At 42.2% G+C, this 53,389-nt stretch overlaps 1 protein-coding gene across 1 annotated transcript; it reads left to right on the forward strand.

Annotated features, from left to right (window-relative positions):
* The first annotated feature begins 897 nt into the window (after positions 1-897).
* On the forward strand, positions 898-47,011 carry DDX4 (DEAD-box helicase 4). Its single transcript, XM_074166321.1, has 19 exons — positions 898-1,008; positions 2,095-3,136; positions 7,435-7,520; positions 9,735-9,798; positions 23,557-23,625; positions 24,081-24,155; positions 26,061-26,141; positions 26,472-26,555; positions 32,199-32,240; positions 33,470-33,612; positions 34,636-34,788; positions 35,973-36,127; positions 38,723-38,852; positions 39,909-40,075; positions 41,471-41,616; positions 42,382-42,481; positions 44,350-44,620; positions 44,776-44,862; positions 46,916-47,011. The coding sequence occupies exons 1-19, from the start codon at positions 898-900 to the stop codon at positions 46,994-46,996; spliced, it is 3,087 nt and encodes a 1,028-aa protein (XP_074022422.1). The 3' UTR covers positions 46,997-47,011.
* The last annotated feature ends 6,378 nt before the right edge of the window (positions 47,012-53,389 follow it).

Genomic DNA, 53,389 nt, shown 5'->3' on the forward strand with positions numbered 1-53,389 from the left:
GCTATCAACACAGTCCTAACCATCATTAATATCTAATCACCTACATGTTCAAACACCATTAATGTTGAGGTATCCTTCAAAAGTCTGCATAGACTTTGAATCCTATTGTCCCTTTTCTTTTCAGGATATAATTTCACTGGTTGCCTGTGGTGAAGCTCTCTTTGTATGTCCTCTTGCCCTACTTGTAATTCTCCTACAAACATCTGAAGCACTACATCAGAAGAGCAGCAAAAGGGAACAAGTGGATGAGAATTTAATAATCCAGGTTTTCTGCTGCTGGTCATACACTGTGAAGCAATACCTAGAGGTACTCAAGATACTTTTCCCAGTCCCACTCTGGGCTACACTGCACATGACTTTCAGATGGTAATCTAAATAAGGCTTGACCTTCATTAGTCCTCACTGGCTTGCCCCACGAATTTCTGCTTTCGTTGCCTTCAGGTTCTCTCTTTCTCCCCTGGCTACAAAGTTTGAAAAGTTTCAAGGAGTGAAGACAAGGACCCAGCAGATTTAGAAACCTCATTCTAGCCTGGTGCCTGTGCTGTGATCTGGTCTTCTCTGTTACTGAATGACAAAACGGTATTAGATTCTGCTTGCACTGTGAATCTAACAATGGTAGTTTAGAGCTGAGCTACAGATGTGTGTGTCAATGCTTTAAGAAGAGACACCCATTTTAACAGAGCATTCAGAGTTACAGCCCAGGCTGCCTTAGAGGGTTACCAAACAGGTTTACCACATTGCAGGAACAAAACAGTGCTCATGTAGTCAGTCATCCTAGTCATCCCATGGGCACAGACTGTGCTTAGCTGGTTTGTAGGACTGCTATTTATCACAGAACCTTCCATAGAGGGCAGGGGGAGGAAGGTAGAGAGGGGCACTACCACCACAGCCTCTACCATGACATCATGGCTACCAGGGCAGTTGGACTCGGTGCTGGAAAAACAGCAGCTGGAGCTGTTTCTGCGCCACGTTACTAACGCTGGAGTTGCTGCACAGATGTCAGCAGTGGTTCTGTAATAATTTCCCAGTGTAGGAGACCCAGCGGACCAGCCGTCACTGACAAAGCCAGAACTCCTAATTTGGAAGTCATGCACCTTAAAATATACAATCACAGAACTTAGTCACCTATAACTTGTTATCTTTCAACCTGATTAATTAAAACTGCAGTCTTACATTATTTTGGTAGGAATTTTACCACCAAAAGCTGTTTTTGTGCTTATGTGCAGTAGTATTTTTCTTTGTTTAGATTTCTAGTGGTTCTTAAGCTCCCAGTCAACTACATCACACAAATAAAACCCTGACAATTTAAAGCATGGACACATTTTGTTTCATTTCTTATTTAAAGTCACTACTCCTAAAACCCCACCTCACACTCATTGCTTAAATGCAAGAATCCACTAATGAAAGTATTCAGATCAAATAAGGAAAATTATTTTCAAAAGCGCTACTTCGTGTGACCTGGCCTTCTCTTAAATCCTGAGCAGGTGAATGGATGAGTAAAGCTCAAGGCATAAATCTCAAGTAAACTGCAGGCTGTCCACATATAAGTTATGAGAAATAAGCAGGCTATACACTGAAAAACAAGGACTTCAAAGCAGGACATAAGGGTTCCTTGATTCCTCCTTCCGGGCAGTGAGCCCTCCATCAGAAGGGACTGAAGAATGCTATATTGGTCCTAAGAGTAGTAGCGTATATTCAGGGCTCCTTAAAAACTGGGACAGCTTATCACCAGTTAGCTTGTCCATACTATCCTACAATTGTATTGGTTGAAGATGATGAAAACTGTATAAGCAATGTAAGTTACTAGCTTTTTGTGGGGGGAAAAAAAAAAAAAGACTCTTGAATATACAAGCTGAACCACTGTTGAGCTTCTGTGTACCTCAGACTGAAGCAATGGGTATGTGGCCGCTGCTAGATAGTAAATTGTAAATAATACTAAGAAAAAATGGAACAATAATTCGTTTTCAACAGATAAAGCATCTATCATTTGTATATAGATTTTTTTTGGGTGGAAACTGTAAAGAAATACTTAAGAACGTAAAATTACCACCTTAGGGATTAACTTAGATTTTTAACGCCTTTGGGTTTTTTTAGGTTAATGAATGCGCAGACCCGTTAAAACTGATGTCAGCTTTTCCCCTGATTTCTGCTGGATCGCCCGAAAAGCTGTCACGCCGTTTCCGTACATCACACAACGCTCTGATGTTCGCTTCCCCGCGTAACGCGTTACACTCGAACCAAACAGGCCGCCGCCGCTCCTCCCCCGGCCCCCCCGGTCCCTGGCGGCAGGCCGGCCGCCCCGAGGCCCGCCCCGGCGGGAGGCAGCGCCTGAGCTCGGCGGGAGCTGAGCACGCCGGGCTGCGGGCGGCCACAGCGGGTGCGGCACGGTGCTGGCGGAGTACCTCCCGGCCCCAGCCCCGAGGGCCCCGCGGCCCGTCCCGCCGAGCCGCCCCTCCCGCCCCTCCCGGCCGGGCCCGAGGGCGCCGCACCAACAGAGGCGACCCCTCTACCTGCGGCGGCGGCAGCGGCGTCACCGCCTCGCTCCGCTCCCGCGGCGGCAACAGGAAACACCCGGGGCCGGGCGGCGGAAGGAGGCTGCCGGCGACGGCGGGCGTGTCGGGCCGCGTAGTTCCCGGGTGCGGCCCCGTTGAGGAAGGCGGCCGGGCGCTGCCGAGCGCAGGACTACGCTTCCCAGGGAGCCGTGCGGGCGGGAAGGGGCGACTCTCTCCCGCGCCCCGGGCGGGCGGTGGCGGAGGGGCGGTCCCCGGCGCTGGGCTTGGGGGCGGCGCCGTGACTGTTGGCGGTGTGGCGGTCACCTCCTTCCCCCGTCTCTGCGATCAAAGTCTCACTTTGGGCCGGTCAGTGCACCGTGGTGGAGGCGCCGGGCTTCACCGCCGTGAAGTACAGCCCTCGGGGGTTACGGTATGGACTAGCCAGGAAGAAGAGTTTTGCTGGCAATGGTTGATGCCAATCGAAAAAAAAAAAACCACCAAAAAGCAGCTCGCCCATTTGCCTCCAGGCTTTTGCAGTCAGTGTGGCTGTGACAAAGTGCAGGCACAAATCCTGGCCGAAACGAGCCGGGCTGCGCTTGGCACGACTGGCAAAGCGCCATCTGTGGAGAGTTATCCAAGGACAGGTACACAGAGAGGACAACAGCAACTATCAACCAGCTAGGACATTTTAGAAATTCACTGTTCTTAATCCTAGGGTTTTATTCTTGGTCCTAGTTAAATCAATTTAGGAACATGTCCTTCTTGTAGCTGACACCCTGGTTAAAGTCAAATCCTAGGGATATAGCTCATGTTTGGGAAAAGTGCTGAATTGCATGCGAGGAAGACAGCAGAGCTTCCCCATGTGACAACAACATTACAAAACAAGCTAGACACAACACCCAATCTGTACTTTCTGTACAAGCACAGTCCAAACCACATCATGTGGTTAGTGCCGGGACTGTTCCTGCAAGAAAACTGCTGCGTAATTGAATTTCAGACTGTGGGAGGAAACGAGACAGCAGAGACGAACACCACCCGTCATCCTGAAATTAAGCGGCACACAAGCTCAGTCAGACCAAAACTCTTACTTCGGTGTCACCCAGCAAATTCAGTACCATCTTTTGCCTCTGAGCCACACTTGGGATCCAAGTGTACACTCTGGCTCTTGGACATTTGACGAATTTGGTCGATGAGCCAGGAAGACTGTCCACCTGCTACCACATGGATTTGAAATGCACTGCTAAAACCACATTCTGGTGGTATGCAAGTGAATTAAACTAAAACCCACAAAAGCAAAGATGTGCGAAGAATCAATTCTTATCAGCATGGAAGCAGCTAGTCTTATTCTTGCACGCCTGTCCTCTGTGTCCTATACTATGAAAGACTGACATAGTTACTGCTGTAGCAGATAGATGACATGTATTTCATTGCATTCTTGGTCACCGCCTACAGTCCTCAAAAGAGTTATGCTTAGCAAGAATATTCTATTGTGAGACGTGCGAGTGAGCCAAACAGAAGGGCAGAGATTCCTCCTACTCTCTCATGAAAAATGCTGCCAATAGCTGACTGCACAAAAGGGTATTCCGTCACTGTTCTGCAGGATCTCTGTTGTGGCTTTCTGTTCCGGTGACACATTAACTTCTGGGCAAAGAGTGTCTCTTGCTACATGCCTGGGCAGTGTCTAGGAAACGGCAGCCTAAATTTATTTAGGACTTCTTGGTACATCTGTAAGACAAAGCAGGTATTAAATCCAGCTCTTTAAAAAATTGCCACCTCACACTATTTTGAATCTTATTTTGATTTAGCCTCAAGGCATACTTTGCTCTATACTTGCAGATACAAGGTAACGGTAATACGGACAAATTCATAAAATTGAGGTATTATAGAACAATGCAAGAACAAATAACTTTCCCCATCATTGCAAACAGAGGCATGGTCATATGGCTAACAAACTTAGTGGGTTCTGAATTTTGCTAGAGATTACTCCAGATTTCTTTCTGAAAAATACTGATATTACATGAGGATAGCATTTAAGTAGAAACTGCATTACATGAAAAGTCCTGCTTGTTGGCAAAGAGAAAGCACACCTTATGTGTAAGTAAAGCCAATAATTTGTTGTTAGCTTAACTGAAATCCTAAGACTCTAATCATTATTAGTCCAGCTCTAATTGTAACACAAAAAGAAAGACGACAATTCTTTATGCGTGCGCTTGCTTTCTATCCCTTTCCCTGGTGGTAGGCTCACCCTTCTATTACTGCTCTGGGTCCTTAGGTTGGTGGTTTCATTCGTGGGTGGTGGTGAGAGGAAGGGACATTACAGCTAGTTTTCAGCATCTGGAAGTCCTTCTCTGGGAGGAATATGATGTTTATGCTGCTGGTTTCTTCTTCCTCACTCTAGAGGGGTACACTCTCGCTTGGGGTTATTTTTGTAAGTTTTTGTAATATATTTCTACGTGTCTCTCTGGTGATCTGCATCTCCATGTTCCACTTGAATATACTATGTAAGGTACCATTTGTGTTACGTTGGATACTGCTCTGTTCTCTTTTGTCTCTAGGTTACTCTTGCTTGGACAAATGACCTCCAGAGTAGTCTGCAAACACCTTGTGCAACTTATGCGCTGCCACCACAGTTTATATCTAATTGCTAGCAGCCGTAGGAAAAAGAAGAAAAAAAAAGTTGTAGTTGGAAGTAATTTGGAAGAAGCAGAAAGTGTCTTAAAATGAGCAGAATCAAAGGAATAGTGGAAAAAAATAAGAACTTTAGAAGTCCATCTACTAGTTACAAGCTGTGACATCTGATTCTATCTAAAATGAACTAAGAGATCACCCACCAGCGATTACCAATCTGCACCATCTAAACTGTATCTCCTCGATTGAGTGCCTAATGTGAAGCTGAGTTGGCAAAGCTGAGGGAACAGTAACCTGTTGGTCAAAAGGAGGATGAGCAATTTGAAAGCTCTCAATGTACCAGGCTTTGATGTACCAGAGCAGCACATCTATCGTTAACCATAAATTTCCCAGGAAAGCAGACACACTGCTCTTTTTCTTTATGGATGTCCAAATTAGAGCTCCAATGCAATGAAAACAGAAGATGTTTGGGCTGATGAAGCAGCCTATTCTGTTTTCTTGTTTAGGCAAAAAGTAAAATGGTGTGTTATGGAGTTGGCACAGTGGGTAAGATTAGCTTGCGAGCCTCCCAGCTAGTTCCAGATGCTGCTTGTGAATAGCTTTATACACTTCCCATACAGATGCTCCCACTGCGAGTTCTTCATCCTTTGACATTGTTTATCTTACTGATCACTTATTGAAAGCTAATGACTCCAAGGAGTTATCTTTGTTACCTGCACTAAGCACAGCCTCATATATATCATCTAGTGGTGCAGTTTTAAGCTCACTATGAGACACAGAAGCTGGTTCTTACGTTTTTTAGCTGCTTTGCATTCTCAGTTGAGCACAACCTGTGTTCTGTCCTGATGTTCCTGAAAAATTAACAGCTATAAAGGGTAGAGCCTAACTGACAAGGAGTAAGGTGAAAATAACCAGAGCATTACTTCAGAGACCACTCTCCAATAACCTGCATCTGCTGCAGGAATTTGCGTTATTGTTGCCCAAACCCCCTACTAGACATTCAGATGTTCACCACAAAATTACAGATGTGGTATCATTTCTCTGCAACAAAAGGCATTAAAGTTTGTAATAGGCACAGAGTTTTTCAAATAACTTTTCTGATGAGGAAAATCTGTTCAACATGATGGAGCAGGTTAATGAGTATTTATCGTATGAAATTATATGTACTTCCTTTACGTTTTTCAGAATAAGCATGGCTGTATTATTTCACAGCATGAAAAGATGTATGCTGCACCAGCACCTCAGAAACACAAGTGTAAAAGTACTTGCGGCAATCTTTAATAGATACGCCAAACTTATACAAGTCCTATCTATGTTCTCCTGCACTTCACCATCAATAAAACTCCTGACTCAGAAATTTAGCCCTCTTCCTTTTCTCTGCCACATCTGGTATAACAAATAACACTAGGAAGGGGATGTTGTTCTGCAGGTTTGGTGTTTTGTTTTTTTTTTTTAAGTAAATAAATAGCCTGATTAACCTAATTAACTTTTTTTTTTAATTCTGGGAAAGGGGTATGTTCTGTTAGCTGTTATGCTAATGCTTAAAAATTTTGTTTGCAGTAAAATGATTATTATTGTTGATATTTGTAAAATAAACCACACTTTTAACAGTCATACACGAAGAAATTAAGGTACACTCAGACGCTCAGAGAGCTGAGCAGCATCATCACCAAAGCACAGATACGCCCGGATATTTCAAACCTGCATTTTCCTGAGCTCCCTTTTCCTTCCACATGCACCTTGACCACGCCGAGGCCCCCAGCGCTCCTGGCAGCGGTACGTACCACCGGGAGCCATGCCACGCACCACCTCCCGCCCTTTTGCGCCCACAGAGGAAGCCCCCACTGCCAGGCAAAGGCCCCGGCCGCCCGGCGCCCCGCCGGCCCTTCTCAGGCGCCAGCAGCATTCCTCACCGCCCTCCCCCAACCGCCCTAACGGCTCAACGCCCGAGGCGCACACCACAGCCCTCCCCTTACTGGCCAACCGCTCTCCTATTGGCGGGTGGGCGAGGCACGTGACGGGCCAGCAACTGCACGTGGCGGCGGCCGTATTAGGGCCTCGGTGAGGGGCGCCATTTGCTTTCACAGCAGAGCGGCAGGAGGGAGGTAGGACTGGGGCTAGGCACCTGTCTCGTAGAAGCGGGACGGTCTTTCCCGTAAAGGAACCCCTACCTCCGATGGAGCTGGGGTTGTGAATGAGGGCAGTGAGTATGTTGGGATAGGTAGGCTCAATGGTGTCCTATACACAGGTGCTGTGGGACCTGCTGGGAACAGGTAGGGGATTACCGCTAATATGTTTTATCTCCTACAAGCAGATCTGGCAGGGTCCAGCATGAGCGAAGAGGACTGGAATGCAGAGGTGGGCGATGAGCCATCACGAATCCCTCCACGCTTTGAACAGGTATGGGGTAGCAGCTGTTGGGCTGTAGCGTGTTCACTTCTCTTCCCCTTCCTTTCCCCCACCCTGTGGTCTAGGTGGCTGGTGGACTGTGGTCCCCTGTTGTTGTGGTTCCTGAAGCACCTGGAGGAACTTGCCCTTAACTTGTGTGTTGGGAATGCAGTGTATTCTTAACAAATAGTAGCAACTCTAGTCTCTCAAAATGTTGAGGTGCCTTATTTCTGTGGAGGCTTCTGGGCCATGGTCTGTGTAGCCAATTAGTGTTCCTCTTCTGGTTGCTTAATGCTGCTTCCTTCCATTGGATTGTGAGAGGATGCATACTTTTTTGGAAAAGCATGTGGCATAAAAGCGGCACATACTAGCAACTCATTAATCATGATACATGGGCTAGGAATCGAGTACTTATGTGGATAGGCTTGTGGACCAGCAGAGGCTGGAAGGGAAGTAGCAAAAATTTACATAGGGTAGAAACTTAAAATTGCAGATCAGGTGTGGTAAGGGGTATTAGAGTAAAGTTTTGTACATACTGAAATGGGTGATTTCCTGTTGCTGCCCTTTTTCCTTTCTAATGCATTCCTGTTGATTTATGTATATCAGACTTAGTGTTTCTGAAGTTGTAAGATAAACTGAGAACAGATTGCTTGTTTTGGGGTTTTAGTAGGCTTCAATTTCTTGTGGAAGTCAGATTGGTTCGATGATCCTTTTTACTGTCTTGAATAGTGAAAGGGCAGTGGTGGAACTGCATTATTAGGGATTAGCTAGAACCATGCCTTTTGGTGGAAGTTCTTGGCTGTGGGTTAGGCATGAGCTGTAACTTCCCTGTTGCTCTTCTAGCTATTCTGTTTGCTGTCTCTTTCTGCTGGCAGTCACTGAATTGCTGTTACTTTTACCTCAGCAACAAAAAGAGCACGGGTGATTTCTCAGTTATCTCCATTGTTCCGTTAATATTGGATTTCATGTTGCTCCCAAACGGTATGATCTGAAATGCATAGCTACCATAGGAAGGGTGAGGAGTGCAGCTGTTCGAGGTTTGTGGATAGGACTTTGAATATTATTTACAGTGTGTTTTTGCAAATATGGTAGGCTGCTGTAGGAGGAGTTTGCTGCTACTGAAGAGGTTTCCTCCCCACCAGCAGTTTGCTGCTGCTGTTTTGTTCAGGTACCAGTGTTTGTGGTATACTTTTGTGAGCTCTTTAATTTGTAGCAGCTGTATTTCCAGATCTGGATAGTTCCCAGTCTTCCTTCCCAAGTTCTCAGGAAGCTATCATGTATCCAGAAATAGATGGAGCTGTTGCTTCCTCTCACATCTTCTGTTTAAGATGCTTCTGTAAGTTGCCTCTACTCTGTTGCGCTCCCACCCCAAGTGAGCTGTGCTAATGCAGTGTAAGGCTAGAAGTAAGGTTACAAAAAGAAGAAATTACAGTGTACACTTCCAGAATAGTAATTTTACCAGTTTGGGTTTAATTTCCTGTAGTGGTTGCTAGCCACACTGGGAAGTGTGAAAGCTCTAATAAGAGCTAAAAAGCAAGTCTTGAAGTAAAAGATTAGGTAGTTATTTGACGTTCCTCAGTCAGTTGGTGTTCTGGTTTACTAGTACGTGTCTGGCTTGTGTTAAATAGGAGAAAATTAAACGTCCTTTGGAAGTAAACCTGACCATTAAGGGTAAAATGTGAAAATTAGTTGCTGTTCTGAATTGTTTCAAATGGAGTATCTGAATCATTGACTAAATGAACAGGGACTGACATATTTCAGATAATTCTTTATAAGGTAATCTGTTGTGTCCACTAGTAAAACCCTAGAAATGCTGTTATGAAACTGATAAAAGCAGGCTTTATATTCACAATGCAGTCTGAAAGACTGGAAAAGAAAAATTTTTAAAAGATTGTTTTGAACAATAAGTGTTTCTTATATTCAAGGCTTAAAATGTTTGGCAAGGTAACATGATGCCTCCATAATCACTGACAGAAGGCAGAATAAACTTACTTCTCAAGTCAACTGTTTATAGTGTGGTTTTGGTGACACTCAGATGCAAACAGTATACCGTTTAGTATACTAAAGTGTAATAAACTAAAGTTATTAGAAGAATCTGAGAGATAGCATTTCAGAAGGTGCGTAAGGCAACTTTTTTCAAGTTCAAGGCTTAGTAGCTGCATTTTAATTTATGTACTCTGCTTGGCCTGGGGTTAACGTGATGTTGTGCCTTTTTTCTCTTTGTAGGCTAGCTTCTCTGGAAGACCAAATGACTCCTCGTCTGACTTCAGTCCAAGTGTGGGCTTCTTTGGTATGTGAAAGGCAGTTTTGATTTTACTACATTTGAGGGACTTGATGCCTTGAACAGTTGAGGAGGTTAAAGAAAACCACAATATTATCATTGTGGTATATTCATGTGTACCCCAATGGAGTAAGCATCATCAAATTATATGGGTAACATAACAAGTAGACTTCCCTTTTGATCCTCAACCCTTCTTTATTTACTGCAAGTTACATGCTCAATACAGCGTATAACCTCTAATGAGAGTCAATAGGTGTTACTTCACAAGCATTTCTAAAAGGCTGTACTAAACATGAACAGTATTGAAAACATATACAGTTACGTGCAATGTTGAGCAGTTCTTGTGAGGTCCTGTCTGACAGTTGTGTTGAAAATAAGAAAAGGTCAGATGAAGTTGTTGAACAGAAACTTAGATCTATCTAAAAAAAAAAAACCCAACAAAAACCACAAACCAAAACATTAATGTTTGTTATCAAGTTTCTGTAAAGCACTCTTGGATTACCTCACCAGCACTTGGATTACCTCACCAGGCATACTGGCAGCAGGTGGGGGAAGCCTAACGCAAAGGGGAAAAAGGATACTGGGACAAGAATTAGCAGGGCTCATTGAGAGAGCTTTAAACTAGATTTGAAGGGGGATGGGGTTGGAACCACGGTTACTAAAGTGGTGCCCAGGAGTAGTGTGCTAGTGGGTAAAGGTGCCAGTAAGGCCTTGCAGCCTGTTGCAGCAGTCGATGTGGGAGAGAAAGATACATGCAGCTGTGAAGACATAAGGAGTAGTGATAAGATGGTAACTGCAGAAATGTCTGCACATGGACAGGTGGGAATTAGTGCCTGCCCTCCCAGAAAAATAGTGGGACGATTAGCCCAGCTGAAGTGCATCTACATGAATGCATGCAGCATGGGTAACAAACAGGAGGAGCTGGAGGCCATCATACAGCAAGAAAACTATGATCTAGTTGCCGTCACAGAAATGTGGTGGGAGGACTCACATAACTGGAATGCTGTGATTAATGGCTATCAACTCTTCAGAAGGGACAGGAAAGGAAAGGGAGGTGGTGGGGTGGCCCTTTATGTTAAGAGTAGTATTGTATGCCTAGAATTTGGCGATACGCATGAAGACAGTGTTGAGTGCCTATGGATAAGAATCAAGGGGAAGACCAATAAGGCAGACCTTGTGGTGGGAGTTTGTTATAGACCCCCAAACCAGGATATAAAGACTGATGAAATATTCTATAAGCAGCTGGCAGAGACCTCACGATCACTCTCCCTTGTACTCATGGGGGACTTCAACTTCCCAGATATCTGCTGGAAATACAACACAGCAGAGAGGCAACAGTCCTGGAGATTCTTGGAGTGCATGGAAGACAACTTCCTAACACAGCTGGTGAGGGAACCCACTAGGGAAAGTGCCATACTGGACCTGCTGATAGTTAATTCAGAAGGTCTTGTGGGGGATGTAAACGTTGGAGGTAGTCTTGGACAGAGTGATCATGAAATGATAAAATTTTCAATTCTTGCTGAAGCAAGGCAAGGGGCCAGCAAAACTGCCACGTTGGACTTCCGAAGGGCGGACTTTGGCTTCTTCAGGAGCATGGTTGGTGGCGTCCCTTGGGAGGCGGTCCTGAAGGGCAAAGGTGCCCAGGAAGGCTGGTCGTACTTCAAGAAGGCACTCTTAAAAGGGCAGGAAAGAGCCATACCCAAGTCCCAAAAATCAAGCAGGAAGGGAAGACGACCAGCCTGGCTAAATAGAGAGCTTTGGCTGGAGCTCAGGAACAAAAAGAAGGTTTATGATCTTTGGAAAAAGGGCCTGGTAGGCAAGGAGAAATACCAGGAAGCGGTGAAGATATGCAGGGGGAAAATTAGAAGGGCCAAGGCTCAAGCTGAGCTCATCTTGGCCACTACAGTTAAGAACAACAAAAAGGGTTTTTTTTTGGTATGTAAAGAGTAAAAGGAAGATTAGGGATAATGTGGGCCCACTGATGAATGACATGGGCACCCTAGTGGTGGAAGACACGGAGAAAGCAGAGTTGCTGAATGCCTTCTTTTCTTCAGTCTTCACTGCCAAGGCTGCCCCTCATGAGTCTCTGGCCTTGGAGGCAAGGGGGAAGCATATGGAGAGAGGAAGTTTTTCCTCCAGTAGAGGAGGACCAGGTTCGGGACCACTTGGCCAAACTGGACATTCGTAAGTCCATGGGCCCTGATGGGATACACCCACGAGTGCTGAGAGAGCTAGCAGAAGTTATCGCTGGGCCACTCTCTATCATATTTGAAAAGTCATGGAGAACAGGAGAGGTGCCTGAAGACTGGAGGAAGGCCAACATCACTTCAGTCTTCAAAAAGGGCAAGAAGGAGGACCCTGGGAACTACAGACCAGTTAGTCTCACCTCCGTCCCCGGGAAGGTAATGGAGAGACTCATTCTAGATGTCATCTCCAAACAAGTTGAAGAGCGGGGGGTTATTGGAAGTGGGCAACATGGGTTTACCAAGGGTAAATCATGTTTGACCAATCTGATTGCTTTCTATGATGCCGTAACTGGTTGGCTGGATGAGGGGAGGGCAGCAGATGTCATCTACCTTGACTTCAGCAAGGCTTTTGACACTGTCTCCCATAACATCCTCATTGGGAAACTAAGGAAGTGTGGGCTGGATGAGGGAACAGTGAGGTGGACTGATAACTGGCTGTGTGACAGGACGCAAAGGGTAATGGTTAATGGAGCAGGTTCAAGCTGGAGGCCTGTAACCAGTGGTGTGCCCCAGGGGTCAATACTTGGTCCAGTCCTGTTCAACATATTCATCAGTGACCTGGATGAGGGGACCAAGTGTATCCTCAGCAAGTTTGCTTGATGATACCAAGTTGGGTGGGGTGGCTGACACCCCGGAGGGCCGTGCTGCCATCCAGCGAGACCTGGACAGGCTGGAGAGCTGGGCAAGGAAGAACCTCATGAGGTTCAACGAGGAAAAGTGTAGGATCCTGCACCTGGGGAAGAAGAATGTCAGGCACCAATACAGGTTAGGCGTGGACCTGCTGGAGCCAAGTTCCGAAGAGAAAGATCTGGGGGTCCTGGTAGACAGCAAAATGACAATGAGCAAGCAGTGTGCTCCTGTGGCCAGGAAGGCCAATGGAATCCTGGGCTGCATAGGGAAGAGTGTGGCCAGTAGGTCGAGGGAAGTCATTCTCCCCCTCCACTCTGCACTGGTGAGGCCACAACTGGAATATTGCATCCAGTTCTGGGCTCCCCAATTCAAGAGGGACAGGGAACTACTGGAAAGAGTCCAGCGAAGGGCAACAAAGATGATTCAAGGATTGGAGCATCTCCCTTATGAAGAAAGGCTGAGAGAGCTGGGACTCTTTAGTCTGGAGAAGAGAAGGCTGAGGGGAGACCTTATCAATGCTTATAAGTATCTGAAGGGTGGGTTGAAGGAGGAGGGAGCCAGACTCTTTTCAGTGGTTCCCAGTGACAGGACAAGGGGCAACGGGTACAAGTTGGAACATAGGAGGTTCCACTCAAATATGAGAAAGAATTTCTTCACGGTGAGGGTGACAGAGCCCTGGAACAGGCTGCCCAGGGAGGTTGTAGAGTCTCCTTCTTTGGAGATTTTCAAGACTCGCCTGGATGCAGTCCTGAGTAGCATTCTCTAGGCAATCCCGCTTCAGCAGGGGAGTTGGACTAGATGATTCATAGATTCATAGATTGGTCCAGGCCGGAAGGGACCTCCAAAGGTCATCTAGTCCGACCTCCCCGCAGTCAGCAGGGACACCTCCTACTAGACCAGGTTGCCCAGGGCCTCGTCGAGCTTCACCTTGAATATCTCAAGGGAAGGGGCCTCAACCACCTCCCTGGGCAACCTGTTCCAGTGTTCCACCACCCTCATGGTAAAGAATTTTTTCCTAATGTCCAATCTAAATCTCCCCTTCTCCAGCTTAAAACCATTGCCCCTCGTCCTGTCGCTGCAGGCCTTTGTAAACAGACCCTCCCCAGCCTTCCTGTAGGCCCCCCTCAGGTACTGGAAGGCCGCTATGAGGTCTCCCCGGAGCCTCCTTTTCTCCAAGCTAAACAACCCCAGCTCCCTCAGCCTGTCCTCATAGGAGAGGTGCTCCAGCCCCCTGATCATTTTGGTGGCCCTCCTCTGGACCCGCTCCATCAGGTCCATGTCCTTTCTATATTGAGGGCTCCAGACCTGCACACAGTACTCCAGGTGAGGTCTCGCCAGAGCAGAGTAAAGTGGCAGAATCACCTCTCTGGATCTGCTGGCAACACTTCTTTTGATGCAGCCCAGGATGTGATTGGCCTTTTGGGCTGCGAGAGCACATTGCCTGCTCATGTCCAGCTTCTCGTCCATCAGCACCCCCAAGTCCCTTTCCTCAGGGCTGCTTTCTAATACCTCATCCCCCAGTCTGTATTTATACTGAGGATTGTTTCGGCCCAGGTGCAGAATCCTGCACTTGCTTTTGTTGAACCTCATGAGGTTCATCTGGGCCCACCTCTCCAGCCTGTCCAGGTCCCTCTGAATGACATCCCGTCCCTCCGATGTATCGACAACACCACACAGCTTGGTGTCATCTGCAAACTTGCTGATGGTGCTCTCAATCCCTCTGTCTATGTCTTTGATAAAAATGATCTATACGGTCCCTTCCAACTCTAAAAAAAAAAAATTCAGTGAAAAAATTCAGTGAAATTAATGACTGCGACGGAGACCGGCTCCAGGGCAGGTAAGGCTGCGCTCGGAGAGGGGATCTGTAGCTAAAAAGGCTGACGGAAAGCTCTTTTTGGGGCTTTTTTTGACGCCGGGCAAAGCCTCCTCCTCGTGCTGGGGGCTGACAGCCGGTGGGCAGGCTGCTGACTGAGACTGGGCAGAGCCAGCACCTCCTGCAGTTCATCACACCGCCAGCTTATAAGGAGCCCCAGGGAGGGCAGAGGCTAGCCTCTGCCATTGTACAAGGTAAGTTCAATTCCTTTTAGTAGTCAGACGACTAGCACGTTCATTCCAACTGACCCTTCCACTGTCTCTTGCTTGCAGGCATCCAGCTATGGTTAGAACTAGGTCAAAGGCTATTGTTAAGAAAGCTGTGGGCACCCAGACAGAGGCCCCACGCAAACACGTGGGTGTCCAGGCCTCTGGCTGCAGGGAGTGCCGGGGCCTGGCCCTTGCCATGGAGGGGAGTGGGGACAACACCTGTGTCAGATGTGAGCAGGTGAATGATCTGCTCAGCCTGGTGGTTGAGCTGAAGGAGGAAGTGGAAAGGTTGAGGACTCTCAGGGAGTGCGAGAGGGAGATCGACTCCCTAAGGAGTCGAGGCCCACTCCCTAAGAGTAAGGGAACATGTTGAGGTCTCACACACACCAGAGGACCCCCTCCCCACTTCTCACCCGGCAGTAGAAGGGGATCTCGGAGAAGAGGGGGAATGGAAACAGGTCCCTGCTAGGCGAAGCAGGCAAATCCCCTCCATCCCCCTCCCACCTCCCCAGTTACCCCTGCAGAACCAATATGGAATCTTGCAGGAGGAACTGGCTGTTGGAGAGGAGGGTGGTACATTTAGGCAGGAAGTGCCAGAAAGACCAAGTCGCCGTAGACCTGGCATCACAACTAGCTCCAAAAGGAAAAACAGAAGGGTCATCGTTGTGGGTGACTCTCTATTGAAGGGGGCAGAGGGACCAATATGTCATCCTGACCCGCTCCACAGGGAAGTCTGCTGCCTCCCTGGGGCACGGGTCAGGGATGTGTTGGACAAAGTTCCTACTCTAGTCAACCTTTCTGATTATTACCCCCTGTTAGTATTTCAGGTGGGCAGTGATGATGTGGGAGGAAGGAGCCCAAAATAAATTAAAAGAGATTTTAAAGCCTTGGGAAGGGTGCTTAAGGGATCAGGAACACAAGTTGTGTTCTCCTCTATCCCATCAGTGGCTATTATGAGTGAGGAAATTAATAGGAAGAGACAGCAGGTCAATTTGTGGCTTCGGGACTGGTGTTATCGACAGGGCTTTGGGTTTTTTAATCATAGGTTGCCATATGAGACACCTGGCATGCTGGTGGCAGGTGGGATGTGCCTGTCCCAGAGGGGGAAAAGAATTCTGGGACAGGAATTAGCAGGACTCGTTAACAGGGCTTTAAACTAGATATGAGGGGGGAGGGGGAGATAACTGGGCCTGTTAGGACTAAACTCAAGGGAAACACGCCAGGGCTTGAGGGATGGTGGACTAGCAAGGACTCTTACTCTACCAGTTCATTTCAGAGAAGTGATAGACACCTAGAAATTATGGAAACACCTGAGAGGGGCCTGGTAGGAAATGGGGCCCACACTCACAAAAAGATGTTGAAACCATTAGATCGTCTGAAGTGCATCTATACCAATGCACGCAGTATGAACAACAAACGGGGAGCTTGAAGCCATGATGCACCAGGAAAACTATGACATAGTGGCTGTCATAGAAACGTGGTGGGATGCCTCACATGACTGGAGTGCCACAATCGAAGGCTACAAGCTCTTCAGGAGGGATAGACAGGAAAGGAGAGGTGGCAGAGTGGCTGTGTATGTTAGTGAATGCTATGAGAGCTCAGAAATTAAGTATAGTGATAACAGGGTCGAGAGTGTTTGGATTAGGATAAGGGCAAATAAAGGTGATATCGCTGTGGGAGTCTGCTATAGACCTCCCAACCAAAGCAGTGAGGTGGATGAAGCCTTCTATAAGCAACTGGGAGAAATATCACAGTTGTTTGCCGTTGTTCTTGTGGGGGACTTTAACCTCCCCGATATCTGCTGGGAATACAACACGGCAGACAGGGAACAATCCAGGAGGTTCCTGGAATGTGTGGAGGATAACTTCGTCATGCAGTTGGTAAGTGAGCCGACCAGGGAAAGTGCCCTCCTAGACCTCCTCCTTGTGAACAGGGAAGAACTTGTGGGGGAAGTAAAGGTTGGAGGCTGTCTAGGGCACAGTGATCATGAGATGATTGAGTTCTCTATCCTTGGAGAAACAAGGAGAAGGGTTACCAAAACTGCCACCTTAGACTTCTGGAGGGCAAACTTTGACCTGTTCAGAAGACTGCTAGACAAAATCCCTTGGGAGGATGCCCTTAAGGATACGGGAGTGCAGGAAGGATGGACATACTTCAAGAAAGAAGTCTTAAAAGCACAGGATCAGGCTGTCCCCATGTGTCGAAAAACAAGTAGGCGGGGTAGGAGGCCAGCCTGGCTAAATAGGGATCTCTTGCTGGATCTCAAAAACAAAAGGAGAGTCTACAACCTTTGGAAGAGGGGGCAGGCCTCTCACGAAAACTATAAAGAGGTAGTGAAGCTATGCAGGGAGAAAATTAGGAGAGCCAAAGCGCAGCTAGAGCTCAACCTAGCTACAGCTGTTAAGGATAATAAAAAATGTTTCTATAAATTCATTAACAACAAAAGGAGGATTAGGGAAAATCTCCCTCCTTTATTGGATGCAGAGGGAAACATAATCACCAAGGGCGAGGAAAAGGCTGAGGTGCTCAATGCCTACTTCGCATCAGTCTTTAGCAGTGGAACTAGCTGTTCCCTGGACACCCAGCCTCATGAGCTAGGAGACAGGGAGGGGAAGCAGAATGAGGGCATCACGATTAAAGAGGAAGAGATCAGTGACCTGCTACGCCGTTTGGATGCACACAAGTCTATGGGACCGGATGGGTTACACCCAAGAGCACTGAAAGAGTTGGCAGACGTGCTCGCCAAACCGCTTTCCATCATTTACAGGAAGTCATGGCTAACTGGGGAGGTCCCAATGGACTGGAGGGTGGCAAATGTAACACCCGTCTACAAGAAAGGCAAAAAGGAGGATCCAGGAAACTATAGACCTGTCAGTCTAACCTCAATACCAGGGAAGGTCATGGAGCAGGTCATCTTGAGTGCCATCAAAACCCACATAACGGGCAACCAGGGGATCAGGCCTAGTCAGCATGGGTTTATAGAAGGCAGGTCCTGCCAGACAAACCTGATCTCCTTCTATGACAAGATAACCAGATTATTGGATGAGGGAAAGGCTGTTGATATTGTATACCTGGACTTTCGAAAAGCGTTCAATACTGTCCCCCATACAATTCTTGTGGAAAAACTGGCTTCACACGGCCTGGATGAGCATATGATCCACTGGGTCAAGCAATGGCTGACTGGAAGGTCCCAAAGAGTGGTGCTCAATGGATTTAAATCCAGCTGGTGGCCGGTCACAAGTGGTGTGCCTCAGGGCTCAGTGTTAGGACCATTTCTGTTTAATGTCTTTATTGATGATCTCGACAAGGACATAGGGTGTATCATCAGCAAGTTCGCAGATGACACCAAGTTAAGCAGGAGTGTTGATTCCCAGGAGGATAGGGAAGCTCTACAGAGAGACCTAGATAGATTGGATCATTGGGCCAAAATCAATGGCATGAGTTTCAACAAGGGTAAGTGCCAGGTTCTGCACTTGGGCCACAACAACCCCGTGCATTGCTACAGGCTTGGGGAAGTGTGGCTGGAAAGCTGCCTGGAAGAAAGAGACCTGGGGGTTCTAATTGACAAGCGGCTGAATATGAGCCGTCAGTGTGCCCAGGTGGCCAAGAAAGCCGACGGCATCCTGGCTTGTATTAGAAATAGTGTGACCAGCAGAAGTAGGGAGGTGATTGTGCCCCTGTACTCAGCACTGGTGAGACCACACCTCGAGTATTGTGTCCAGTTTTGGGCACCTCAATACAAGAGAGATGTCGAGGTGCTGGAGCGAGTGCAGAGGAGGGCAACGAAGCTGGTGAAGGGCCTGGAGAATAAATCTTATGAAGAGTGGTTGAAGGAGCTGGGACTGTTTAGTATGAGGAAGAGGAGGCTGAGGGGAGACCTCATCACTCTCTACAGCTACTTGAAAGGACACTGTAGAGGGGTTGGTGCTGGTCTCTTCACACAGGTAATTAATGACAGAACAAGAGGGAATGGCTTCAAGCTCCAGCAGGGTAGGTTTAGACTGAACATTAGGAAAGAATTTTTCACAAAAAGAGTGGTCGGGCATTGGAATCGGCTGCCCAGGGAGGTGGTTGAGTCACCATCCCTGGATGTGTTTAAGAGACGTTTAGATGTGGTGTTGGGGGATACGATATAGGGGAGAACTTTGTCGAGTAGGGTAGATGGTTGGACTCGATGATCCCAAGGGTCTCTTCCAACCTGGATGATTCTATGATTCTAATGGAGATGATGCCTTTATAAGATTGATCAAAAGTTTTAGATAGAAGAAGTTTAGATATAGAAGTTTTAAATATGTCAAGCCAGGGTTGCTGCTGAAAGTAGTTTGCCCCAGCGTTTACTTTGTGTGACTCTACAATAGTCAGATAAGGAAACAGTTTCTGCTTAGAACTAATAGTATGTGCGATTAAGGCAGTTGGGGTGTTCTTGCTATAGTCTCTGAATTTAGGAATGGTCTTTAAGACTGTTTGAGGATGTTTTACGTTTAGAGAAATTCAGTCTGAGGTAAAAATTTTGAATATATCATTTAGTTGGTACAACTGTGGTAGAACAACCTAAACATTATTTTAACAAATTGTGATTAGCACAAATTAAATTGATAACTATAGAATCATAGAACAGCCCAGGCTGGAAGGGACCTTGAAAGATCATCTGGTACAACCTGTTGTGGTAGAGGAAGCCTAGATGATATTATCTAGCACCCTGTTCAATCCCATCTGGAAAATCTCCAGTGATGGGGACTCCACCATATTCCTTGAGAAGGTTGTTCCAGTTGCCTTTGTCTTCTACATGTGGCTTTTTGTGAAGAGAATGCTCCTGTCCTCTTTGTAGATGCTCTTAAAGTGCTGTGTGGAGTGCTGTGATCAGGTCCACCCTGAGCCTTCTCCAGGGAGAAAAGATCTAACTTCCTCAGCCTTTCCTTACAGGACAGGTTCTCCATATGTATAACTGCTCATGTGTTTATGAGCAGTTAGAACATGGCAGTATGTTTATTGCTGAGGTAAATCTCCCCTGCCTTTTAGAGTGTAACTGAAAGGCAGACTTAGTTTCTCCAATTCTGTGTCCCCAAGATGTTGGGAAATTTGGAAAGTAGGAAGAAGCTATCATTGGCACTTCCTGAATTCTTCTGAATTTGCACAGTTACAGGAAGTTGAAAATTCTGAGCCCAGGCTTTGCATTTATCCCAGTACAGCAGAAATGTTTTATGAAGTCTCCAGGTTGCAAGCTTCAGTAATGGCTTGACAGAACAAATAGGAAAGGCAGTGCCTGTGTTGAGAACTTGAATTGCAACTTAGGTGGAAGTGAGTCTTGGAGCTCTGTGTTTCATTTGTTCCAACTGTGACTGTCAGCTCTGAGTGCTAACTTTTCCACTACATATTCCAAAAATAAGTATTCTCTGATTTGTGCCTTTTGTACTGAGCTCATGGCAGGGAGGGCTTTCCTGCTGAAGGTCATGCTTTCACTGTCATCACTAACCATTTATTCCTTTCCTGAGCTAGGTATATTATGCCATTTTAGATCAGTGTGAGCGATTTCAAAGTGTCTGTTTTGACTTAACACAATATTTCTCATTCTTCTTAGTTGATAGGGAACTCTGCCAATGATTTCAAGCATAAGTCATAATACTGAGGTTGCTTAGTTATGCTAGATAAGAGCAAACCTTATTGCTGTTTAAATGAAGACTTAACCGAAGTTGTTTGGGAAGGCCAGAGGTGGTGCATTTTGTGTCTTGTTTTGAGCTTGTTCAACAGGGTTTACCAGTATTAGGGATTCTTTCCCAACAACATGATAGAAAAAGGTGTCTTTTTTTTTCTTTTTTTTTTTCTTTCTTTCAGAAAAGGTTGTATGGGCTTTTTTTCTTTTTTCCCTTGCAAAACTTCTGATTTATGAACAGATTGTGCTTTAGCTGACTTACACATTCAACTCTCATGAGCTGCTCTCTTGTATGCAATGCACTTCTAGGCTCCGTATACTTTAGAAGTGTATTGTTAGTGTTATAGCCCACTTGTATGACACTAAATAGCATGAGTTAAAGTATGCAGACTAAACTTGACTTTTGATTTTTTTTTTTTTTTTCCCCTCCTTGAAACAATATCTACTGGTCGTACTTTTGTGTAAATGCGCAATGAGGATAAGCTAAAAGTAATATCGCATACTTGCAAATTATTTTTTTATAAAGCTTCACTTTGACTTAAATGAATTTGTTCTTTGTATTGCTTCTTGATGAAAACAAAACTTTATTTACAAGCTGACTGTTCTGAATTTTCAATTCTCAAGGAAGTTTTTTATTTCCTGTTTCATATTCCTTTGGTGCTTACAAATAAAAGCAAACCACCCACAAAAAAACCCAAACCCATAAACCTAAAACAAAGGGAAAACAATTAAAAGTCTTGCTAAAATGACATTTGTTGAGTATGTACAGGATTTGGGGGTGGGTATCTCTGGAATGGATTAAAATTGGGATTTTAAATCCCCATGTACAGTGGAAAAATGTACGTGAATGCACGTGATGAGGAAATCAGTGGATCTAGGAGCTGTTTTTTAGGGATAAGCTTATGCAACGCTTGATTTTAATTCCAGTGAATTGGAGCTGAGGATTTATTATAATCCTCTTAATCTATCAAATACTACTTGAAAATTAGTAAATTTAGAGTGTTAAATAATACAGCGATGAATTAAACACTAGCATTTGGTATTTCTAGATTCCTTGTAAGACTAGTTACAGGGAAAACCTATATAGACATGAGTCACATGAGTAATTTGCATAGTAGGTGAATAATTGCAAAAGTTGATATACTTTTACCAGACATAATGGGTTGGTCGGCAAGTAACAGTGCATTCTAAAGTTCATTTGGTGAAGGTACTAAGCATAGCAGACTTGACTAAAGAATGCTTATTAGTTCTGTCCTGTTTGCTGTCTGTAAGTCCAGCATCTTTTATTAGTAGAGCCAGCGAACACAGAGGGGCAGAGTGGTGAAAGAACTTATTAAAGCAGATGCTTTCCTCGTGAAGTATTTTGTTGGCACATGATCAAACTTTGAATATTGTATTAACTTGGTGTGCTTAAAGTGTGGAAATCTCAGTGGAAGAGGAGTGATGGAGTAAGAATCGCCTTGATGGCGAGTAAAGGAAAGAGAGTTCCCTCACCTCTTTAGAGGCAAATAGACTGCCAATGGAAGCCAGTCTGTTGTGGTAAACCATAAAAATACCAATTTAAGTAATTGGTAAAGTGTTTTTCTTTGTTTCTTGTTATGTATAAACATGAATCTCGGAATCTTTTATATTGGCTTTGCCACAAACTACTCACTTAAATCTTCCAAGTGAGCAGGAACTCTGAACACTGTTCAGACTACAAAAGCAGTAGTTTAACACTTTGTTTAGTGTTGTATGAACAAAGTTTCCTAATTGAGTGACTTGGTATATGTACCAAACATCATCTGTCATCTTGTTTTCTTTATGACAAGCTCTTGTATGCAGGTCTCTTCTTTAACTAATGTGTTTGTCTTGTTGTGGAATGTACCAGTGCCTAGTTTTTTTCAGGGGTAGCCATGCTGTTATGTTAAGCAGTTTTAATGTGGAAGGAAACCACTAACAGTCATTTTCCATGATGTGCCATATACTTGCACATCATGGAATTTTGTAGACTTTTACATTTTGATTTCAGAATTCATATTTTTGTGGTGGTTGCTGATGTACCCTGATCTTGACTTTGATACTGCAGAATTACTTTTATAGAATCACTTAGGTTGGAAAGCAACTCTGAAGATTTGCTGGTCCAAATCCTTGCATAGAGTAAACTGTAGCAGGTTGCTCAGGACCTCATCCAGCTGAGTTTTGAATTTCTCCAGGGATGGAGACTGTCCAAGCTGTTTGGGCAATTTGTCTAGTGTTTAACTGCTCTGAGTAAAAAGATTTTCCTTACGTTAAAATGGATTTTCCTGTATTTCAATTTGTGCCCGTTGCCTCTTGTCCTCTTTTTGGGTAGCAGTGAAAAGAATATGTTGTCTTTGCTCACTTTTGTTACGATGTAAGATCCTTCGAGCCTTCTTGCTTCCAGGCGCAGCAGTTCTAGCTCTCAGCCACTCTGTGTATGACAGACGCAACAGTCTGTCCATTATCTCTGTGGTCCCTTGATGGACTCACTCCAGTATGTCAGTGTCGGTTTTGTACTGGGCAGCCTACAACTGAATGCAGCAGTGTAGGTAGGGCATCATCAGTAGGGAAGGACCACTTGACCCCACCTGCTGGCAACAGTCTTCCTAGTGTAGCCCAGAAGGTTGATGGCCTTCACTGCAAGGGCACATCGCTGACTTATGTTCAATTTACTATCCAATGGAGACCTCAGATTTTTCTCTGCAAAGATGCTTTCCAGCTGGCTGGCAGCAGTGTGTACAGGTGCATGGAGTTATTCCTCCCCAGGTGCAAGATTTTTGTGTTTCTCTTTCTTGAACTTCAAGGTTCCTGCCTGTCCATGTCTCTAGCATGTTTTGAGTTTCCTCTGGATGAAGCACAGCCCTGTATTATGTCCCGGACTTGTGTGTCTGCAAACTTGCTGAGGACACATTCTGTCCCATCATCTGGGCCATAAATGAGGATGGTAAACTGTTGGCCTTGGTATCAAACAGTGGAGTACTCTGCTAGTGAATGGCCTCCAGGTGGAGCTTGTGCTGCTGATCACAACCCGTAGAGCTCAGTGGTTCAGCCTGCTTTCAGTCCTCCTCACTGTCCAATTACATAGGCAGTATTTCATTGGTTTGTGTATGAGGATGTTATAGGAGATGGTGTCAAAAGCCTTACTTTCTTGTTTTCCAGGTGCTGTTGAAAAACCTAACAGAAGTCAGCATATGCAGGATCATTTTGGAGAGCATTCTGGGAGTAGAGGTAGGATTGCATGGTTAAAGTTTGTAGTTTTGGGCATGATTAAGCCTTCCTTTTGAACAAGGCATTTAGAATAGAGGACCTTGCAACTGGTATCTGAGCAGATTCTGGAAACTCAGATTTTACTGTGTTGGTAGCAGTACTGTTGCTGAGTGGTGCAATTCCTTATAGAAAATGGTAGTTAACAACTGTCCTAAGCTTTGTAATTTTAATTCATTTTCTTTGTCTTATAAAAGGACACCTTCGTCATGTGGTGCTTTTTGTTGAGTGGGAGGTAGGCTACAGACTTAAGGTCCCTTTCAGCCAGAATGATTCTGTGATTTTACTGTTGAGTTTGAAAAAAAAACCCAACAAACTGAAACAATAACAAAAAAACCCAAACGCACCCAAAACCAAAAGCCTATGCTGAAGTCAAAGATAGGATTGAATGTTAAGTTGATTCTTTTTTCTAATTATAGATGCTGATGAATGTCTGAACAGACAGTATCAACCAGTGCGTAGATTTGGTAGCGGAAGGAATTTTGGAAACAGAGGTAACTTTCTGGAAATGTCTGTAATTCTAGTGGCTAGTGATATTTGATACATGAAATTTTCCCTATTCAGATACTCAGTTTTGTTGTATTGGAGCCAAATGAGTTTTTATGACTTGGAGGGTAACATCAATCCGTATTTCTACATAACATGGGCACTCAGTATCACCCCTTACTTTTGACTGCACAACATAAAATACCTCGCCATATTTGCCTGAAGGCAGGACTCTACATTTAAAATCAATTTTCTGTTTACTTCTTGCTTTGATTTCATTCTCCCTGGAGAGGGGTATTTTTCTTACAATTTCATTGAGTCATAATGTAGTATACAAGGCAGTATACAAGCAGTATTTGTATTCATATATATACACCATGTGAGGGAGTATACCAGTGCTCTTCTGTGGAAGACCTGAAAGCTTTCTTTAGTTATGCATAAAGCAGTATTTAATCTCTCTACTCTTCCTCCTTACGATGGTGAGCACCACACTTCTATGCAATGCACATCGAAAGGGTTAGTAATTGGCAGTTTGGCATTGGTGCCACATGTGATTCTGCCAGGTACTATCAAAAACACGTAGGACAGTGGAAGCTACTATCATGGAGCATCTGTCTAGATAGTTCTATAGCTGTAAGTGGGACTGGTTATGAAACAAGGAAGGTGCAAAAGTTCTGACCTTCAGAACAGCTGTGGAGCCACATGAAGTTATGTTTATTCTTTCAAGAAATTGTACACAAAAGCTACAGATGCTGTGGTAGGAGAAATCATCATAGAATCATAAAATGGTTTGGGTTGGAAGGACCTTAAAGATCATCTAGTTCCAACCCCCCTGCCGTGGGCAGGGACGCCTCCCACGAGACCAGGTTGCTCAAAGCCCCATCCAGCTTGGCCTTAAACACTTCCAGGGATGGAGCATCACAGCTTCTCTGGGCAACCTGTTCCAGTGCTTCACCACCCTCACAGTAAAGAAGTTCTTCCTAATATCTAACCTAAATCTACCCTCTTTCAGTTTGAAATGATCACCCTCGTCCTAGGGCTACACTCACTGATCAAGGTCACTCCACTCACTTCTGTAGGCCCCCTTTAAGTACTGGAAGGCTGCTGTAAGTTCTCCCCGGAGGCTTCGCCTCTCCAGGCTGAACAACCCTTCTTGGTCTTATTTAGCAGAAGATGCTCTTTGTCATTACAAGATGATAAAACAGGTGTTGAGTTAAAGAATAAAGACTAAGAAGCAAATGATGATACAAGACGACTGCTTGGATCTTAGACAACACCTAAAACTGTCCAATCTAAAATGAGAAATACCTTGTTTACGCTTGTAGCTGTTTACTTCCTCTCCCTTCCCGTCAAGAGGGGGTTAGAAGTAAAAATAGACTAAATACTTGGCACTGCCTGTCTTAAGCAACTGAATAAGAATTCTGAGTAATAAAAAAATTAGAAATTGGTAGATCTGAAAGGCAGGTTTTCAAATCCTTGCTCCATAGGAGGCAGCAATTGCAATCCTACCTGATTTCACAGTACTGGTTATGAAAACTGAGAAGGTACAAATGCTGTTAGTTGTCCTGTGACTGAAGCAGAGGACTGAACTGATCTGCATCGTAACTGGAGAGTTGAAGTTAGTAGTTTATAAAGCACATATGCCTGTAAAGCCAAATATTTTAAGACTTAGTGTTTTGGTTTACTTCTTGTAGGAAGCAATACTACAGAACAGTAGACCTCTTGTCATGCTTTTTGGCAAAAAAATATTTCTCTTCATTTTTTCATATGTTTAGGTGAATCACTTTGTTTTATTGTACTTTTAATCTGAATTTGTAAAATAAGGACTGTGAAGAATAATTGCCAAATAAGACACTTGACCCACACATGCCAAATTGGGCAAACTAAGTTATTGTGTGCTATACTATACTCAGGTTTTCAAGAAAGGAACATAGAAGATTCTAGTACACAAAGAGGTTTTAGAGGATTTCCTGGTGGCTTTGGACGAAGTGAGAGTAAGTTTTTGGTTTTTTATGTTGCGAGGTTTGTGTGACAACAACATACATTTGATCATTCTTTCTGGGTTTGGTTGCTCCCTGAGAACTACAAGTATAAAGGTGAAAGCTATGAAATAGCTTCTGGTCTTCAGCTGGGTTATGGAACATGGATGGTGTCTTTGAGAAATAGTATCATTGGGAATAATACAGCATAGGTTAGAGTTATAAAGAATCTGTTAGAGCTGTTGCACTGTAGAGTTTTGGGAGTAAACAGTATTAGCTTTAGGCATAGTATTTCATTATACTAATTTTAAACACACTATCCACTGCACTTTGTGTTACTTACAGGTATCAAAGATGAGCAAAGAGGCAGGCCTCAGTCTCGTTCTTTTCTTGGCTTTAGAGGAAGAGGAGCATTTGGAGGTCGTGCAGGTGAGACTTTTTAGTATGGTGGTGAACCTTTCAGATTTCCTCATTGCTGACTTGTGGCAATGCAATACCTTCTTAGCTTTGCTAAACGCTATCACTGTGATTGCTCTCCCTGTCTGAATTAAGAACCTACTGCAAATGTTAGATGTCTTGTGCAGGCATGCAAGCAAGGTATGTTTGTAACTTGGATAAATTTTAGAAATTGGATTTTCAAAGCTGTTGTCTTCCGTAATTTTTTTTTCTTGGTCCTGCTGCTACTGGGTCAGTTAATGCACAGTAAAGCAGATGTGCTAGCCCCAAAATTCAAAGCAAATCTTTAGGAACTTGCTCAGCTTTGAAACAGTCACTGTAGACTTTTCCACTCCCCCTATAAAGGGAAACAGTGTTCTAGGTTTGTCCAGGCTGACAAGTAAGGTTTGTAGCTCTGAGGGCCAGGTCTTTCTGATGACTTTATTCTAATGTTGGATTTTTTGCTGTCTACAGAGGATCTTTCCCTCATGGTCCTATCTTCCTGTGCCACTGATGCTACTGTAACTTGTAACCTATGTGTTGTGATACCTACAGCATAGTAATTTATCACTTGCAAAAGTTCCATAATTCAAATTAGGAATACCATTGAACTAGTGTAATGCATAGTGGACAGCTGGTAATCTCAATGTAACAACATTTTGTGTGATACTGGTAAAAGAATTTTTCACTGTAGAAAAGATACAATGATTAGTATATGCGTTGTCAGAACTGCTCTTTAGTAGCTGAAGAACAATTGATTTGCCTCTATTTGACTTGGTTCAAATTAAGTTTTTCAGAATTTTAGTTCAAATAATGATTTTCAGGAACTTAAGTGTTTATAGAGGCAGCATGCTAATACTCACCTAATACAGTGGACATAACTGCATCCTTAACACGGGATTCCTTACTTTTTCACTGAATTTCACTGAATTTTTTTAGAGTTGGAAGGGACCATAGAGATCATCTAGTCCAACTCCCCTGCTGAAGCGGGATTGCCTAGAGAATGCTACTCAGGACTGCATCCAGGCGGGTCTTGAAAATCTCCAAAGAAGGAGACTCTACAACCTCCCTGGGCAGCCTGTTCCAGGGCTCTGTCACCCTCACCGTGAAGAAATTCTTTCTCATATTTGAGTGGAACCTCCTATGTTCCAACTTGTACCCGTTGCCCCTCGTCCTGTCACTGGGAACCACTGAAAAGAGTCTGGCTCCCTCCTCCTTCAACCCACCCTTCAGATACTTATAAGCATTGATAAGGTCTCCCCTCAGCCTTCTCTTCTCCAGACTAAAGAGTCCCAGCTCTCTCAGCCTTTCTTCATAAGGGAGATGCTCCAATCCTTGAATCATCTTTGTTGCCCTTCGCTGGACTCTTTCCAGTAGTTCCCTGTCCCTCTTGAATTGGGGAGCCCAGAACTGGATGCAATATTCCAGTTGTGGCCTCACCAGTGCAGAGTGGAGGGGGAGAATGACTTCCCTCGACCTACTGGCCACACTCTTCCCTATGCAGCCCAGGATTCCATTGGCCTTCCTGGCCACAGGAGCACACTGCTTGCTCATTGTCATTTTGCTGTCTACCAGGACCCCCAGATCTTTCTCTTCGGAACTTGGCTCCAGCAGGTCCACGCCTAACCTGTATTGGTGCCTGACATTCTTCTTCCCCAGGTGCAGGATCCTACACTTTTCCTCGTTGAACCTCATGAGGTTCTTCCTTGCCCAGCTCTCCAGCCTGTCCAGGTCTCGCTGGATGGCAGCACGGCCCTCCGGGGTGTCAGCCACCCCACCCAACTTGGTATCATCAAGCAAACTTGCTGAGGATACATTTGGTCCCCTCATCCAGGTCACTGATGAATATGTTGAACAGGACTGGACCAAGTATTGACCCCTGGGGCACACCACTGGTTACAGGCCTCCAGCTTGAACCTGCTCCATTAATCATTACCCTTTGCGTCCTGTCACACAGCCAGTTATCAGTCCACCTCACTGTTCCCTCATCCAGCCCACACTTCCTTAGTTTTCCAATGAGGATGTTATGGGAGACAGTGTCAAAAGCCTTGCTGAAGTCAAGGTAGATGACATTCTGCCGCCCTCCCCTCATCCAACCAACCAGCTATAGCATCATAGAAAGCAATCAGATTGGTCAAACATGATTTACCCGTGGTAAACCCACGTTGCCCACTTCCAATAACCCCCTGCTCTTCAACTTGTTTGGAGATGACATCCAGAATGAGTCTCTCCATTACCTTCCCGGGGACGGAGGTGAGACTAACTGGTCTGTAGTTCCCAGGGTCCTCCTTCTTGCCCTTTTTGAAGACTGAAGTGATGTTGGCCTTCCTCCAGTCTTCAGGCACCTCTCTTGTTCTCCGTGACCTTTCAAAGATGATAGAGAGTGGCCCAGCGATAACATCTGCCAGCTCTCTCAGCACTCGTGGGTGTATCCCATCAGGGCCCATGGACTTACGAATGTCCAGTTTGGCCAAGTGGTCCCGAACCTGATCCTCCTCTACTGGAGGAAAAACTTCCTCTCTCCATATGCTTCCCCCTTGCCTCCAAGGCCAGAGACTCATGAGGGGCAGCCTTAGCAGTGAAGACTGAAGAAAAGAAGGCATTCAGCAACTCTGCTTTCTCCGTGTCTTCCACCACTAGGGTGCCCATGTCATTCATCAGCGGGCCCACATTATCCCTAATCTTCCTTTTACTCTTTACATACCGAAAAAACCCCCTTTTTGTTGTTCTTAACTGTAGTGGCCAAGATGAGCTCAGCTTGAGCCTTGGCCCTTCTAATTTTCCCCCTGCATATCTTCACCGCTTCCTGGTATTTCTCCTCGCTTGTCAGGCCCCTTTTCCAAAGATCATAAACCTTCTTTTTGTTCCTGAGCTCCAGCCAAAGCTCTCTATTTAGCCAGGCTGGTCGTCTTCCCTTCCTGCTTGATTTTTGGGACTTGGGTATGGCTCTTTCCTGCCCTTTTAAGAGTGCCTTCTTGAAGTACGACCAGCCTTCCTGGGCACCTTTGCCCTTCAGGACTGTCTCCCAAGGGACACTTTCAGCCATGCTCCTGAAGAGGCCAAAGTCCGCCCTTCGGAAGTCCAAGGTGACCATTTCATGACCATTGTATAAAATATTAGTACATAAAGACTTTTATGGGTATTGGTAGGTGACAGTTGCACTAGGCTGTGTAGAGGTTCATGTGGAAAGGTAATTCTTCATAAAGAGTAGTTTGTGCACCGGAAGAGAATTTGTCTGGATCTAGCAAAGGAACAGAGCAAGCACTGCTGGGCTGTTGTGCTGCCCCACCTCTGAATAATGCTCGTGTAACCCTTAACGGTTTGTAGTTAAGGAAGGTAGGGCTGTGCTGGCTTTTCTTAAACAGTTAAGATTTTTGCATAAAAGTGATTACAGACTCTGTATGTTGTGTCTTTGCTTGTTTTCTCTGTCACCATCTCAATGAAGCTGTGGTTCTGCAGAGTTGCTTAAGAGTATTGCTGCTGAATAAAGCATTCCTGATCCAAGTCACATTATTGGCTGCCTCTTTACAACTGGTATAAATACCAGTTAATAATTTGAGATAATTTGATCTTGTTGAGAATGAGCAATAGGATTAATGTGCTGCTCTGATGCCATTCTTTTGTGCTTGCACTGCTGCAGTGAGGATGAAGGAGGCATTGCAGGGTGATTATTCTTCTGTGGTACTGGTCTTAAAGTTGTCGTTCTCATGTTATGATTTTCATGAATGGCTTGCTCTGCACATTTGAACAGAGAACCTATTAATGGCTTGTTTTGTTGTCTTTATTTTTCACTCAGTCTTGTCCCTTACTTACATTTCTAACCTTTCTTTTCCAGAGGGGCCTTATGTTAAAGGTTTTCTTTACTCTTTGAAATCAGCAAGAGAGTTTCCTGCATAGGGTAGCTAGAGGCTACCAGTTAGGTTTAAGGCTTTTCCTATTTTGCGTATGGTAAGAGTAAGGACTTAAAACAGGTTCTGGGAATGCTGCTGTTAATAGTTCAATCTTAAGATGGTTTTTACATATGTAAAACATGTGGTACTTCCTCACTCTTAAGAATAAATGTCTTTGTTTTTCAAGCAATAATGAAAGCAGCACCCACGTGATATGTGGGCGTAAAGGTCAGAGCTTTATGGAGTGGTTATGATAACATCTGGCTGTTGAAAGAGTAGGATAGTTTCCTGCTCTGATGTAAATTCTCTCCTAACTCTGTGATGACACTGAGGTTCATGACTAGGTTCATGAGAAAGACCTAGGAGTCCTGGTGGACAATAGGATGACCATGAGCCAACAATGTGCCCTTGTGGACAAGAAGGCCAATGGCATCCTGGGGTGCATCAGGAAGAGTGTGACCAGCAGGTCGAGAGAGGTTATCCTGTCCCTCTACTCTGCCCTGGTGAGGCCCCATCTGGAGTACTGCGTCCAGTTCTGGGCTCCCCAGTTCAAGAAGGACAGGCAACTGCTGGAGAGGGTACAGCAGAGGGCTACAAAGATGATGAGGGGCCTGGAGCATCTCCTTATGAGGAGAGGCTGAGGGACTTGGGTCTTTTTAGTCTAGAGAAGAGAAGACCGAAGGGGAATCTGATCAATGCTTATAAATACTTAAAGGGTGTGTGTCAAGAGGAGGGGGCCGGTCTTTTTTCAGTGGTGCCCAGGGATAGGACAAGAGGAGATGGGCACAAACTTGAATATAAGAAGTTCCACCTAAACATGAGGAGGAACTTCTTTACATTGAGGGTGGCAGAGCATGGGAATAGACTGCCCAGAGAGGTGGTGGAGTCTTCTTCTCTGGAGACATTCAAAACCCGCCTGGATATGTTCCTGTGCAACCTGCTCCAGGTGGACCCGCTTTGGCAGGGGGTTGGACTAGATGATCTCCAGAGGTCCCTTCCAACCCTATGTGATTCTGTGACTATGGCTCTTTAGTTATTGTAGTTGGTTATATAGCATAAAACAAGCATCTCCTGTTTTTGTGGAGAAGTTGCATGATTCTTAAAACCAAATTACTGTAACAGTAAACGTGTGAAATTCTCATTACAATTGAGAGGAAAAACCTTACTTAAGAGGTAACAAAACTAGGTTATAAAACAGACATTTTGTGGCACTTCAGTTTCTTGTTACAGACGCATTTTTTTAGTTCATGATTCATCTTAAGTGAATATAGACAACTTTATCTGCCCTTGCAAAGGAAGTGCTGGATTTAGGAGGGATCGTTCCTCTTGGTTGTCTTTAAATACAACTTGCTTTATCTAGACGTCTTGTGATGGCATCTGGGATGATTGCATTTGATTTGATAAGAGACCTAATACAAGGCAAGTAAGGACCAGATCTGGTTTGTGAAGTCCGCAGCAAGGTGCTGGGTTCAATTCCTTGATACTGTTACTGCAAGGTCCTGCTAAGCTCTGACATCCTCTCTTTCTGCCTTTTAAAACACAAATATGGGGCCTTTGTCTTTAGGCTTTTTGTAACTAAGCTTTCATTGCTTACCTAAATATTTCCACTCATCCTACCAACCATATCAGGACCCACTTTTGAGTTTTCTAAGTGCCTCTGTTTTTCATTAAGGTTCTTATTTAGGTTTTCTCTCAAATGAGCTATTTATTCCTAAAAGTAATTAATCTGGAATGCTTTCTTTAACAGCAGCTCACAATGAATGCAATGAAGAAACAGGTTCTGAAAAAGGTAAGTAGATTCTTCACAAGTAACATGCCAATGCCAGTTTTAATTTTCTTTTAACTCAAGGAACATTCTCTTACTTAAAGCAGGTGGAAGTAATCGGGTAAAAAAGAAGATAGTGATATGGGTAAATAACCATATCAAAACTGTTTGTGTAACATGAGTTGTCAAGCAAATACTGTTAAACTCATTATGTTTGAACTTCATTTATCTCTAAATTACTGGGCAGCACAGTAGTCTTTATTTAGGTGAGAATGAACCAACTTTCTGGAATGAAGCGCTGTAGAATTCCTCTATTGCTGGCTGTTTCTTCTTTCTAACGGTAAAGCTTATGTACTTGAGACACAAATGTTAAGGGAACTTAAATAGCAATAGTGTAGGCATCTAAATGATGATAGCCATTAAAGCAAACCATGAAGGAACAGCAGATTCTCAGTTTCAGATGCTATAGCATCTGGTATTCTGTTTCTGAAAAACAGGCTTGATGTGTTTTACCAAGTGCAAGTTACTAAATAGAATGTAATGATCTATATGTGCAGAGGTCAAGTTGAAATGTATGATGAATAATGACTTTCTGACATGTATTGAAAATGTCAGTTGGGGCAATGTATTAGAACATTTACTTGCCTGCAGTGTTTTTTGCAAATGACTTTAGCCTTATTTTGCCTTTGTCTTGCTATTGAAATGCGAAAAGACAAATAGTGAACTCCTGACTTACTTAGAATAACTTTGGTTCTTGATTCTTCCTCATTTGAGGTTCCTGTGAAATGGCTTCTACTGCTAACCTTCTAGTGAGCATCAAATAATTAATTTTATAGCTCTGAGGTTATTCCTTAAGGAATGCAGAACAGTAAATAATACTGCCATGAACAGATTAATTTTATCCTTGCGGATTAATAAACACATTGTTACTGACTAGAGTAATTTATTGTGTAATCAGTTTTTGTGGTAGAACTGGTTTTTTGCATGGTGGTGAAGTACCTCTCTTAAAAGTATGGTCCTTAAGCAAATGTGAGACAGGAATGCATTGCAAAAGTCTGACTTTAAGTGAATTTTAGGTCTAGTAATATAAAACTAAGTACTAATAGAATTCATTTATGAAATTTTATGCCTTCCTGCAAGGTGGAGATATGTCCAAATGACATCCCACTGAACTTAACTTCAACAACTCCCTATTTAAGCTCTTTTAAGTTTTCTTTATGTTGTTTACGAACTTGAATGGTTGTATTCTTCAGGTCCAAAGGTGACTTATGTGCCCCCTCCTCCACCTGATGATGAACAAGCCATCTTTGCACATTATCAGACAGGAATTAATTTTGACAAATACGATGAAAACATTGTTGAAGTGTCAGGAGTTGACCCTCCAGCACCATTACTGGTTAGTGAACTCATTAATCTCAGGGTTTATGGGATGTATAATTATTTACTTCTAATGAAAATACTAATAAATACTTTGAATTTTGTGGAGATGCTGCCCTTTTGGAATATATAAATTTGAATTCAAAATGACATTGACAAAGTACAGAAATTGCCCAGAGAAAGTAATACTGGATGGACAGGAGGCACAGTCCTTAAATTTCAGATCTAAAGTGGTATTTTTCTGCAAGAGAGAGGTCTTTGGCAGCAGTTTCTGGGAAGACTAGTCTGTTACTGGGGGATCTCCAACAATGTAACTGAACACCTGTCAGAATAGTTTTCATTTAGACAGGTGTTTTAGAAGACATTCCTAGCTCTGTTTTCTGGGGCTGCTGTTTATTGTTTAAAAGTAATACACAACTTTGCTTCTACTGCTTATCAGGTGGCTAGTGTTTGGTTCTTTTTTTTTTAAAAAAGAAGCTATTTTTAGGGAGAATTATGAAGAAGGGCAGAAGGATTAGTAGCACCTGTATTGAAACAGAAGATGCAGAGGTTTTCTTCCCCATCCACCTTCTGAAAGGTTTCCTCACTGAAGTTAAACTGATTTTGTCACCTGTGATGCCTTTTGGTCCTGGATAGGGATGTTGCTTTAGCTCCCTTATTAGTTTTAGCACAGACTGAGTGTGTATTGCCTACATGAAGTTAAACTGAAGAATTTTAGTTTGTTTTCATAGCATGACATGATGCAAGTTTACCTGCTTGAATCCCATATGTGTAGCTTCTGAGCAGTTTTCTCTCAAAGCTAATAGCACCATCTGAAGGCCTTTCCTGTCCTATAGAAAACTTTACTTGAATGGCCTGAGCAGGTTGAAGAAACCTTTGGGACTCTTACCTGTGGGAACCTTGGCAGTCTAGATGACTGGTGAGACCCCCCCTCAAAAGTTAATACTTTTTAGTGTTTGGATGTCTGTATCCTATGATAAGCATCTCAGTTTTTAAAATTCAACTTCTGTGGTTATGCCCTGTTAATATCTTTTTCTTACAGTCTTTTGAACAAGCTAACCTTTGTCAGACTTTAAACATGAACATTGCTAAAGCTGGATACTGTAAACTTACTCCAGTACAGAAGTACAGCATTCCTATTATACTGGAAGGACGGGATTTAATGGCATGTGCCCAGACAGGATCGGGAAAAACTGTAAGCATTTTGTGTAGCATTCATAATACTGGAAGTTTGTGACCATGAACTTTTAGGTGGATGCCCAAGTCTTCCAAGTGCCATATGCTTCACAGCTTATTTTCTAATGGTTTGACTACAATGGCAATTGTAGTATTAACCACAGACAGGAATGATGGATGGGTTGTTGCACTTTAGGGCTGAATTTCTCTTTAGCTTCTGTCACCTAGTATCTTGATACAGCAGGCCAGTCTTCAAAGCTTCGCATACAGGTTCAGAGGTATAGGCAGTCATAGAAACTGCTGATGAGAAAAAACAGTTCAAAGTTGGGTTTTCTTTCCGTGTTGTGTGGGGTTTTGTGTTGGTAGTGGTTTTTGGTGTTGGTTTGTGTGTTTTTCTGTTTTTTTGGTTTTGTCTCTGCAATGGATTTAGTTTTAGGTGATTCAGTATTAGTCATGGAACAGTGTTGAGAGCTGAATCCAAGTTGACAGTTGTCTCAACCTGTTAAACTGTCTATTGTAACCAAATCTAACCACTGACAGCTCTGTGTGAGGATATTAAGTATAGCTTTTTGCCATTCAGTATAGCGTGGAATTCTAGCTTTGTTGTGTCTAGCTTAGTAGTTACTTATTTTGAAAAAGCTCTTCTGTTTGCAGAGGAGAAAATGTCCAAAGCTTATGCTATAAATATTCTGAATGCTTTTGGGACTGCTGTACAAATTCTATTTTTGGGGTAACTAGTCTTACATCGACATAAGGGTGCTGGTGCAGCTGTGTTGCAAACCGATCTACAATTGTAGTAGTATGGAAAATGGTGATACATGGTTACCTTACACATCTACTGATGGTGATATAAAGCTTGTAAGTAAATGTTAAGGAGAGGTTTTGATCCTGGGGTACATAACTACCAATGTGTGTCAGCATGATGTGTGGAACTTCCTGAAGAACCCAGAAGTTAGCTAGTGCATGACTCTGTTTCTGCGTTACTAGACTCTTAAGATGCAGAGAGATACTTTCATGCTTCTTAAAGATAAAGAAGCTTAAATGTTCTTTAGTGCGTTCAGGTCAATCCTTTTGCAGTCTAATTTTCTTGAAGCTGATAGTGTGCTGTATGATTCTAGCTTTAAGATTGATACGCAGCGTTAGTGTGATTGATGAAAACTTGTAAGACTACACAGTATAAATACTGATGGTTTTTATTTTTAGGCAGCTTTTCTTCTACCAATTGTGGCCCACATGATGAGAGATGGCATAACTGCCAGTAGCTTTAAAGAGCAGCAAGAACCAGAATGTATTATTGTTGCCCCAACTAGAGAACTGATAAATCAAATCTTCCTAGAAGCGAGGAAATTTGTGTATGGGTAAGCTTTTGCACTGTTGCCTGGTATTGGTGATTACTTTGTCTGAATCAGCAGTGCTTTTTTTTTTTTTTTTTTCATTAATAGTTTCAAAATCTTTTCTGTACCAATTGAATGCCCCTATTCTTCCCGATCCTGGAGAGATGGGGAGGGAAGAGGTTTACTCCAGCTTGAAGAGGAGATAAGTATTAAACTTGCATCACATCATCTTTAACATCTTTGTCAGTGACATGGACAGTGGGATTAAGTGCACTTTCAGCAAGTTTGCTGCCAACACCACGCTGTGTGGTGTGGGACATACTGGAGGGGAGGAGTATCATCCAGAGGAACCAGGACAGGCTTGAGAGGTGGGCCAGTGCAAACATCATGAAGTTAAACAAGGCCAAGTGCAAGGTCCTGCCTGTAGGTTGGGTCAATCACAAGCACAAATACAAGCAGGGCAGAGAGTGGCTTGAGATCACCTCTGAGGAGAAGGACTTCAGGGATGTTGGTTGATGAGGAGCTCAATGTGAGCTGGCAATGTGCACTCAAAGCCCAGAAGGCCAACGGCATCCTGGGCTGCATCAAAAGAAGTGTGGCCAGAAGGTCGAGGGAGGTGACTGCACCTCTAATCTGATGAGATCCCACCTGGAGTACTGTGCCCAGCTCTGGGGCCCACAACATAAGAAGAATATGGACCTGTTGGAATGGGTCCAGTGGAGGACCATGAAGATGATCAGAGGCTGGAGCACCTCTCCTTCGATGACAGGCTGAGAGAGCTAGGGTTGTGCAGCCTGCAGAAGAGAAGACTCCGGGGAGACGTTATAGCAGCCTTCCAGTACTTAAAGGGGGCCTACAGGAGAGATGGGGAGTGACTCTTGGTCAGGGAGTGTAGTGACAGGAGGAGGGGTAATTGTTTAAACTGTAAGAGGGTAGATTTAGATTAGATATTAGGAAGAAATTCTTTACTCCGAGGGTGGTGAGGCACTGGAACAGGTTGCCCAGAGAAGCTGTGGATGCTCCATCCCTGGAAGTGTTTAAGGCCAAGCTGGATGGGGCTTTGAGCAACCTGTTCTAGTGGGAGGTGTCCCTGCCCATGGCAGGGGGGGTGGAGCTTTATGATCTTTAAGGTCCTTCCAACCCAAACCATTTTATGATTCTATGAAAAATGATATCTCGTGGGCTAAATTTTACTTCCCTTTGTTTGTTCAAGCAAACTTACGCTTGGAGGCTGTTTCTGCCTTTGGGAAGTACCATCATATTTGCATATCTACTTACTAAGCGTATTTCTAAGAATAGCTTCTTAATCTCTAAAACTGTTCTAACTATGTAGCTAGTTCTATTAATTAAGCTATTTTAGACTAGATACAGATTATTTCACAATAAAATAGCTTTTGAATTTAGAAAGTTTCTGCTACAGCTGCCCTGCAGTAAAAGCAAGATAATCTACTTTTGGGGGCAGTTAAACAATATTCAGGTGTGAATCTGTTGTCTCTAACTAAAGAACTGCATGGATATTGCTTGGTTCAGATTCATAAGAAAGAGTCCAGTGTAGGGCAACAAAGATGATTAAGGGATTGGAGCGTCTCCCTTATGAGGAAAGACTGAGAGAGCTGGGACTCTACTCTAGAGAAGAGAAGGCTGAGGGGAGACCTTGTTAATGATTATAAGTATCTGAAGGGTGGTTTGAGGGAGGATGGAGCCGGACTCTTTTCAGTGGTTCCCAGTGACAGGACGAGGGGCGACAAGCTGGAACATAGGAAGCTCTACTCAAATACGAGGAAAAACTTCTTCACGGTGAGGGTGACAGAGCCCTGGAACAGGCTGCCCAGGGAGGTTGTGGAGTCCCCTTCTCTGGAGATCTTCAAGACCCGCCTGGATGCAGTCCTGAGTAACGTGCTCTGGGCAATCCTGCTTTGGTAGGGGAGTTGGACTAGATTGTCTCTAGAAGGTCCCTTCCAACTCCAACAATTCTGTGATTCCATGTTATTCTTCATGTCTTTGATTTAGTTCATAAATAGGGCAAATTTAGTTCATAAATACATATATTAATTGATAGTTAATAAATGTTGAAATGTTATGAGTCCAACTTGTTTCTATTCTTGACTAAAGCTGTCTGAAAAGTTCCAGTTAAACCTGGGAACATTTTCCAGGTTTATCTGATTCACCTATGTTGCATATGAATCTGAATTACTATATTGAAGAATAGACGGTTTGAATTAAAAGTATGAAAATACTCATTGCATGCACGTAATGGTGGTTCTATTTTTTCTAAATATGCTGTCTAAAAGTGGACAATGTCTAACACCGTTTTGGCTCTTACTCTGCCAGTAACTCTTGGTTGAAGGGAGAGAGAAGAATGCAGGTGCAATGAATTGTTCTTTCCAAGTAAGCCCCCTGTGTAGCCTCCATGATGTGAAACGAATGGGAACTTTGAGCTCATGGTCAGTGAGTTTCTGGTCTTGGGTCCTGCTTTTGGTTATAAGATATGCTGTATAGTGAAGTAATCGAACCACTTTAAGCTGGTTTGTGGTAGATCTGATGGTTTTTTACATATTTTCATGAAACAATACTGTTTGCATACTTAAGTAATGAATCCTTTTTTTTTCTTTATAATAGAACTTGTATAAGACCTGTTGTCATCTATGGAGGTACACAGACAGGCCATTCAATTCGTCAGGTAATGCAAGGCTGTAACATACTATGTGCCACTCCAGGAAGGCTTCTAGACATCATTGGAAGAGAGAAGGTAAGGTCTTAAAACTTAATCTGAATTCTCTAAACACTCTTAGCTTTTTATGTACTGGTCTTTATTCTTTAGATTTAATGAAAGCAAAGAGAGCCATGAAAACCAGTCAGTATGCTGCCTTCCTGCAGGCACTTTACGTAAAACACAAATGAGCTTTTCTTGGAATATCTGAGTACCATGAGAATTTTTGAAAGAGTAGTGTGAGTCCAGATCCCTTCAGTCCCTTTCAGGGTCCAGTGGAAAATAGTCTAAATCAAACTGGCTGCAGTGCTCTTGGCAATGAAATTTTATAGTTTAAATAGATGGAACACCTTCTGGTAGTTCTTGTGGAAAATTCTACACCAGATTCTCACTTGATGTCCTGTTTGTTTTGCTACAGTAGCTTTTATCTGTCTGATACTATGGTATTATTCATTCTTCGAGTGTTTTAATACTGATTTTATTCAAAATACATAAAACTCCAGGTGTGATACTGTATTTGCATTTTTATTTTTCCATCTATTATAAGTTTAAATCTGAATTACTATGTAACGGTGGCACAGTGATGTTGCACTGACAAGTGAAGTTTGGACAAACACTTCTTGGTAATAAACTGGAGATTGTTTTTCTGTGATTGTCGGTGGCTTCTAGTCAAAATGACAGTCTTGGTCATCAGCACTGGAGTTGTAATGTCCTTAATAATGCTTCCGGACGTCAATTTTTTCAGAACAAGGAGTTTTTTGAGAGTGTGTGAGGCTTACGTATGGGAGAACCTATCTAAAACTCAGACACAATTGCAAAATAGCTATACTGAATAATACTTGCTTAATAGGCTGTATCTTGGTTTACATTACTGAACCAAGTTCTGAAGGACTTCAGTGTATGCATATTATTAGAATTAGTGCAAATTTAAAAGTTAAATAGATTGAGATGCAAATAGAACATAATGCACATAGGCTTTTATTTGTGAATAATTAATTTCTGCTAGAAAGTAAAAGTTGAATTTTGGCAATTAAGACATTCTGTAAGATTATGCTGTGAACCAATACAGTTTTTCTTTCACTTAAATACTTGCAGATTGGTTTGCATAATGTGAAATATTTGGTGCTAGATGAAGCGGACCGCATGCTTGACATGGGTTTTGGGTTAGATATGAAGAAGCTGATTTCTCACCCAAGCATGCCACCAAAAGACAAACGTCAAACACTAATGTTTAGTGCCACTTTTCCTGAAGAAGTTCAGAGGTGAGTAAGTAAAAATGGAAATATATATGAAGGTGTACTTCTATAGAGCTAAATATCTGAGGAGTTCTTAAGAGCTCTCCTTACATTTGAAAGCTGATCTTGCTAGAAGATACTGAAAAGGTATGATGGTCTTCTTGCTGAAGACTTCCCTTTTTTTAGGTAGGAAAACTAGTAACTTGAATAGGTTAACTGCTTAATTTAGGTAAGGACTCTAAACCAACTTATGAAGTTTTTCTGAAGGCTTTTAAATTCCTCTTCTGCAGAAGTCCTCATGCTTTCCCTGTTTGTTTCTTCTTCCTTCCCCGTGACATCTGTGCAAGCTCAAAACTGGTGATCATGCTCTTACACAGGAACACTGGTAGTACTGTCTTTAGCACCAGGACGTTTTTTCAGAGAGTTTAAACTCGCCCTTTGCTTTCAATTTAGAACTACATCTCTCTGTGAGATCTTCAACCAGTCAGATCTTAAGACCAAGCACATTTAAATCTCTAGTAACTTGTTTTTTTGCTATGAAAAACGCTGTTTCAGTGGCAATTACACTTATAAATCAGGTGTGGGATTCAGGTCCTTAGGGCAGTCCCTTAACATTTTAAAGACTTTCCTCATTTATAGGAACTTGTTGTAAAACTTGAGTTCGCCTGTTTTCAGTTAAAGGGTTAAAAGTTGACTTGTTCACTGTCTGAATTTTACTGCAGCGTAAACTGCTGGACACGAAGCACACTTGTGTTTTGATAAGTTAATACAGTTTAGTAAAACTCCTGAGTATCATGGGATGTTCCAAGGAATTGCCTGTTTTGCTGAGTTTGATTGCTCAGATAAGATCACCTATGCAAGTGATAACTGAAGAGGAGCACTGTCTGAACAAAATTTGACTTTTGCCTATGGCAACTGGTAAATAAATGCCATGTAATAAACTGTGTTTTTAAGCAGTATGTTTGTTGAACAGTCAAAAAGGATGGACTTGTCTCTTGGAGGCCAGTTTTGAATTCTGGCCTGTGTAGAATTCTCCCGTCCCTCCATCTAATGATGAAATAGCGCCTTGAGAACAGTTCTGTGAACATATGATGTTTACTGATGTAAACCATTTTATTACACACATGTAGGTGGAACTCTTTTTGAGATGGTTAGGAAAATCCAGTGTTTGTATTATGAAAAGGTGTAGGGATCCAATCAGTCTGTGCACCTTCTTTTTTTGTACAGCTTTCTAGAAAGCAATACAGACTCTTAACTTTTTTTAAAAAATGCGCATATGACTATTTCTATACTCTGCCTTGTGAGGAATGATACAAGTACTTGTTGTGAGGATTGCTTAAACCTATATGAGGTTACTTGATCTTAAGGCAAAACCAAACTACATAATAGACTTTGTGTTGCTTAATTTTGTTTCTTTTCAAGGCTGGCTGGCGAATTTTTGAAAACTGATTATTTATTTGTTGTTGTTGGACACGTGGGTGGAGCTTGTAGTGATGTTCAGCAAAGTGTTCTTCAGGTTCCTCAGTATTCCAAGAGGGATAAACTGATAGAAATTCTACAAAGCATAGGTAACTTTTCTTATTGCTAATTGTTTTCCAGGGAAGACAGAATTGTTTGCTTTTAAACTTACGCTTTTGCTATTGACCAGCTCATGATTCCATTCTGTGTGCTACATGCTTTACAGGGCTACTGATTGAAGCTTGAAGTGGACCTCGGGGAGTTCTAGGTTTTTAGGTGTACTTGTGTTATGGGTATTTGTTAAGGTCTCATCTCTGAGTACTAGCAAGACAAGCTTCCCAGGTGGTTAGTTTCTCTATGTGGTCAATTACAATACTTTTGCATCTGGGGGTATTATCTCCAAATTATAGGTGTATTAAACTTAAGTGAACGTTTGGGCCTGTATTTTGTTAATGGATGGGATTTCTCCATTTTTTCTTTGGATGTGTCTTAAGTTTTAATGTTGAAATCTGGAAGGGAGTTCAGAATTAAAAAATGGTCTATGTACCTTGCTGTTCTTTGCTCAGAATTGCATGCTGCTTTTAGACACGTGCTGTAGAAAGGGAGTGCATACTTGTCACAGAGAACAAGTTTCCCCCTTTTATTGAGGAGAAAAATGCAATGCACTTGTCTTCACCTAGGTTTCTGTGTTGATCTAGAAATTTATGGATTGAATTTAATTAGTTCAACATATATGATTGTAATTTCTTGTCCCTTAAAGACTTGATTCAAAACCTGTTCTGATATTAGGTGTTTATATAAGTAACTGCAACTGTGAATAGTGAAAGTTCATTAGGTTTCAAACTGCAGTGAATCTGAACTCTTGTTTAACATAGATAACGAACGAACCATGGTGTTTGTGGACACAAAGAAAAAAGCAGACTACATTGCAGCCTTTCTTTGTCAAGAAAAAATACCAACCACTAGCATCCATGGGTAAGGATTTTTAAGTGAAAATCATGTGAATATCACTTAATACTATTATCTTACAAGAAGCTTTTTGTGACATTTCATGTTTGGCCATATTTGTGTCACTTAGCTTGCTTTGTTTCATATAGCCCTGTAATCCTTGGCAGTTCTGCCCAGTTGATAATGTAGCATTTCTGAAGGCCAGTTCTCACAGTATTTGCTGAGTATACATCTTTCTGGTTGACCACACTTCAGATGGTGTATATGAACTGGAGAATATTATGCCTCCTGCTAAAAAAAAAACTATTTAAACAATTCAGTTGAATGAGCTGTTGTTTATGTGTAGTTTTTGTCATCATTTGTGTAACCAAACCCAGACCTTTTGGTGTTACTGGTGTGATGATATTCATAAATTCAAATGGCAGTTGTGGACCTTCCACTCTTGTCTTAAAGGCTTCCTCAAAGAGGCAAGATAAGTAGAATCATGTACCATCCAGATTTCTAGTGCTTTCATTGCTGCCTCCTGGATGCGTTCAAGGGCATAGTATTTGTATGGAGATCGATCTGAAGAGAAGATGCTTCTAACTTTTGTTTGTGGTCTACTCATTAGTGTTGCATACCTGAACAAATACAGAGAAACAACATGAAACAGTTGCTAATTTCTGGTCTAAACCCATGTAAAAAGGTGGTCTGTCTCTAGAGTAATGAGCTCAAATGTAGTTCTGTGATGTTTGTTTATATGTCAAAATGTAGGACAACAAACTGAATCTTAAGATTCCCAGTGAACTGAAGCACATTAAAAAAAGTAATTTTGCAATATTTTTCACCTTGAAATAGGAGGAAGGGACTTGAATTCCTGTCGCTAAAACAATGTCTTGGGCAGTGTTCTGACAGATACCAGAATATCAAGGTTGTAGATGGGTTAAAATGATTTTAAACACAGATACAACGTGTTTCTGTGTATCCTGTGCCCTACCAGTTTTACAGGTGTCTGAAGGGTCATTTTGAGAAGATTTGGCCTTCTGTTCTTGACTAGTGTGAATTGCTGTCACAATAGTGTGTGTGCTGTCACACAACCTGTCTTGTGTGGGAGGAGGTTCTTTACACATTTCTGTAGGATTATTACACTGTGAGTTACGGTATACTTAGAATAATTAGTTCCATGGAAGCTGCTAAACTTTCATGAATGTTACTGATCTCCAATTCACTTGAGTTTTTTGATTTGAAGTTAGTTATGATAGTTGCTCTTCTCCAGAATAGTGGTCCTACCAGACTTCACTAAATGTTCCATGTTAGATTAAAAAGAGTACTGTTTTTTAATTTTTTAATTTGTTCTTTCATTTGGACAACAAAGAACAAGAAATGAACTCTGATCTCTGTATTTAAATACTGGATAATCTGTAAATATTCTTTAAAAATGCAAAACCCCAGAGCAAATGTAGTTTTCTTCTTGTGATGATAAACAAAAGGCAAGTTCTGTACTGTTGGCTGGCCATGCTTTCTGGTATATCTGAAAAATGGCCTATGCAGGAGTCTACCTAGACTTCATCTTAGCTATTCTGGCTTCCTCCTACAAAGCAGCAGGAAAAGCACTTCTAACAATGGCATGAGGAAACAATCAGTTAAACAAGTGGATCTTCTTAGGGAGGCAGTCAGTTTGACATGTTTGTCTCTAGGTCTTTTTTAAAAAAAATTAATTTCTCCAGAGACTTAGGTTAAAATAGTTGCTGTGTCTTGCTGCTGATCAGCTAAAAATTCAGAACTAAACTAGTAGTGTGTAGGTTATTGTATGTAGGTTATTCGTTGTGTCCATCAATCGTGATGTTTTAACTTGTATCTTTAATATTACTGCACATTTTCCAAGGCATGCATTGTAATCATTGCTTTCTTTGTAGAGATAGAGAACAGAGAGAGAGAGAGGTAGCTCTTCGGGATTTTCGTTCTGGAAAATGTCCAGTTATCGTGGCAACTTCAGTGGCAGCAAGAGGTCTGGATATTGAAAATGTTCAACATGTTATTAATTTTGATCTTCCTTCCACCATCGAAGAGTATGTACACCGAATTGGACGAACTGGTCGTTGTGGAAATCCAGGCAAAGCAGTCTGCTTCTTTGATAACAGTTCAGATGGCCATCTGGCACAACCTCTAGTTAAAGTGCTTTCAGATGTAAGTTTTGAATTTTAGCGCTTAATGTTTTCTGTTCTTAAGGATTTCACTTTAACGTACTGAGCAACTCCTTTTTCTTTGGTACAGTTGTGGAACTCTTAATATGAATTGGTAAAGCAGTCAAAGTCTCTAAATTCACTTTTCTAATTATGTAGGCCCAGCAGGAAGTTCCTGCTTGGTTGGAAGAAATTGCTTTTGATTTTCAAGGAGGAAGAGCCTTTACATCAGCTAATATCCAAAAGGTAAGTCTGGAAATTTGGTTTCTAGAACTCTTTTTCAGTATAACAGTATGTTTAGCATTACAAATCCAGAGTAATGCCACTGAAACTGTTTTGACTGTAACTGTATCCCTTACCTTAGTTGTGCGTTTTCAAAGTGCTCGGTATTTCTGAAACTAATTTCGGACAACTCTCTTGGCTTGGACTCTCACAGTGTGGCCTTACTAGCTGTATTAAAAATTCTTGATCTTCAGTGTCAAGAATTACTCTGTAAGAAAAGATTTGTGCAAACATAAGCAAAGGTGGTAGTTCCAGAAGTTTCTCTGCTCCACATGTAGGGTAGGAGCATATAGTTGCTAGTTACACAGTCACTGCTTGTTATGATTTGCTCAGTTGGGTAACTCATTTGTATAAAAACTTCAGACAGTTATAATTAAATGCTCCAATCTGATCTATGTTGAAATTGTTCTTAATGTCTGATAAAGAGTTTCCTTGTGGTCTCTTGAGTGTTGCTGATAATGCAGCTTGAGTAAACGAGACAGCCTAGGTAGCATAGCTCTCAAATCACTCTGCAGTCACGAGTTTAAGATTTAAATTCTATGTGTACTCCTACTTCAAGTGATATTTTTTTCCAACTGATTGATATTTATTGCTTGTATCTACTTGGATTTTAATGCCTTCATCAAAATTCTTTCCTTGATCTCTTGCTTCTGTAAGAACTTTGTCACATCTCAGCCGCATTCCAAATGTTAATACTTGGTTAGAGACCACAAGAGATGTAATTACTCTCACTGCTTACACAATGTCTGAAGTTGAAGCTCAATCTCCGACCTTCCTTTCATTAATTATCTTTTTCCATACCATAATTATTGAGAATATTGAGTGTTTTGGGCATATTTACCTGCTTCCCTAATCAGATGTGAATCTTTTTTTCTTTGGGTCTTCATGGGACCTCAATTACATACTTAAACTTTTGCTTCCTTCTCACACTTGCAGTCTCAGTGGATCTTTCTTCTATATTCCTGTTCAAGGACACTGATAATTTGTATAGATTGCTTTCAAAGGTGGATCTTACCAACCTTTGAGTCTAGATTGCTGCCAAGTACACACATCAAACCTTTGTGGAGTATCTCCCAGCATTTCATGAAATGTCATTTCTAGATCTGTCTGTCCATGTCCTTTACAACCTCTTAGGTAACAAAATCTGACTCTTGACTCTTGGTCCGTGTACCTGTGAATGGAATAGTTTCAGGGGAAAGCTGTTTGTCTGCCTTGGGAGTACTGCCCTCTTAATCACATGTATGCAGTGCACCAGCTCTTGACTTGGAGATGATCAAATTCTAATTCCTTTCTTATGAGACCTTTTGATGTCAGTGATTCTGACAGAAACTGCGCATTGATAATTAGCCCTCTTTTTTTCTTTGAAATTAGTAACTAAAGCTGTGTTTTGCTGTTTTACGATTATTGGAAAGGTAGGCTTATATCATCTAGTGCTCAATAAGGATCCTGATGCCCTTTCTCCGTGGGAATAAAGGTAACATCTTAGTTGTGTTTTTACAGTTCTCCCTTTCCTTTTCAAAGGGAGTGGATGAAAGGACCATTTGAGAATCAAACAGTGAATTTGAAAGGATTTTCTTGGAGGCCCTTAAGTCATTATTTTGGGACAATCTTACAGATGACAGGGCTTCATCTGTTTTCCAAAGGAAAAGGATTTTGCTGGGAAAGTAATTCAGACAGTCATTCTTAAATAAGATATGGAGAAGGAAGTTTATCCCCAAAGTTATGTGAACTGATTTGTGTTGGGTAAGAGAATAAGTTTGGATTTGAACTTTGGCAAGGATTATTCCCACACCTGATAAAATCTGAGGTTGATTAAACTACATTAATTTCACACGGGCATCTAAAAACTTTACGTATAGTTTACTGATGAAAAAACATTTGTATTTATTTAGAAATATGATGTTGAGATTACATTGAGACGCATTCAGAAAGCTAAAATTGTTTTGTAGTGACTTTTTTACTGTTAAATGATTGAAAGTGTTAATGATTCTAAACTAGTACCTGTTCTGTTTCCTAGAACTACGGAGGCAGAGGCAACATGAACCCAGGAGGAATGAAGATGTCATATTCTGCAAGTGCATTTGAGTCATGGGATTAAAACTGCTTTAGTACCAAACTGGAATGTGTTCTGTTGTGCTTTAAGTGAGCTGTTGCACTTAATGTTCCTTACTGTTGAGCTTATGGAACACTTAATGTTTAAAAGAGTAGCTTGTATCATATGCTAAAGCTTTCAGCAATGTATATGTACTCTGTTATGATGAACCCAGTGATGATTGTCACCTAATGTGGGACGTCAGAAGCAATTTTGTAGGAAAAAACCTCAGGTGTTTTGGCCTTAAAACTTTCATTTACTGTTTGATGCTTGGTGGCTGGTATGCTGCTGTAAAAAGGTGGAGGTTTTGCAAGTGGAAAATAGTAGATCCCTTGAACTTGCTACTTTGTTTTCAAAATTTTGCATGGGAAGATGGCCATGTGACCTAGTTTTGGAAAAGAGCGTTGTGTAAAGGGCTGATCTAAACTTAATGTTCATTCCTTTTTGTAGCAGATCAGTGACAAAATTTGTATCTAGTCATGAGATTACTTAAGATTAGGGATCTGTTAAACATCTTGTAAACAGTTATGTAATAAAAGCTTGAGCAGTGCATATTGGTGGTTGCTTTTACATTAGATGTACAGAAAAGCATATGCCATTGTGGTCTCATGAACTGATATTATTTCGACATCCATAGAACATGTGCATCCCCATATGGAACTAAAGATCAGTGGCTATATCCACAACTTAGTTGAAATACATGTTTTTACAGAGCTGTTTTCAGAGAAAGACGGAGCCCTGTGTTGTTTCTAGTATAATGTTTTTGCCTTTGACAGGCATGAGTACTCTTCTGTTATCTCTTCTGGAAAAGTTTGCTTTAGAACAAGCTTGGTGGCTCATGTCCAGAAGAATTTCCTAGACTTATAGAAGCAGTAGAGGGTAAGCAGCCATTAACAGTTCAAGGAGACTTCCTTGAAGTGGCTTTTTTAAAAATTTTTTTAAATTTTTTTTATTTACCAGTGCAGTATGCTACAAAGATGGTGCTGTTATAGCTACTGTTATGTAGTGCTGCGTCACATTTTGCTGCTGGGAACTGTTAAGTGCTCAAATTGCTCAACATCTTCCTTTAGAAGCAGTGCGTGAAAAACTAAACATAATGGAATTTAATCTTCTTCAGAGGAGTTAAAGGTACAACTTGTCATACCTGACTAAAGGCTGTAAGATGCAGTGAGTGGAAGTTAACACTGCAGCAATCTCAGGCTTGCATTTTATTTGTAGTTTGGAAAGTAATGATTGGAATAGCTTTTCAGTACCTATTACAGTTTATCAGATATCTCAAATTGCTCCTACAAGACTTAGAGTGTATGCAGGATGTTTATCAGAACACATGGGCTTTCCTTAAATATTTTGAGAAAAAAGTACTCATCTTTGTGTAATTTGGGATGGGTGGGAAGAGGCTTGATAATCAGTCTGGTTTCTCAATAAAACTTTATGAAGTTAGAGATAAAACTGAAAAGTGAATGTGTGTGCACACTTGCAGTACCTTTTCAATGCACGTGTTTCACTGCTGATTTACCGTTTCATTGCTCTATTCTTCATAGATACTGTCTTTTGTGCAGGGACTTGCTTCATTTATTTCCTTGTGTTTCTAGGTAAAAAGAGGTTGCACAGAACTCGAACTTGCCTGCATACATTCCTGAAGTATAATCTTTGTTTTGAAAGATAGTGGCATTATGCACTGAACTACATTCTTCATTTTCCTGCTCCAGCAAGGTGTAAATGTAGGGTACTGAATTTATCAAAAATATTAACCAAAATAATTTATTTAAGACAAAAAAAAGCAATAACCAGCTGCAGTACTTGTTAGTGGATTAAGTAGTGCCTGCATAAATCCGTAACCTGTGGTAAAGTGTCTCTGGAACTTGTGGTGGCACAATATATGCAGACATTTATGCTTGAAGTTCACTTTTACAACAGTCCATAAATAAAACATAGTACTATTCAACACACATTGTATTACTCTGGGCAAGGCAGACTTATTTGCATTCCCTTTATTTGGGAATGTTTATTTCTTACCTGTGCATTCTACAACTTCAGTCTGTTTTTTCTGCATGTTCAGAGCTGCCCCTTACCTAAGGGAATAAAACTGGCCATTTCTTTCATTTAAATAGTTCCTGAAGGTGGTAGGAATTGCCACAAGCAGATGTTTTAATAATGTGTTTTTTTTCCTGCTGCATCATAAAAAAACCCTCAAACAAACCCAACAAAAAAACTAACCAAAAAACCTGTCCCTAAAATGGTAATGAAGTAATTTTAAGGGGAAAATAAGTCGGATTTACTGCTTCTTATGAGAGTGTGAGAAATTGGAACACCAAGTCTGAAGTCAAATAATTTTGTCTGATCAGAAGGATAGAATGCCTGTTGAAAAGTGAGTGAGGGAGAGTTAGGACTAAGGGAAATGGAGAACTTCAAGAATAATGTTTGAAGAAAACTACAATTCTGTCCTGAATATTCAGTTTTGTTTTAAGCCTCTTGTGACTCTTTAAATACGTTTACTCTGCAGGAAAGTATTTCAATCTTATTCTCTGCTGGAGGAAAATGCAAACAAGGGAAGTTGGGGTGGGGAATAAACTGCACTGTCAGCTGCCTCTGTGTTACTTTTATTCCTGCACTCAAGTAATTTTATATGGAGAACCTGTTGAGAGTCATACTGGGAAATACTGTGTTGATACTGTCTTCACTCAAGAGTGCCCTTGTCCTTCAGGTGGCAGTCAGGATGAGCATTCATAAAAGGGTTCACTGAACTGATTGAAACCTGAGAACAACTTGTACCTGTAATTCCTTTTAGATACTTCTGCTGCCTACAGTTGTGCTAACTGCAGGTCTTTGAACGCTTGTTCCTGTCTTTACCTCTGTGCTACCATAAAAAAATGCTGCTTATATTGGAGTGTCGTTCAAGATTAAGCTGGGGGTTCTTGACAAGCTAGTGCTGCAAAATGCCATCAAGCCTTCTTCAACAATACTTTAAATGCTGCTTTTTCTTATTTTTCTGTCATATTGCAATAGTAACATGCTTAATGCAGTGCCTCAGCTGTTTTTCCTCACGAGTTGTGTTTCTCATCAGAGTCTAGGAGGACTGCAGTCAGAGGGTGAAAAGGAAGGAAAGTCTATAGAGTTGACTTGTGACAACTGTGTTTTGACTGTGGGTCCTGATAAGAACAGCAGTTCTAGGAGTGGCAAAGTGAAGCCAAGGGTTTCTTTGTATATCTGAAAAATGAAGGAGAAATCGCAGAGAGAATCTTGCACAAGGGCTAGCTTTGAAAAACAGACTTTTTCTGAAACCAGCTCTGCCTCCCTAACTAGCGTAAATACCAGTCCCTGTAGACATCTTTTTTTTCCTGGAATGGAAATGTGCTAGGACAGATGTCTGCTCTCTGATCCTGTAAACCCAAAAGGGTGGTGTGTATGGCTGGGTTTTTTTTGTTACTGGTCAGTCTGTGATCATTGATACAACTGTGGTTTTTTGAACATGTGCCAGAATTCATCTTTCACTTGTCTTTTCATTGCCCGAAATGATTCTTAAAATGGTTTGATACATTTGAATATATATAAAAAATAAATAATAGCAGCACAAACCAGATGACTCTACACACCATGATTATCCTAGCGCATCCTGTTGCATTGCTATGCTAGGAACAAGAGTTGTTTTTGATATCCATTATTTTCTGAGCCTTGCACCAAATGATAAAAATGTGTGGTTTTGGGGAAAATCTATTGGATTTCCACCTCAGCTATTTTTGAGTCCTGTACTGATGAAAAGTCTTGATTTTGCTCTTCAGGGTTGCCTAGGCTGTACTGTACTACAGCACTGGGATTTGAACATCACTGGTGCACAGCTGTGATTGCAGACAGCACCGTCCTTCTGTTACGTGAATGTTCTATCACTACCCTGTAATTAAACTACATTGCCCCAGGTACTGGGTAATCTGGATACAGATTTACAAATAAATCATTACCCAAAATGCTGAGGCACCTAAGTTCTTACAGATAAAAGTTAGTGGTGTGTTGGTACAGAGGAAGGCTAAGAAATTCTACAAAGAACTGAGTACTATTAATGAGTAAAAATTAAAAATATTCTAGTAAGTTTCAGGCCTATAGCAGTTGGGCAAGATGACCTCCAGAGCTACCTTCCAACCTCAGCCATTCTGTGATTCTGATTCTGAGAACAAATCAAACCACCAGACAACTCAAATTTGAGAAGAAGCTGGGAGTTCTGGCACATCACAGGATGACTGTGAACTGCTAGTTTTAAGCAGCTAGGGAAAAAAATACCCTAGGATGCATGAGGATCAGAACAAGTTGAGGGAGCACTTGCTTCTCAGGCTGGCAGGTAATAAATACCATGCTGGGGAGAACCAGCGAATGCGTTCAAGAACAGGGCTGCCGTCCATAGTGACCTGGGTAGGCTGGGGGAACAAGTCTTCTGCAGTGCAGCTTGGACAAATCCTGAGCTCTAATAGCATTTAAAATGAGAGCATTAAAATGGCTTAGAGACTCCGAGTGCTTTTCTTACTGGGATCATAAGTGCAGAACACCATCCTTAGTCGTTTCCCAGACCAGACAGGATAAAGCCCTGAGCCACATGTTCCAGACTGCTCACTGATGCTTTGAGCAAGAGGTTGGACTGGGGACCTCTTACGATCCATACTATTTCAGGTAGCAATAGGGGTGAAGAAGGCTGGGGAGAGTCTCTTCTGAGTTCAGGGTGTGATTGTAGTCATCAGTCTTGAAGAGGAATGAATTGAAGTAGTGCATCCAGCAAATGATTTCTAGGGTAGTCAGAGGAACAGAGCAGGCAACAGTAGTCCAGAGAAGTGTAGCTCACAATTTTTTTCCCAAGCTAAAGTGAGATTTGATTTTTGTGAGACATACATAAAACAACATTGACAGCAAGTGTTTTTCATACTAATAGGATGCCACTTTGAGGACAAATGATGTCCAATGCTTGTCACTAAAGGAAAATGTAAATGGGAGCTTTACAGCCTTTGATCTGCAGCTACCCATGTGCCATGGGCTAGTTCCAAAGGACCTGCAGGTAACCAAGAAAAGCAAGCATTCTGTCAGTGTGCCTAAATTTGCTGATTAAAGGCTGCATCCCCATGCAAAAATTCAGGGCGTAGGAGTTGAATGATTGTAAAAAACGTTTCAGACCAGCAGAGTATGTCCTCAAAACTATTTAATAACAGATTTATTTTAAGTCCTTGACAATGTTTTGGCAGATAGGAAAGCAAACATAGTGAAGACTTTATGAGTAGCCTGACACTTTAATTGTTGGTAATAATTGTTGGAATTTGCATTCTCCTGCAAATTAGCTTAAAATAACACCATAAAATGGACCTGTCTCTCCTTACTGATCTCAGTCAGGGCAGGGAGTAGAAACTGAGCTTTCTGGATGTTCTTGGTGTGTCAGCTGACTTTATGCAAAATCTACATTTCTCACTGATTTAAGACAAACTGTAAACCTGTAGTGCTAGGCTGTAATCAGTGGATTTTTTTATTGTGTTAGCCAGTTCAGCAATATGAGCATGCTGTTTAGCAGTTCTGGGGAATTCCCTGGTGACACAAGAGGGGGATGTTGTGACATCTGTCATAACTTTGTCCTCAATAACACCATATATGGGTGGGTCTGTGGTCAGATGGGGGTGTTCATACATGGTCCTGTACATTAGGAATTGTCGAAGATGAACATAGTGTTTAATTCCGTCACTGTAGATTTTACTTTCTGTGACTATTGCTGTGTGTGCTTAGTTTCAGTCTTTGGCAATGACATTTCTTATAAACCCTCAGTTGTTTGAGTTTTTTATGTTATGATTCTTTCAGTCTCTTAACTGCCGTAGCCAATATGCAGTAGCAGAAGAAATAATATTCTTATGGAATGTGGACCAAAGACATGGGAGTCTTACATTTAAGCACATTTTCTTCAAATTTATTTAATCTTTGTATTTTTTCTAATTTATTTAAGGAAAATGTTGGAATCAAGTGGGACAGTAATTCAAGGCTGTAGTTCAGTAGTGCTTGAAATACAAATATTAAATGATTTTTAATTTATGCTGTTTATTTTTTTCGATGTAATCGTACTATGCAGTCTCTGGCACTTCTGAGTGTAATGAGTTTAGCTTTTATTTCTTTGTATTAAGCAGAAGTAAAAATACTTTGGTGAGGAAGGATACTTAGAGGAACTACTCTATTCAAGAGTGAGCCCTTTGTTCACAGTTGATTGAAGAAATTATTTGGGAACCAGACACTACTGAAAATGCCTGTTTTCACCTTTATGCTTCCAAATGGTTGTAGAAATATGGCTTATCTGTCAGATCCTGATTTCCATATATGGATGAAGAATAATATTTTCTTTGGAGCTCACTGCAAATGTGCCTGTTGCCTGCCGGTGTTGTCTGAGAA

Source organism: Numenius arquata, chromosome Z (assembly GCF_964106895.1).
Source record: "Numenius arquata chromosome Z, bNumArq3.hap1.1, whole genome shotgun sequence".
In the NCBI taxonomy this organism is placed as follows: Eukaryota; Metazoa; Chordata; class Aves; order Charadriiformes; family Scolopacidae; genus Numenius; species Numenius arquata.

Excerpts from the sequence above, each read along its gene's own strand:
- DDX4 (XM_074166321.1), top strand. The coding sequence starts at position 898 with ATGACATCATGGCTACCAGGGCAGTTGGACTCGGTGCTGGAAAAACAG. Across the intron at positions 3,137-7,434 it reads GGAGAGTTATCCAAGGACAG|ATCTGGCAGGGTCCAGCATG; the intron begins GTACACAGAGAG and ends TCCTACAAGCAG. Across the intron at positions 42,482-44,349 it reads CCAACCACTAGCATCCATGG|AGATAGAGAACAGAGAGAGA; the intron begins GTAAGGATTTTT and ends CTTTCTTTGTAG.